This window comes from Arachis stenosperma, chromosome 4 (genome assembly GCF_014773155.1).
Source record: "Arachis stenosperma cultivar V10309 chromosome 4, arast.V10309.gnm1.PFL2, whole genome shotgun sequence".
Taxonomy (NCBI): Eukaryota; Viridiplantae; Streptophyta; class Magnoliopsida; order Fabales; family Fabaceae; genus Arachis; species Arachis stenosperma.
The window spans coordinates 10,232,052-10,304,140 of record NC_080380.1 but is presented as its reverse complement, the minus strand read 5'-3'; the positions used below and the strand labels follow the sequence as shown (position 1 = coordinate 10,304,140).

At 36.0% G+C, this 72,089-nt stretch overlaps 1 protein-coding gene and 3 non-coding genes across 4 annotated transcripts in view; 1 reads left to right on the top strand and 3 right to left on the bottom strand.

Moving 5' to 3' along the window:
• Positions 1–2,683, bottom strand: part of LOC130973986 (peroxidase A2-like) — a 3,299-nt gene extending 616 nt beyond the window's left edge. Inside the window, exons 1-4 of the mRNA XM_057898686.1 lie at positions 2,365–2,683; positions 733–924; positions 484–649; positions 1–97 (exon numbers count right to left, since the gene is read on the bottom strand). The exon at positions 1–97 is cut by the window's left edge and continues 616 nt beyond it. Of these exons, the coding sequence (XP_057754669.1) occupies positions 1–97; positions 484–649; positions 733–924; positions 2,365–2,607 (698 nt within the window). The 5' untranslated portion in view covers positions 2,608–2,683. The remainder of the gene's footprint in view (positions 98–483; positions 650–732; positions 925–2,364) is intronic.
• Positions 2,684–33,344: 30,661 nt separating this feature from the next.
• LOC130978882 (small nucleolar RNA R71) lies at positions 33,345–33,452 on the bottom strand. The gene has a single exon (XR_009086490.1). It is a non-coding gene; the product is annotated as a small nucleolar RNA R71 (small nucleolar RNA).
• A 17,803-nt stretch (positions 33,453–51,255) lies between these two features.
• On the top strand, positions 51,256–51,363 carry LOC130978715 (small nucleolar RNA R71). Its single transcript, XR_009086333.1, has one exon. It is a non-coding gene; the product is annotated as a small nucleolar RNA R71 (small nucleolar RNA).
• Positions 51,364–58,004: 6,641 nt separating this feature from the next.
• On the bottom strand, positions 58,005–58,108 carry LOC130977484 (small nucleolar RNA R71). The gene has a single exon (XR_009085173.1). It is a non-coding gene; the product is annotated as a small nucleolar RNA R71 (small nucleolar RNA).
• Between the last annotated feature and the right edge of the window lie 13,981 nt (positions 58,109–72,089).

The window sequence follows — 72,089 nt, the reverse complement described above, 5'->3', positions numbered from 1 at the left end:
GTTGTGTTTAGATTTGGATCAGGTTTTGCACTGTTGCTAAAGTTGTACAATCGATCAGTTATAAATTGACACCGAGCTCTTCCAATTGTATGAGCACCTAAATAACAAAGAAACATTTTTATATATTTATACTATCAGAAAATTATTTCTCTAATAGATAAAAACACATAAATAATTATATCTCTAATACACTTCTCACGAAAGAATTTTTTTTAGAGTTACTCTAAATCTTTCGGTTATAGAAATTCTTATATCATATCATAAAATCATTTTTTCTAAAGGTTTAACTTAATAGAAGAAGACATATGAATAGTTATTATATCTCTAATAGATTTTATTAAGAATAGTTTCTAATTATATTATGAGAAAAATAACCTTTAAAAATACCAATAACAAATGAACCCTTAAATAATTTGAAAACACTACAAACATAATCAATAAGTATTTTTTTTCTTGTAAGTGAATGATTGTAATGTTTGATACCTGAGAGTGCAACTAGGTCAGTAACATTGAGGTCTTGTCTTTTGAAGAATGATATAAGTGTTGTGAGGTCGAATGAAGGACCTGGAAGGTTCAAACCAGCAAGGGTTTTATTTGCTGTTGTACTATCCCTTCTCCCTAATGGAACTTTCCAATCAGGACCCTGACCCTGTAATCGTTAACACAATTCAAATAAATGCTTTGTGGGAAATATGTAATTATATTGTATCATTTATTTTAGTTAAGGCATACCAAAACAGATGAGATTTCAGCTGCAAGAGCAAGAATATCAGCACATGAAACTACTCCAGGACAAGCTTTTTCCACCTCTGTTTTGATCTTGTTCACAACATCCAAGCCCCTAATTGAATTGCTATTGGGAGGTGCACTTTGCTCACTCGTTATGGTTTTTGTGTCGTTCAACAAAATTGATGCATCACATCCCTGCACATACATATACATACATGGTCACTCACTACTCACTAGCTAGTAATAAACTTTCTTTGTACAATTTTAACTTGTTTTCTTGTATAAAGATAAGAAGATGATTGCTATTTTTATGTTTTTTAAAATATTTTGTTGATTTACATCTTATTTATTATCCCAAATTGAGTATAAACTCTATTTAATTAGATCTCATTTTATAGTAAATATATGTAATAATATTAATGTCATGAAAAAAATAAATTAAGTTGATTTATTTGATATAATGTCGGTTAGAATTTCAAATAATATATTTTTATCTTGGTGGATTCTAATATGATTATGTTATGGTAGCTAGATGATTATGCAAGTGTTATTAAAATTAAAGTTATATTTTTTTAATATTTTGGTAACAATTTTTTTAAACAAAACTTTTTAAAAAACGTTGTTTGATAATAAAAACGTTATTTTAATTTTAGTAATACTTTTTGAAACACTATGATCGTTGTAGTTATCATAACATAATTATACTAAAATAATTTTTTTATATTATTTAAATTGGTCATAAATTCTTATGAGTTTAAAAGAATCTTTTATTAAAAAAAAAATCCTCACCTTTTATTACGAGAACAACAAAGTCTCTTATCAAATTTAGTTACAAATGGTACTATTAAAAAATTTTTATTATTGAAATATATAAGTTCTTATATTAGGATTGATGTGTTTTATTTTTCTAATAGTGAGAGGTTTAGACGTATTTAAAAATTTTCAAAATTTATATATATAATAAAAGTATTTTATTCATTTTTTATAATAGAAATATTTTAATTATTTTTCTATAAATAACACAATTTAATTAATTATATGTGTTAAATTTTAATTTTAAAAAATATCTTTAAAAAAAGACATTTTTAATATTTTTATCTAAGTGATTCCCTTTAATTTTTAGTTGAAAACTAATATTTTTAAAAAAATGAGTAGTAACTTATTTGTAATTTTTGAATTTTAATACAAAATAAAAAAAAAAGTGGATAATGATTTTTGTGAATATTCATTCTCAGTTCTTCTAATTGTTAAGTAAACCCATTTTTTTCCCCTCCCTGATTGGGTGAAATGAAAGGAAACCATATCATCTGTGACTCTGTAGTCTGTTCAGCTTCAACTGGGATCCAGTGGTCCCACCATGCACAGTAATAGTATGGTTAGTGGGGACAAAGATCTTAGCAGTTTCCAAAAGAGTAAGAACTAAGAACTAAGAACTAAGAAAGATCGATTTGATGATCTATATGCACTATATTATATATACCATAAAGCAGAGAGAGCCACCTTAATTATATTTTTTACTATCAACATGAATTAAACTTGTATTATGTGTATATATATGAATTAAACTTTGATTCAAGTTAATAAGGACTTAGGATATAGTAAATGAAAGAAGTAGCATAGTGATGAGTATGATACTTGAACAAAGCAGTCATGGAAGTGAAGCCTAATGAGGCTACCAAGCATGCGAGGATCTGTTTTGGAAACATTCCTTATGACTTCACGAACAATGGAATGAACATTCGGACAGGTGTTCTTGTAAAATGACGGATCTAGCCCTGATGCTTGTGCATCTGTCGACATTGGTAACTCTCCAACAATCACTACTAACACCACTGCACACCACACTAGTGATGCCACCTTCACACCAAACGAACTCATCTTTTTTTTTTTTTTTGGTTTCTAAGTGTGTATGAATGAAAGTACGTGATTGTGTTGTAATGGCGATAGATTTTGGGATTTTTGAGCCTCTATTTATAGTGCAGTCAGCAGGTATAAGAAAAATACAACTTTAACGTTCTTAATTCAAGTTATACTAGAGGTCTCCCTTCTTTGAAATATTGTTTTAAGAGTAAAGTTTTAAGTGATAATTATGTCTCTGATAATTTTGACTTTAGATTAATTAACTTTTAAAAAAAATTATCAAGTAGATTTTTAATAATGATAGTAAATAATATACATGTTATCTCTTTGTTAAAGTAAGGACTAATATATTACTAAAGACAAAATAATGGGAAGTGGGAAGCATATTTGGATATGGGCAGTGCAAGTTGTAAATACGTGGAACCCCATAGAAAGCAAGCCCGCCATTGTTGAATACTCATGCTCATTTCCATTCATCAATTTCTCTTTAGTGAAATCAAATTTTTTATTTTATTTTAGAAGAAGTATAGGTAGATAATGAAAATATTAAATAATATGAATAATAGATATATCAGATATTCAATTCACTAGGTGTACGAATAATTATTCTAATATGGTGAATTATAAGGTACAGATGTAAGTTTACAGATATTTTCTTTAATAGGATGAAAGAGAAATTGATAAAAGTAGAATCCACATTTTGAATAATAATAAAATAATAAAAAATAACTATAAAAAGAATTTATATTCTCTCTATACCACTCCAATCTATATAGTAAAATATCCCTTCTAATATTAAGATTTAGATGAATAATTTAAAAATGTAATATATTTTATTTGAATTGGACTAATTCTGGAATTCGTATTCATATTGTTCAAAAAAATCATTGATTACCTAGTATTCTTCTTTATTTTATTGTTACTTACTACCAAATAAAGTGGCCCTACCAAATCCGACACGTGGGCGGCACGACCGCGCGTTCGTATAACAACTACTCCTATGTAAATTTCCGTATCTTAATTATTAGCACAAGGACAATTATGGAGCGCAATATATTTTAAAGGATATATGATTAAATTTTATAATTACGTTATATATATATATATAATATTAAAAATAAATTAAATAATATATATTTATAAATAAATATAAGATGTTAAATTTTATAGTTGATTTTGATATATAAATAATATATTATAAATTTTATGATATTGTAATTGATTTTTAAATTTGAAAAAGAGTATATATGTTGAACTTTTTATAAATAGGTCACTATAAATATTAAAAAATATTATTTATATATTAAAATTAATTATTATGTATTTATATGTAGTTTAATTTATTTTTTTAATATATATTTTATATTTTTATATATAATTATATTAATAATTAATTTTAATATATAATTAATATATGGATAGTAAATATTCAAAAGTAACTCTGCCAAAGAGATTCTAGCACCAAGTTGTGACTTAGGGAACAATAATGACATGCATTGTCCATAGACGTCTTTTCAATTTTCTAACAGAGATTTTTATTTTATTTTTTTTAGCATGGAAAGCTTTTTTAAATGGTTTTTTGTTTTTTGAAAATTATTTTTCTTAAAGTGATAACAATTATTAATGAACACATACATGCATAGTCATTACTGGCTCCTTTAAATATTTCTTGGGGGAAAAAATGAGGAAGGTGGCTTTATTTTCGTCAGAACCGATAATATAATAATACTTCCAACTCATCGAGACTCAGGAAAAGGATTTTTCAATTACTTCTTTTGTTTACTTTTATCCACTTTTCAAAAGGATGTTTAAAATTCAGCTCAAGTCCGAAAAAAAATACACACACATATATATTTTAAACTTTGGTAAAAAAATATTTAGTGATATTTTTTAATAAAAAAAATTACTAAATGAAAGTTTTTAATAACTTAAATAAATTAAAGAATGGTTGAATTTATGACTTTTTTTTATTTTTAAATTTTTATTTTAAATTAAATTTAAATTAGTATTGTTGTTGAGTCTGTAATATTGATTATGTAAGACAATTTTATTTTGTCTTTTAATGATTAATTAACAAAAACTAAATTAGTTATTTTTAAATATACTGAGTTGTTGTAAAATCTGCAAGATTAATTATGTAGGAGACAATTTTTTTTTCCTATTGAATAAAAACAAAAATAGAAAAAAAAGAGTAAATGACAGAGTCATATATCCTGATTTAACAATCATGTGTAATATGATTTATATCTAATTTCTATCACACTGTAGTAAAATTTTCACTGTCATTTTAAAATTTACAAACACTAATTTCCAAGAATTCAACCTATTCCTATCACACACAAACCAAACTTTTATCCAAACTGGATTTGTCTAAATTTACTCCTAAACTTTCAACTACAACCATGCTTCAAGCTATCTATTTAGGTCGTAATACTATGGAAGAAAACTCCCAACTACCTGTCATAACCTTTCTAGATAGGAACGTTTCAACATCTAAAAAACGGTCACTAGAAGTAGTCTACCTCGATTCACATTTTGAGAACGAAAAAGATAAGCCCAATAATCTTAACCAAAAGTAAAGTATGTGTCCTATTTTTCGGCGTCACATCAGACCCTATTTCATTTCACACAACGAAATAGGGTTTTTATCCCGCAAAAAAATGTGAGAAGGAGGTTTACTGATACCTAAATTTATAAAGTACTGAAGAGTTTTAATAGAGAATGGGATATGATACAAGAAAAGAAATTTCTTCGACAAACTTAATTAGGACGTGTTATATATTTTTTTTCATAGTTATTTTTCTTTGACATTTTCTTTGTTGGTTGAGTGTTCGAAATAATACTCATGAGATCTTTAGTTTTTTTTTTATTTCATTTGATCAAACATGCTTATATGTTTTTTTTTCTTTCTTTTAAAATCTTCATATATTTTTATTCAAGTATACTTGCATATTCATCTCTTCTTTTATCTAAAACTTGAGGAATATTTCCTTTTTAAATAAGTGACATCTTATTCAACAGTCTCTCGATGATATGTTTGATATTTAGGGTATTACTTTCCAAGGTCCGCCTCATGACATCTAAGTTGAAAGAGATAAATTAAACAAGTATGGTCACCCCCTATTGGGATGTACTATTAAACTAAAATTGGGGTTTTCCGCGAAGAATTATGGTAGAGCAGTTTATGAATGTCTTCGCGGTGGACTTGATTTTACCAAAGATGATGAAAATGTGAATTCTCAACCATTTATGCGTTGGAAAGACACTATAATTGTGGTGAAATTTTTACTATTATTTTAAAGATTTACATACACCAATTTTCAAAGTTTTAATCTAATCATATCAAAGACAAACCAAGTTTTTACTCAAATTTAATTTGGCTAAATTTACTTCTAGACTTTCAAGTTAGTACTCACCCAATTTAATAAGGAAATCCTCTCAAGATCATGAGTACAAAATAGAAATACATACAAAAGAGATCGAAATATTTTGTAACTTTTCTCCAAGATTACGCTCTTTGTTTTTCTCTCAATAATTTTTACTAATATGTCACATATTTGACTTTTTTTATTGATTGAAAAACAAAGAAAGATAAAACTGAAGAATAGAAAATTCAATGTAAAATCATAAAAAAAAAAGTTTAGCTAAAAAGTTTTGAAAATCTAAACAGTGTGCTAACTCTCATTTCTTCAATTTTTAGTTGTTTATCCTTTTATATAAGAGCAAAGCTTCCAAAACTTGAGCTTGATGGAACACTTTTGACTTTGTTTTTCTTCTCCATAAATCAATTTAGAAATGTAGAAAAGAGGTGAGACAGTAATAGTGAATTCATGGATAATAGAGTTAGCTTGAATCCTTACTTATTTATTTCTCTTTTTTCTTTTTTCTTGGACTTTAAAAATTTGAACTGTTGATCTATTTTTTTACTTTAAATTTTAATTGTGATTTTTAATTTATAACAGAGATAAACAGCCTCCAATTTTTTTTATTTTACCCGAAAATATAAAAAAGATAATAACTTCAACAAGATATAATGATTGCACAAAGATTATAACTTTTTTTTATTTGTCCCTGAACCAAATTTGATTTGATTTTTTGCTCTAATTTTTTACTTTTTTTCTTTTTTTTAGCGCATGAGTTAGTTTGGTAATCCACCTTTTTCACTTTCCTTAAATTCAATTTGATCTATCTTTTTGTTTGTAAAATTCTTTTTCATCCTTAATTTAAGGTTAATCACGTAGGTTATGTTCAAATAAAAAAAGTAATTACTTAGTTAAAGAGTTAAACACCTTAATTATAGGCCAGAAAAAAAATAAGTACGGTCAAAAGAGTTTTAAACTTGTTTTAAATATTTTATTTTTTTTACAATAAATATACATATCACACGTCCTTTTAGGCTTTTAATCCAAAATCACTAATATTTATTATCATCAAATTTATTGTTTTTTTTTAATTCAACACTAAATAATAAAAAGATATTATTTTAATTTTAATAATATCTTTTAAAAAATATCATAATCATACTGTAGTTACAGTAACATAAACTTGCTCAAATATATATATTATCACTACTTCCAATTCGATTTTATGTATTGCTTTCTAATTAAAGCGCATGCATGTGATTTGGTAGGGATGTTCATAAGGGTTTTTTAGAGGCCTCACTTTAATAAAAGTTAAAATGTATTTTATAAATTAAACTTAATCCATTGATCGCTTATTTCATTTATTGTTTTTTTAGTAATTCTTACATACACTCGTTCATATATATATATATATATATATATATATATATATATATATATATCATTTATTACAAAATTTTAGTCAATAGAAAGAGTGATATGATTGTTTATATATGTAATACAAGAATCTTATTTTTGTTTTTGAGAGTCAGTGTAAAATTAGTATACTTTTTTTATTTGTTTTACAATGAGTATTTTCTTTACGGATACAAGAATTAAATTTTAAATTTTGTAGTTACACAAATTTTGATATCATGTCTATAAATCATTTATCTCAAAAAGGTTAAACAAATAAAAAAAAAAGTAGAGATAAGAATTTATCTTTTATCTACAGTTAGTTACTTTTATGTAAATTTATTAATAATTAAAAATTGTTAGATAATTTAATATATTTAATTAAATTATTATTTTTAATATTTTTAATTATCAATTTTATATAAAGATATGTGAATTTATATATAAACAAATTATATAGTTATTTATTTAAAAAGAATATATATCATTTTAATTTTCTTATGAAAGAGAAATGTTATCATGAAAAAGATCTAACGCCATTTTTTAAATACAGAAAAAAACATTATATCTAAATCTAAACGAAGACATAGATAAATCTCTATGTTGAATTATATGTTGAAAATGAGTTTAAATTTAATTACAATGAATCTTAATAAATAAAAACAGATATGAGTCTAAATCTTTTTATTTCTTTAATCTACACAAAAAATATTACAATAATGTGAAATATCTTTTCCTCTTTTCGATTAAAAATGTCCATTTTTCGTTCAGACCTAAAAATTTTTCATGAAAGAAACACTTCCCTTGCTGCACCTAGCTTCTTCTCAAATCTTAAGGATTTATTATACCATCATATTCAAATTAATTATAACAAAAACATAAAATATCATAACAGAAATACAAACACCATAAAGAGAGAGAAATACACTATAAAAAAGTTATTAAATCTGAAACAACTAAATAGAAAAAAAAGCATATATATATAAATTTAATTTTGATACATTGTCAATATAAAATCATGATACATTGTCAATATAAAATCGTTTTACATGTACATCTAATCATATAACGTTACATTATTAATAAAGATAAATGTAAATGATCATTTAAAAAAATAATTGTGATTATATGACTATATAAAACGTTTTACACTGATTATATATACTTGATTAAGAGATAAACTTAATTATTCACCACTAATATACATACGCGACTTCCAGGGAGGCAGTAATAATAACTTTAATATCTACATACTACTGACAATCAAGGGTGGTTAGGACCTATAAATAAAATTTCTTTGAAGGACCATGCCTTTATCTATGATGTCCATGACCATGACTAATACGACATAGGCTAAATGTTACAAGTAGCGAAGGAACAATTTAACAATAAAATTATATTTCACATTATATGCTACTAGCAGAGCACCGACCGAGCTTATATTCACGTACATCAGATAATATATATAATATACGAAGACCTAATATTGAGTGGTTGATGTACTGCCATGGATCGATTAGAGTGGTTGGTATCTTTATTTCCCTTAGTCAAGTAATGTAAATCTAACTTTGAATCTGAAGCACGAGAAATGGAGGAAAATATCCAAATTAAAGATGAGTAATAATGGCCGGAAATTAACAAAAACTCAAATCAAATTCGTCACATATTCAATATTAAACCGAAATTCTGAGAATGATTACAATAATATATATATGTTTTCCCTATTATTATGGGAGGATTTTTTTATAAATAAAATAAAATAAATTGATGATTATTCCCTGCAATATATATTTTAAAAATATTCATATTTTTACAATTATTTATTACTGCCAACAAAATAAATAAATAAAAGAGTAAAGTATCGTTTTTGTCCCTAACGTTTGGGGTAAGTCCCAAAGTTGTCCCTAACGTTTCAATCGTCCTATTTAAGTCCCTAACGTTTCAAAATTGACTCAATGTTGTCCTGCCGTTAGGGATCCGTTAATAGAATTAACGGCGGGACAAAATTGAGACAATTTTAAAACATTGGGGACAAAAACGATACATAGAAATAAATTTTAATTTTATCCTTCAATAATATTAATTTTTACTGTACATAATATTCAATCGTTTTTTAAATTACAGTTAATCACATTACTTTTATTTTAAATAAATTAATTTTGTTATAATTTTATTCTTAAAGTAATGTAATTTTTTTATAAATAAATAAATTTTACACTTTCATTCTAAATAATATAATTTTACTTTCATTATTTAATCACATTACTTATAATTTTTTTAATAATTTTACACTTTCATTCTAAATAAATTAATTTTTTATAATTTTACATTTAAAGTAATGTAATTTTTTTTTATAAATAAATAACTTTTACACTTTCATTCTAAATAATATAATTTTACTTTCATTACTTAATCACATTACTTATATTTTTTTTTAATTTTACACTTTCGTTCTAAATAAATAAATTTTTTATAATTTTATGCTTAAGTATTGTAATTCTTTTATAAATAAATAAATTTTATACTTTCATTCTAAATAATGTAATTTTACTTTCATTACTTAATCACATTACTTATAATTTTTTTTTATAATTTTACACTTTCATTCAAAATAAATTAATTTTTTTATACTTTTACTCTTTCATTCTAAATAATGTAATTTTACTTTCATTACTCAATCACATTACTTATATTTTTTTTTTATAATTTTACACTTTCATTCTATTCATATTACATTATTTATTTAGAATAAAAGTGTAAAATTTATTTATTTATAAAAAAATTACATTACTTTAAGTATAAAATAAAAAAAATTTTATTTAGAATAAAAGTGATGTGATTAAGTGTAAATGTGATTAAAAATAATTGAATACTATGTATAGTAAAAAATTATTATTATTGAAGAATAAAATTAAAATTTATTTCTATGTATCATTTTTGTCCCCAACGTTTTCGTCCTATTTAAGTCCCTAACGTTTCAAAATCGTTTCAATTTTGTCCCGCCGTCAATTTATTAACGGATCCCTAACGGTAGGACAACATTGAGTCAATTTTGAAACGTTGGGGACTTAAATAGGACGATTGAAACGTTAGGAACAACTTTGAGACTTACCCCAAACGTTGGGGACAAAAACGATACTTTACTCTAAATAAAATTACTACACGTATCTCATTTGCTTTGTTAGAGATAGAATTATATTTGTAGCACGGTAAGAATCGATTTTAAAGATAAAATTAATATAATTTCTTACGATTTGTACGATGTTAGTCTAATTTTTATTTTTTAATATAATTTGATTTTGTTAAAAAAGTTGTGATTATATTATATCAATTTGCATTTATTTTTTAATTTATTTAAATTATTATGTGATCTAGATTAGATCGGTAAATTTTAAATCATTTAAACTATAACATTCAAATTTTAAATTATATTTAATCCATACAAATTTTAAAACTTAAAAATTGTGTAATTTTAAATTTGGTTATAGCCAAAATACTAAGGATGTTACACCAAAATTAAAGGGTTATGTATTTAACTCTGAGTTAATAAAATATTTTATATAAATTATATATAATGAGAGAAATTTTAAGAAATAAAATGTGTATATCAACTCTCTTTCATCCCTTCATTATATACAGTAGATAAATAGGATTTAAAATCTTTATTTTGTGTAACTGCTTTTTTTTTATGATAACTAGTCACTCACTTTGGCCTCTCTCACAATAATTGTCTGATCTGATTTCTCTCACTAAACATTAAATAATTAAAAATAAAAATAAAAATTATTTGAACACAACTTTTAAAAATAATAGAAAAGAATGTGTTTCTTCTAATAGTAATATGCATTCACTTTTGGCATATCATTTTAAATTTTTTCAAATTCCAATTTAAGCCTCAATGTTTTTTTCTTATAATTTGGCCAGATATTTTTTAAAATTTATATTTTAATTATACATCAATAATTTGTTCAGATATTCAAAATTCCATTGAAAGGAGTTCTGATCTGGGCCTTCATAGATCATAGCTATGGGTCTTGGGTTTATAATATTTTAAACGCACACAACACAAAACCTTATCTAAAAGGTTTTTTTCCCATACAATTAAATTTAAATATTTACAAATATACTTTATCTAAACATAAATATCAAATACTTCATAATCAAATTATTTTAGTAACTAAATTAGTTTAATAACTTATTAACATAATAAAAATCAATTAAAAATATATATAAAAATAAATAAAACTTAATTAAAATTAATCACAAATAACTTATTCACTTAATATTTTTCCGTATCTAAACACCTTTTTCTTCCCCAATGTTACTGAGATTTGTTAATATAAAAGAAGATTAACTTTCTCTTGGATGAGATCTTGAATTGGAACTAAACCTATACTCTGTTACTTTGGCCAAACAACTGACATTTTGCGAGAAGAAAAGGGCATCACGTGGCAAGTTGGTTAATTCATTCATCTAACTTTGACAAACTAATATGATGATGCTTCATTATAACTAATTATCTTAATTTTATTCGACTATGCGATCCATTATTATGTCATGATCATTAAACTAACACTGTTCGTTCATCATTATTAGTTGTCCTAATATAATGCTACAACTGTATTCATCGTCCTCATATATGGATTAGAAATAACTATTTTAAATTAACAGTTTAATTTTTTTCTAAATATTATTTACTGAAATGATATATCAGATTTTCACTATATTCTATAGTTAAAATGTTTATAATTCAATTTTTATGACCTCTCATTTCTCTAAGTAATTAAAATGGAATTTTAATATAAAAGAAAAATGAATTAGTATGTGTATGTCCAAATGAAAAGAATCCAGAGTGGGCTTAAATTAATTAAGTTTCGAAGAAGTCAAATTATAAAAAGATTAGTGTCAAGTCCACAAAATAAAGACTTTGGATTTGGTAGGGTCATCGGTTTTATTGCAGATGCATTATTATTAGACATTTGTGAGAATTTAATTTGTTCATAAAATGATTTTTTTATCCTTTGTGTCACGAGGGAATATACTCAAAAAATGCCAATGCTGCTTTTACTTTTGGCACATATATAAATATAATGCAAGTGCCCTTCTATAAAGCAAAGTTACCACGCTACCTTCATTAATCATTTGTATAAATATTAAAAAGATTCCGAAATATATTTTATGGAAAAGAATTCTCTCTTTGAATTAGAAGTTACGAATATGTGTATTATTTTAATCCGATTATTTTCATACCAACATGGTATGGGGCAGAAATGAAAGCTGAATATGTAAGAGGAGTTTCAAGTTCAATCTTAACTATGCTTAGGTCTTCAACTATATTACTTGTGTCATGAATCCATTTTTTTTGAAAAGAGAATGGTTATATTTTTAATATATTTTTATTTTTTTTAAAAATAAATAGTTATATCTTTTTAATATTTTTTTATGTAAGAATTTTTATTAAGTTTGTGTAAATTTTTATATAGACTTTTTTTTAATTTGTTTTATATAATTTTTTTTGAATTAACAAGAATTAAGTTTTAGACTTTTAGGTAATAGAAGTTTTGACGATATTATGTCATGAAATTATTTTTTTTTAAATTTAAATTGATAAAATAATACACATAAATGATTATATTTCTAACAAGATAGACAAATCTCTTGTGATAGGACAAATAACTCATGAGGAGTGAAAGGAAAGAGGACTTTTATTTCTCTAAAAAATTTGAGTTGATAGGAGGAGTATATAAATAATTATATCTATCTAATTTACGAGTTGATTTAATGGTTAACTCTTTAGTCCTCTTAAATAAGTATTAGGATGTTCGAATCTTATCTTGTATATATATGCATCAAGCCATTAATCAGCAATAAATTCTTAAATTAAATTTAGATCTGCGATATATTAGTTCTTGAGATTTGGATCCTCTAAAGTTTGAATTTCACTTTAGAGAGTAAAGTGTGATCTTCTACATTTGAATAATTTCTCTTTCATATTTATTATTGGTCCCACCTATAAAATCAATGGTGAAAGACCACACTTCACTCTCTAAAGTGAAATTCAAACTTTAGAGGATTCAAATCCTAGTCCTTGATATGTCTGAGTTAAAAGATATCATGAGAGAAAAACACTATATCTCTAATAGAGAAAGGTTTTTTTTTAGTTTTTAATTACATTAAATGAAAAATAAAGTTAAAAAATGTATACTTTGTTGACACAGTTTTTTTTTAATTTGGTTGAGAACGAAAAAAAAAAGTACATTTGAAATTGTGCGAAAATAATATTAAGAATTTATATATAAAAAAGCGATTCTGTTAGAGAATTAAGAATGTAGTCAATTAGAGTTAATTAATTAAAAAATAAATTTATTACGAAAAAATTATTTTTTTATTATTTTAATTTTTAAATTTTTAAATTAAAAATAAAAAATTGATTATATTGACTTTTATTGTAGTTAATTTTTTAGACTTTTTCATAAAAAAAATAGTATATCAAAATAATAGATACAATATCCACCAAATATAATAGTAGAGAACATAAATTAAGAATTTCATTTAAATAAAATAATAATGTAAGAATTGTAGATATAATTATAACAAGAAGCATATTGCTCTTTAATTAAGACTCAAATAGAAGAGTACGACGACTAAAGGGAAAGAAATATTTTCTATGGTAACCGATGGTGTGTTGGCTAAATGATGTAGTAGTAGTATATTAAATTTATTATATCTAAAAAACCTTACATAAAAATTGACTTGAATCGGTATCTCAGTTGATAATATAAAGAGATAAATATTAAATCGATGTTTAAAAGATTCTGATATTTGGTATTTAATTTTTATTATTAATAAAATAATTTTTAAAAAAATTTAAAATTTGACAAACATGACTCCACTACAAAATTTCTATTTGTTTATGAAAGTATTTTTGGTGAAAGTTTTAAAAATCTCCATAACATATTTTTTTTTGGCAAAATATAAAATCCCCATTGATTAATGCCAATTTAAATTTCTAAGCCCAATTGTCCAAACAAATAGCCGATTCTTAATTTCCTGTTCTAGTTAAACCCAAACAAATTTCATTTCAAACAAAAATTTGTCCAAAAAATTAAAAGAGGATGATGAGTGTGATACGATGAAACCCTACATCTACTCGCCGCCACTGCATTCATCTCTCGCCATTATCACCATCAAGCTCGCCGTAGCGTCTGATATCAGAGGGAGAGTAAGCTCGTCGCTGCTGCCATTCATGTCTTTGTCGTTGTCGGCATCAAGTTTCTACATCAATGTGTTGTCTCCTTCATCTACATGCAATAACTTTTGAGATCAGAGAAGAGTGAGTTCGTAGCCACCGTCGGCGCCACCATTGGTGCGAAATTCATAACCACAAACTAATCGGTAAGTGCACCGGGTCGTACCAAGTAATACCTCAGGTGAGTGAGGGTCGATCCCACGAGGATTGATGGACCAAGCAACAATGGTTGATTAATTTACTTAGTTAGACAAGCAGAGAATGATGTTTTAAGAGTTCAAACACATTAACAGTAAATTCAGAAAATTAATAAAACAAGCAGTAAACAAATAATAAAATATGTATGGAGAAACAGTTAAGGTTTCAGAGTTATCTATTTTCCGGATTGACTTTTCTTACTAACTATTTTAATCATGCAAGATTTAATTCATAGCAAACTATATATGACTAAGCCCTAATTCCTTAGACCTTCTTAGTCTACTCTAACTTTCATCAACCATCAATTCCTTGGTCACTTAATTCCAATTAGAGGATGAAGTTCAATTCTAGTTTATATGCCACAAAAACTCTAATTACCCAAATATAAAAGAATTATATGTCACGTATCCCGTTAAGTCCAGATAATTAGAAATTTAGGAGAAATTATTTTCAAGCTGTTGTTCAAGTAAAGAGCTTTTCCAAGTTATACAAGAACTCAATTAGAACAAGGGTCATACTTCCGTTCCACCCAAATTCATAAGATAAAGAACAAAAACAATTCTTGAAATAGAAATCAATACATGAATTAAAATAGAAAAATAATAGTATCAATCCATACAATAGATAGAGCTCCTAACCTTAACAGTGGAGGTTTAGTTGTTCATGGTTCAGAGAGAAAAACTAGGATTCTGGAAAACTGTAAATTGCGGAATGAGGTAGAGGAAGAGAGATCCCCGAAGGGCTGATTCTTTTCCCTTTTATATCTAATTCTAATTAATGTAAAATATATTTTTTAACATTAAAATAATATCTTTTCCTAATTGTAAATAAAATAAAAGTTAAATCAAAATCAATTTGATTGATCCGTGCAGGGCTTGAGGAGTGTGGGACCATTAGATTTATTAAGCTTCACGCTGAACTTGGCTTTTTCCAAGTTCAACGTGGAGAAGGCAGCAAGTGCTTCAGCGTGTTCCTTTGAATCCACGATGAATTTGGCTTTTCCCAAATTCAGCGTGGAGAAGGCAGCAAGTTCTTCCCTGGAAGTTCTCCAATCCACGCTGAACTTGGCAGGAACCAAGTTCAACGTGGAGGATGCAGAGGTTTTCGGAAGAGAAATGTGCACTATTACATATCGTTAGAAAGTCCCAAAAGTTAACGTTCTAATACCAATGGAATCACATCAATTGGACCTTTGTAACTCAAGTTATTCCAGTTTCAGTGTAAGAAGGTCAGGATTGACAGCATCATTCGCTTTCTCCCTTTTCTGCTACAAAACTCCGTCAAATCCCTCCGGATGCTACCTGAAATAAATAGAATTGTGCGCAACTCAAAGTATAATCCATAGTGGCTAAAAGATATTTAAATTTTGATTTAACTTAGCAATTCAAGTGCAAATTTACAAGAAAAAGATAGATAAGATGCTCACGCATCACAACACCAAACTTGAATTGTTGCTTGTCCTCAAGCAACCAAAATAAGTGCATGATTAAGATGTGAATTTGCATGATAACTGAGAGTTTAGTCATGCTCAAGTCTATTCTTAAAATGGGATTTATTCATTGTAACTCTGAACAGTTTTGACATCTCACTCTCCTTTGAATCAGAGGAATGTCAGTGTCATTCGGAATTAGAATCTGAATCATATTATGAATTTTCTGATCTTTATACTCCAGTTTAATCCTTGAACACAGCAAAATTTACTTTAATTCTCTTTTCTTTGGTGCTTTGTACCTTGATCCTAGCCGTGACTTTAAATATTTTGTCTCAAGCTTTACTTGACACAGAAACACCACAAGCACTTGACTGGGGAACTATTTCTAAATTTTAATTTTTCTTTCAGTTACTCTCAGACAGTGGTGCTCAAAGCCTTTGGCATACTCTGTTGAATGCAATTGGTCACGACTCTAAATACTCTGTCTCAAAGGTTACTTGAAACAAGAATATCACAAGCATATTACTAGAGAAACAACTCTTTGAGCTTTTGATTATTTCAAACCCCCTAGTCATTGATGCTCAGAGCCTTGGACCTTGCTTTTATGCTTATTTTGCTGTCTCTTTTGCTTCAAGGATTAAATTTTTGTTTATTTCAAAGAAGTCATAATAATTCTCTAAATCCCTATTTCTCATACATCAACACCCCTTAATTCAACTTCAAATATGCTCTGTTTATGTCATTCATTCAGAGTTACAAATAACACCACCACAATTAAATAAATATGACTAATCTTAGATATCAACTCACTCTTTTCATGCATTACATCACTTTTTTTTTCTTTTGATTTTCAAGCTCAATGAGCAATACATGAGACACCCTTTTTGCAATTTTTTTTTTAATTATAAAATTCAAATAACAAGATGAACAGTAAATAAAATTAGACTCTAAGAATTGAAATAGTAATTGATCATGCAGTAACAAAATAAATAGAAAATAGGAACATAATATAATAAGAACGGGAGATAATATAGAATGAAAGGAATTTAACCACATCAGTTATCCTAGTGGCCATTTTATTCTTCTGGTTGTGCTCCTCCGTGAAGATGATTTGCCTCCCTTTGGTGCCATTAAAATAAACTGAAAAGCCACAAGCGAAGCGACAACACCAAACTTAAAAGTTTGCTTATTCTCAAGTAAAGAAGAACTGAAAATAGGAAGGAATAGAAAAAGACGTTCAAAGGAGTAAAAATAATTATTATGATTAAAATAATTAAAATATATATATTTTTTGTTTTTATTATTTTTTATTATGATTATTTTTATATATATAGTTATTTATTTATTTAATATATATGTATAGAAAAAGGGGGAGGGGGTTAGGTAATATAATTATATATATAAATAATTGGGGGGGTGTGTTACGTATATATATAAGGGGAGGGGGGTGGAAGGGGGAAGAACATATATAATATAAGGGGGTCTGGAAAAAAGAAACAAAAAGGAGGGGAATTAGGAAGGGATGGGGGCAAGATTATGGAAAAGGGGTAGGTGAAGCAAGAAGAAAAGGAAAGGGAATCAGTAAGGGGTGGGGACCAACAATCAAGGGATTGGGTGCAGATTTGATGGGGCTTCAATGAGTATATATCATGTTGACTGAACCCACGCTGAACTTGGTGGATTTCAAGTTCAGCGCCAACACCCCCAAATGCAACTTCCTTTGTATGCATGCATCCACGCTGAATTTGAAAGATTTCAAGTTCAGCGTGGAGTTTGGTCCTTATTCATGTTGAATATGTCGTTCTCTATGCTAAATTTGGAACTTTTAAAGTTTAGCGTGGGTCTTCAAGCATTTTTACCCACTTTATACCGTATGTCACGCTGAATTTGAAAAATTTCAAGTTCAGCTTGGACTTAGCAGAGGCAAACATCCAATATGCACGCACACTCTATGCTGAACTTGGGAAATCTCAAGTTCAGCGTGGAGTTGGCAGAATTAGCCTTTTTCACTCTGTAAAAATTTTTCTAAGTGTCCAATTTCTGTCCTAAAAAAATTCTGCATGATCAAACACATATAAAATAAAGGAAAAACAGTAGAACTCAATAAAAAAAATAAATAATAAAACTACTACTACAAAAAATAGATTGAGGATACGAGGACATCGGGTTGCCTCCCGACAAGCGCTTCTTTACCGTCACTAGCTCGACGGTCAGCTCCTCTAAGGAGGAGGATCATAGGGGCTCAACTCTTCACCCCTTAATTTGAACTTCTTTCCTGTGTCTCCATAAATTAGCTCAATATGCTCCAGAGAGAGGATTTTGTTTACTGTATAAATTCACACTGGATTGTTAGTCAACACCACTTTCGGGAGAAACCTTCAGTAGGGATCTTTTTGTTTCTCCATCCTCTGGGTACTTTCTTTTTAGGACCCTCTCCATTGGTGGATGATGCATTCCCGACACCAAACTTAAGTTTGATGTCAGGAGGAATTTTATTGACTGTCACCAAAGGAGGTTTGAGATGCAGATTTTGCTGTGCATCATCAGGGGGTTCTTGAAGGTTTGGATCAATAAGCTCAGTCTGCATGCACCTCTCTTCTTCAGCTGCTAAATGTATATCTTTGAAAATATGAAAGACTAGATGCTCATTATGCACTCTAAGCACTAGTTCACCTGCTTCTACATCAATTAGAGCTCTCCAAGTAGCTAGAAATGATCTTCCTAGAATTATAGAGGCATTCGCATCCTCCCCTGTGTCAAGAATCACAAAATCTGCTGGGAGGAAGAACTTACCCACTTTGACCAAGATATTCTCCACTAATCCGTATGCAGGCTTCATAGATTTGTCTGCCATCTGTAATGCTATCCTTGTGGGTTGTGCCTCTTAGATTTGCAGCTTCTTCATCACAGATAAGGGCATTAGATTTATGCTTGCCCCCATATCACATAGGGCTTTCTCAAAAGTTGTGCTTCCAATGGTGCATGAAATTTGAAAGCTCCCTGGATCTGGTATCTTCCTTGGCAAGTTATTCTGAATGATGGCACTACATTCTTTAGTCAGGACCACTGTCTCATCTCCCTTTAAAGGCTTCTTCTTTGACAACAGCTCCTTCATGAACTTGACATAGAGAGGCATTTGCTCCAAAACCTCAGCAAAAGGAATATTGATCTGCAACTTTCTGAAGACTTCCAAGAACTTTGAAAACTGCTTGTCCTTGGTCTCCTTTTGAAGTCTCTAAGGATATGGCATTTTAGGCTTGTACTCCGGAGTCTTTGGCAATGTAGGATAAGTGTCAAGAGAGTCTGAAAATGGGTTGTCCGCATGCTTTGGAGGGGCGTGCTCTACTTCTTCCTTCTTTTCCTCTGGAGCCTCTTTTTCAACTAACTCTTCATTAACCTTGGTCTCAGAGCCAGCTACTTTACCACTTCTCAGTTGAATAACCTTGCAATCTTTTTCAACTTGCTCCTCATCAACTTGTGCTTCCATACTTGCCACTTGTCCACTTATCAAGGTGATAGCCTTGCATTCCTCTCTTGGATTTGGAATTGTGTTACCAGGAAGGCTATTAGTGGTCCTCTGATCAATTTCATTAACTCTGGTGGCTATTTGACCCATCTGAATCTCCAAGATCTTAATTGATGCTCTGGTTTCCTGCACAAAACTCTTCATCATTTCCCAATTAGAATCTTCTTGGAATTTAGAATTTGCCTGTGGAGGTGGTTATTGTTGATGAGATTGAAATTGGCGGTTATTGTAATTGTTTTGTTGGAAGCCGCCTTGAGAATTATTGTTGAAGTTCTGAGGTCTCTGAGGTTGGTCTCTCCACCTAAAATTTGGGTGATCTCTCCACCCTTGATTGTAGGTCTGAGATTAGGGATCATTTTTGGGATTTCTAGGAGCACTCCCCATGTAATTGACCTGTTCAGAAGAGAATTGAGCATAATCATAAGTATCATTCTGCTCAAATTTACCTGTCATGCCATAAGAGACCTCTTAGGGTGGATTTTGGGTGCTGATAGCTGAGACTTGCATGCCACCCATCTGCTGAGTAAGTAGATTTATTTGCTGAGACATAAGCTTGTTCTGAGCAAGAAGAGCATTAACAGCTTCCACTTCCAATACGCCTCTCTTTTGAGAGGTATCAGAGTTCACAGTATTCCTGTTAAATGAGTATAAGTATTGGTTGCTAGCAACCAACTCAATAAGCTCAATAGTCTCCTCTGGTATCTTCTTCTTGTGCAATGAACCTCCTGCAGAATTATCTAAGCACATCTTGGACATTTCACCCAAACCTTCATAAATGATATCTATTTGGGTCCATTTGGAGAACATGTTCGGAGGGTATTATCTAGTCAGTAGCTTGCATCTCTCCCAAGCTTCATAAAGAGTTTCACCATCCTTCTGTCTGAAGGTCTGAACCTCCACCCTAAGCTTAGTCAGTTTTTTTGGTGGAAAAAATTTAGTAAGAAACTCAGTAACAACCTTGTCCCAAGTGTCCAAACTCTCCTTGGGTTGGGAATCTAGCCATAGCTTTACTCCATCCCTCAGAGCAAACGGGAAGAGCATGAGTTTGTACACCTCAGGATTCACTCCATTTGTCTTCACAGTATCACAAATTTATAGAAAATTAGAAATAAATTGATTTGGGTCTTCGTTGGGAAGACCATGATACTTGCAGTTTTGTTGCACCAAGGTGACCAATTGTGGCTTCAACTCAAAGTTGTTTGCAGCTATAGGAGGTACCACAATATTTTTTCCATAAAGATCTGCAGTAGGAGCAGAGTAAGATCCAACCACTCTTCTGGGTTGCTCATTTCCATCCGGATTTGCCGCATTGGCATTAACAGTATTATTATGATCCATGTTGGACCCTGCAGCCTTGTAAAGTCTTACTTGTTGTAAACGTCACCTAAAAGTCTTTTCAGGTTTAGGATCAGAGTCTAACAGAGGTTCCTTGTCCCTGTTTCTGCTCATAAACAGACAGAAGACAAGAAAATATGGAACTCTCTACGTCAGAGTATAGAAAATTCCCAGTGAGGTAACCTGTGTAAACAAATAGAATAAAAATACTAACTACTCTAAAAAAAACTTGAAAATTAAAGAGAAATTTAAATAAAAAAATAAAATAAAATTAACTAGGTAACACCAAACTTAATTTCAGAAACTAAGGACAAATATTAGTACTAATTTTTTTATTAATTTATTATTTTTTAAATTTTTTTTATTTATTTAAAACTAACTAATAAAAGAAGAGAAACAAAAAATGAAACGGGGAGGGGGATGCTGAACGAAAAACAAGAAAAAAAATTAAAAAGAAAACAAAACGAAAAGAAAAAGAGAAAAAAAATAGTAAATGAAAAATAAGAATTAATAATACTAAAATAAAACTAATTAAAAGTAAAATTATCTAATTTAAGCAATCAAACAATGGGTAGTTGTCAATTACAATCAATCTCCGGCAACGGCGCCAAAAACTTGGTGCGGAATTCATAACCACAAACTAACCGGCAAGTGCACCGGGTCATACCAAATAATACCTCAGGTGAGTGAGGGTCGATCCTACGAGGATTGATGGACCAAGCAACAATGGTTGATTAATTTACTTAGTTAGACAAGCAGAGAATGATGTTTTAAGAGTTCAAACACATTAATAGTAAATTCAAAAAATTAATAAAACAAGCAATAAACAAATAGTGAAATATGTATGGAGAAACAGTTAAGGCTTCAGAGTTATCTATTTTCCTGATTGACTTTTCTTACTAACTATTTTAATCATACAAGATTTAATTCATGGCAAACTATATATGACTAAGCCCTAATTCCTTAGACCTTCTTAGTCTACTCTAACTTTCATCAACCGCCAATTTCTTGGTCACTTAATTCCAATTAGAGGATGAAGTTCAATTTTAGTTTATATGCCACAAAAACTCTAATTACCCAAATATAAAAGGATTATATGTCACGTATCCCGTTAAGTCCAGATAATTAGAAGTTTAGGAAAAATTGTTTTTAAGCTGTTGTTCAAGTAAAGAGCTTTTCCAAGTTATACAAGAACTCAATTAGAACAAGGGTCATACTTCCGTTCCACCCAAATTCATAAGATAAAGAATGAAAACAATTCTTGAAATAGAAATCAATACATGAATTAAAATAGAAAAATAATAGTATCAATCCATACAATAGATAGAGCTCCTAACCTTAACAGTGGAGGTTTAGTTGTTCATGGTTCAGAGAGAAAAACTAGGATTCTGGAAAACTGTAAATTGCAGAATGAGGTAGAGGAAGAGAGATCCCCGAAGGGCTAATTATTTTCCCTTTTATATCTAATCCTAAAAATATATTTTCTAAAACTAAAATAATATCTTTTCCTAATTGTAAATAAAATAAAAGTTGAATCAAAATTAATTTGATTGATCCGTGCAGGGCTTGAGGAGTGTGGGGACCATTGGATTTATTAAGCTCCACGCTGAACTTAGCTTTTTCCAAGTTCAACGTGGAGAAGGCAGCAAGTGCTTCAGCGTGTTCCTTTGAATCCACGCTGAACTTGGCTTTTCCCAAGTTCAGCGTGGAGAAGGCAGCAAGTTCTTCCCTGGAAGTTCTCCAATCCACGCTGAACTTGGCAGGAACCAAGTTTAACGTGGAGGATGCAGAGGTTGACGGATAAGAAATGTGCACTATTATATATCGTTGGAAAGCTCCGGAAATTAACTTTATAATGCCACTGAAATCACGTTAATTAGACTTTTGTATCTCAAGTTATTCCAGTTTGAGTGCAAGGAGGTCAGGATTGACAACATCATTCGCTTTCTCCCTTTTCTGCTACAAAACTCCGTCAAATCCCTCCGGATGCTACCTGAAATAAATAAAATTGTGAGCAACTCAAAGTAGCATCCATAGTGGCTAAAAGATATTTAAATTTTGATTTAACTTAGCAATTCAAGTGTAAATTCACAAGGAAAAGATAGATAAGATGCTCATGTATCAACCATCAAGCTTATCCATAAACGCGTTTGGTTTTCTCCGCAATCACCTAAGGTCAATTTTTATTTGTTCATTTTTCTTTTTCATTGTTATTTATTTAACTCAATTTAGTTATTCTTTTGTTTCTCTCTACATTTCATGCCTATATAGCGTGTTTAGAATTTGATACGAAGAGAGATCGCGGCGGTGGTAGTGCGACGGTGGTGGCGATGGTGGAATAGAGAATAGTTCCTCATATGGCATAGAAGGTGAAGAAGAGTCGGCAGGTTAAAATACACTTTAATTGTTTGATTCGATCCTAGTTGTGTGCAGGTTTAAGTGTTTTTCTTTGTATAAAAAGAAATAAAAAGCTTTGATGGAAGCTGTAGTCATATCATCTTTGATTATTTTTGTTCTGTTGCAGATGAGAAACTTCACAAAAGAAGAGATTCTTTAGAAAAAGTGAGAAATATTTGAATTTTGAAATAGCAATCATTTGTATAGAGACTGGTGCACACAGAAAAAGAAATGAATTTGTTTGTAAGAATGATTAAATATTTCAATTGAAACTGGTTGAGATTGAACTTGTGAAAATGGGACTCCATATGATATCCCTTTATAAAAGTTGATTCTAATTAGAAGATAACAGAAAGATGATTAAGAAGAAACCATTTTGACATTACTGATTTAGATTTAGTGCTTAGGATTATGTGTTTATTTTGGTTGCTCTACTGTTCTTAGGTGATTTGATATAATTGTAACTATGTTTTGATGGAATTGTTGAAGGACTGCAAACAATTGAAGCATGTGTTGTCTTGGATCTTCAAGAATTTATCTGTTCAGTAAGAATCTGTTACCAATTCTTGTTTTTAATTGGTTATTTGATTCAATTCAGCTCACATTATATACTATAGTAAGTACTCTCCCTGTCACTGTTCAATTATTGTATCCAAATACATTGTATTGAGTTCTTAGGTTGGAGTGGAGTTAAATAATTTTCACTATGATCCATGTCACAAGAGCCGTATATAGTTTTCATTTGCAATGAACATAAATCACATTTGATTTGATAGATTAGTTGTCAATACTGAACTTTCTATTATATGATTAATACTGTATGTTTTCTATAATGCTTCAGACATGGGATCAAAAACTTCGCTTTTCCATGGTTGATGGAGACTTTAAGAAGTTTGATGGCAAATGGTATGTACAGTCTTTCTACTTGAGAATATGGCAATTGGACACTTGTAAGCTTCGTCAGATCCTTTAAATCACTTCATTCTGCTAATCATTTGCTCCCTTTTTTTCTTAATCAACTTAGTAATTAAACACTTCAACAGCTGCTAAAACCTATGACTACTTTCTTTCTTCTTTATTGTTATTTGTCTAGATTTGATTAATATATGTTAGAGTCATGTCATGTGGGAGACAGAATATTTTAGTCATATCTATTATTACACGTGTATATAAATAGAAAAACTCATATCTATTTGGTCTTCCAAAGATATATGGTGTTGCACTTGGATGCACTGATGAAGGATTGAGGAAAGAGGTTACTGATATAAAGGACTCTGGCACTGAAATTGAAGCAATGTCAAGTTATGGTGGAAGCACCAGCTTGAAATCTAAGATCATCTCAGAGGAGGTAGTTTTCTGCTTTGAATTTTAACTAGCTGGTTCATGAGTTGTGCTGGTCCTAGATCTATAAGTTGTCTTAATGTTCATGCAGGTTGATGAATACATTTTTGGTTAAGCATTATATTCTCAATCGACACAACGATGCACTGTTTCAGCAAGCGCAATTAAAATCCCATGTTTCAATCCATAGCTAAGAGGTAATCTCTGTTCAAATCACCATGTGCATTTTGTAAAGGTATTTGGATTTCCTGAAAAATGTTCTAACTTATTACCAAGAAAAGCAAATCATGATAACAACTATATAAGGAAGGCTACTAATTTACCATGATGAATTTTTATAGTATCTATTATGCTTCTCTCTCATTCCATTTCCAATTTTGAAGGCACCTGCTTTGAATGTTATCAGTAAGGATAGAATATATAGTTGGATACATCTATCCTGGGTATGAAAGTATGAAACTGAGAATTTCTTTTTTGCAAGACTTCAACCTTTACATTAGTGGTATCTTATTATTAGAAAGCTTAGGCATATTAGGAACTAGGAAGCATCGCAATGGCATGCTCTTAAATCACTGCTAAATTGAAACTAACCCAGAAAGTTAGGTAATTGATAAATTGACATGTAATGCTATGGTTATTGCTCATTATGCATATACTGGCATATAATTGATGTTATATGTGCTATACCGAGTAACTTCAACACTATATGTTTTAGACAAGAAGTATTTGGTTTGATACATTGTATGGTTGAATTTCTGCTGTGGCTGAAGTGATCATTTGACATTGACAAAGGATTGTGCCATTGATATTGTGTTGCAGATTAAATCTCAACTTTTATCCGAAAAGAATGTTATGATCGCTGCCCATGGAAACTCCCTGAGATCCATTATCTTGTATCTTGACAAGTTAGCTTCCCAAGAGGTAATTGTCAAGTTCATATATCACACTAAATAGTGATTATTTATTTATTTAGTGTTTTCCTTTTAACCTTTCTATAGGTTATTAGTTTGGAACTGTCACATATCATAGAAACTTGGACCTTAATTTTCAGTTATGGACGAAAATCTAGGAGAGGCCGCTATCAATTTTATCCTTTATTTAGCTTGCTATTGCTGAACAGAATTTGTGATAAATAATCTTTTCTTCTTTTTACATTTTCATTGCTTAGTACATTAAAAATAAATCTCGTTATTCTCTTCACTTCAATTTTCATACTTGTATAGATTTCTGCTAGCAGAAGAACTGAAGCTACCAAATTTGCCCAATTATGAAATGAAATTATTTGCAGTTTTCGTGAGGAAGATGTCATTAGTGATAGGCAAGGCCTCAAAGAAAATGTCTTTACTTGTTCTTACCTGCCTTTTATTACTTTCTCCTTGATCCTTATGTTTAATTTAATTATATTTCAAAAATTGATTATTTCTATTTTATGCATCTATATGGGGATTGACCTCTTTTTATTTTATTTTACTTTTTAAAGAAAAATAGTAATGGTTATGTAGAACAATACCATATGGAATTATGTTTGGAACTATTGACATTGAGAATTTTTTTATATATAAAGTTATGTCTTATATTATTGAGAAATTGTGTTATAAAAGATTTAATTTTTAAATTTTGATATTAAAAAATAAATTTTTAATTTGAGAATATGTAAATGAGATGAGATTAACGAATGATTTAAAATTTAAAATAATTAAATAATTACAGGATTTGTGGAGGTTTGAAAATCTCACAAAATAGTTAATTTTTGTTAAATTAAAAAATTAATTTGTGGGGGTTTTAAACCGTCACAAAAGTGATTTAAAACTGTCACAAAAGTGCAATATAAAACCCCCACTAAACACACACAAAACCCCCACTGAATAGATTGTGGAGGTTTTTGAAAACCTCCACAAAAGACCTCGTGGCACCTCAAATTTTGGGGGTTTTGGAAACACCTATAAACCATTTGGTGGGAGTTATAAACCTCCACAAATAGGAGAAAAAACCTCCACAAATAAACAAAAATCTTGTAGTGCCCCAAACTCGTCAGAACACATCTCCGACGAACACGAGCTGACATGGCTTCCGTATTTTAGTGACCTGTCAAAACCTCCTCCCCAACCCTGATCCATCCCTTCCCAACGCACTCCGATCTTTTGGTAACCAGGCCTGATCTCTTTTTATTGCTATGAGTAAGATTAATCAATTTATACATAATCCTTTGTTGGCACATTAGAAGAAAGCAAAGAGAGTGCTTTGGTACTTGCAAGGAACCAAGTATCATGGACTGGTTTTGCATAAAAACAGTGATATGAGGCTTTATAGTTTTTCTGATTTGGATTAGACAGCATATGTTGAAGATCGCAGGCCAGTATCCAGTTATTGTGTGTATCTCAAAACTAATTTAATCTCTTGGTGTTGCAGGAAACAAGCAATCATTTTGAGATCTTCCACTGAAGCTGAGTTTAGGAGCTTCGCCTCTTGTGAAGTAGAAATTGAGTGGCTGTAGAGTTTGCTTGCCGAACTGGATGTTAAGCTGACGATTCCTCCTACCATTTTTTGTGACAATCTCAGTGCTATGTTGCTCATTGGTAATCCTATTTTTCATAGTAAAACCAAATACTTCTAGCTTGAAGTACAACTGATTTAAGATAAGGTTCAGAGGCAATCAGTGCATGTTGTTCATGTACCAGAGACTGACCAGGTTACAGATTTGCTTACGAAATCACTTTCTGCAGTTATGTTTGAGAGGTTGAAGTTCAAACTGAGAATTATTTTGAAAACTTGTTGTTCACTTTAATACTAGTTTTCTGTATTTTCAGTTTTTCTTATTTTCTTTTCTTGCCATTGATTCTTTCTTTTGTATTTTCTTAGTGTTCATATCAGAATCTTCACAAAAATTCCTTAACTCCAAGATTATTTATGTTCAATTATTAGAAAATATGTTTAAAAATGAAATCATATTTAAATTCATGATTACTATCTTGATTTATTGTTTCTAATACTAATATGTGGTTCTTTGATTTTTTTCAACCAAAATCTATCAAATCTTTATTTTTTGTTAAATAACAACTTTATGATGAGGCAAAAATTACAAAGTAATTTCTTGATATATTGAAAATCAAAATCCTAAAATTTTATTTATACCTAACTATTGGATCTCATTAAACCATACAGACCTAAGTAATATAAAATAGTATTAATTTTATCGTTTAGACTGCCCAAACTGAGAGTAAATCTCCAAAATGGTCCTCCAGATTGGGCCCGTGTACCAATGTTGCCCCTCAATTTCTAAATGCTCTAAATGCACCCTCCAATTTGAGCTCCGTGCGAAATCTTAGTCCTTCCACTCAATTCCGGCATGACTCAGCAGCGGAGCGCTGAGCTGGTGGTTCCACCCCCTCCACGTATGCTTCATCACTCTCCACCATCACCATCGTTCCTCCTCTTCTCCCAATGGAGCCATTACCCTTTTCTCTTGTTCCAATCCTCATTTCCCTTTCTCCCTTCCTCAAGCATTGTAACCATTTCCATTGGCCTAAGGCTGAACCACCAGCGCGAGCCACCATAGCCTCCACCATCTGCGACCACCGCGTCCAACCTCCTCCCTCTATCCTCTCCTTCCCCGTCAAATCCAGAAATGTCGAGCTTTCTTCCTGGCGAACCACTTCCATCGGACCCGAGCTTACTGTCGCTGCCAATCTGGCATCTTCATCACCCTCTTCCATGCACTGAACCCTAGCCCTATCGCAGCTTCCAGCATCTCCATTGCCACCACCATCACCTCTGGCCTTTACCCAGCACCGCCACATCTTCCTCCCCCATTTTCTCTTCTAAGCTAAAGAGCCGGATACCTTCATCTTTGTTCTTCATCATCGAACTACTGCTACCGCAATAGCCGCTGCAACCACTATTCTGCCGGTGTCCTCCCCTCGTCTGCTTCTCCTTGTCATTTCCATCACCCATGATGACTAACCCTCCTCTCCTTCCTCACGTTTCAGTTTGCCTTCTTTCCCTATCTGATCACCCCAACTTCCCCTATTAGTTTAGGTTTATTTAGAATTTAGTTTTAATTTTCACCAGTTTTAGGCTTAGTTTAGTTTAATTATCTGTTTTAATTGATTTTACGTGGTTATGATAGGTTAATTTAGTTTGTTGAATTTTGATTGTTGCTGAAAGTGTATAGAAATATTCTCCAAGCTTGAGGAAGAAGAGAAAAGAAGAGAGGAAGAAGAAAAGAGAAAGGGTTGCGGCAGTGGTTTTGAGGTAGTGATATGAAGGCTGGTGAACTGAGAGAAGGAAAGGCTGCAATGCTTGAGGAAAGGAGAAAGGAAAGGAGGATTGGAAGAAGAGAGAATGGTAGTAGCTCCGTTGGAAGAAGAGGAGGAACGATGGTGATGGTCGAGGGTGATGAAGCCCACGTGGAGGTGGTGGAACCACCAGCTCAGCACTCCGGCTGCTGAGTCATGACGGAATTGGGTGGAAGGACCAGGATTTCGCATGGAGCTCAAATTGGAGGGTGCATTTAGAGCATTTAGAAACTAAGGGGCAACATTGGTGCACGAGCCCAATCTAGAGGACCATTTTGGGGATTTACTCCCCAAACTGATAAATAATTTTAATTTATTCTTTTTATTATTTAAACCAATAATAAAACCACTTTATATTTCACAATTTAAATAGCTAATATAATTATATTAATATATATTAGCAAGAAATTAAAATAAAATGTCCTAACACATCAAGAGAAAATATTATCTTTGAATACAAAAACATGTTTTGCCTCAGTCAGCACATATGATTGGTTGAAAATTTTTGGCATCTCTCAAAAGCGGAAGACTGCGACAATTTTAGGATGATTTCATGGTTTTGCCGCGATTTTGAACCGTTACAAAACCGTTTGTTATGGAAACATTGCAATTTAACACTTTTATTAAACATGTTTTGCTTCCTAGTACTTTAACGCCTTAACTTCTTATGAAAATGTCACAATTTAATGCACAAATTAATTTTTTTATGTGGATAAATTTAATTGTAAAATTATATACATGATTTTTTTTCGGAGATTAAATATATATAGGTCTCTGATGAGCGGATAATTTGTACGCTTTTTGGCATTGTTTTTAGTATGTTTTTAGTATGATTTAGTTAGTTTTTAGTATATTTTTATTAGTTTTTAGTTAAAATTCACTTTTTTGGACTTTACTATGAGTTTGTGTGTTTTTCTGTGATTTCAGGTATTTTCTGGCTGAAATTGAGAGACCTGAGCAAAAATCTGATTCAGAGACTGAAAAGGACTGCAGATGCTGTTGGATTCTGACCTCCCTGCACTCGAAGTGGATTTTCTGGAGCTACAGAAGCCCAATTGGCGCGCTCTCAACGGCGTTGGAAAGTAGACATCCTGGGCTTTCCAGCAATATATGATAGTCCATATTTTGCCCAAGATTTAATGGCCCAAACCGGCGTTCAAAGTCACCTTCAGAATTCCCAGCGTTAAACGCTGGAACTGGCACCAAAGTGGGAGTTAAACGCCCAAACTGGCACAAAAGCTGGCGTTTAACTCCAAGAAGAGTCTTTACACGAAAATGCTTCAATGCTCAGCCCAAGCACACACCAAGTGGGCCCGGAAGTGGATTTTTATGTCATTTACTCATCTTTGTAATTCTTAAGCTACTAGTTCCCTATAAATAGGACCTTTTGCTATTGTATTAGACATCTTGGTAGCTATCTTTAGTCTCATGCTATCTTAGATCATGGGGTTGGCCTCACGGCCATGCCTAGACCTTGTTCTTATGTATTTTCAACGGTGGAGTTTCTACACACCATAGATTAAGGTGTGGAGCTCTGCTGTACCTCGAGTATTAATGCAATTACTATTGTTCTTCTATTCAATTCAGCTTGTTCTTATTCCAAGATATTCATTCGCACTCAAGAACTTGATGAATGTGATGATTATGTGACGCTCATCACCATTCTCACTTATGAACAAGTGACTGACAACTACTTCTGTTCTACAAGCAAACAAGGCTCTAATGTTTATCTCTTGGGTTCTTTAACCGGAATCTTCGTGGTATAAGCTAGAATTGATGGCGGCATTCAAGAGAATCCGGAAGGTCTAAACCTTGTCTGTGGTATTCTGAGTAGGATTCAATGATTGAATGACTGTGACGAGCTTCAAACTCGCGATTGTGGGGCGTTAGTGACAGACGCAAAAGAATCACTGGATTCTATTCCGACATGATCGAGAACCGACAGCTGGATAGCCGTGCCGTGACAGGGTGCGTTGAACATTTCCACTGAGAGGATGGGAGGTAGCCACTGACAACGGTGAAACCCTTGCATACAGCTTGCTATGGAAAGGAGTAAGAAGGATTGGATGAAGACAGTAGGAAAGCAGAGAGAGACGGAAGGGACAAAGCATCTTCATACGCTTATCTGAAGTTCTCACCAATGAATTGCATAAGTATCTCTATCTTTATCTTTATGTTTTATTCATATATCATCCATAACCATTTGAGTCTGCCTGACTGAGATTTACAAGGTGACCATAGCTTGCTTCATACCAACAATCTCCGTGGGATCGACCCTTACTCGCGTAAGGTTTATTACTTGGACGACCCAGTACACTTGTTGGTTAGTTGTGCGAAGTTGTGTTTATGCCATGGTATTGAGCACCAAGTCTTTGGGGCCATTACTAGGGATTATTTGAGTTGTGAAAAGTAGTGATCACAATTTCGTGCACCAAGTTTTTGGCGCCGTTGCCGGGGATTGTTTCGAGTATGGACAACTGACGGTTCATCTTGTTGCTTAGATTAGGTATTTTTCAGAGTTCTTAAGAATGAATTCTAGTGTTTCAAGGTGATGTTCTTATCATCACCAAAGCTGATTGATTATCATCAATTTAGCTCTTGAATGCAATGTCCTGCTGAAGCTTGGCTATCCATGTCTAATTCCTTTAGACTAAAGCTTTAGACTAACATTGCATGATTCCTGGAATTCTCATTAAGAATTTTGATACCTTTATTTTCTTCTTCCACTTAATTTTTGAAAAATCCAAAAAATTACAAAATCATAAAAACCAAAAATATTTTATGTTTCTTGTTGAGTCCAGTGTCTCATTTTAAGTTTGGTGTCTTGCATGCATTGTTTATTTGATCTTGGTTCTATTTTCAAGTCAATAATACAGGGAACTGAAGATTCAGTACATGCAGCAGAGGAATTATACAGAAAAAGCTGGGCGTTCAAAACGCCCAGTGAAGAAGGAAAAACTGGCGTTTAAACGCCAGCCAGGATACCTGGCTGGGCGTTTATCGCCCAAAAGGGTAGTGCTTTGGGCGTTAAACGCCAGAATGTGCACCATTCTGGGCGTTTAACGCCAGGATGGCACAAGAGGGAAGATTTTGTTTTTAATGCAAAATTTTTTTTCAAGTTTTCAAAGTTTTTCAAAATCAAATCTTTTTCAAATCATATCTTTTCAATCAAATGTTTTCAAAATCAATTTCTTTCCTTTTTCAAAAATACTTGCTATCAATTAATGATTTGATTCAACATTTCAAGTATGTTGCCTTTTCTGTTGAGAAAGGTTTAATGTTTGAATCATATCTTTTCTTGTTAGCCAAGTCATTAATTTTTAAAATCAAATCTTTTTAAATTGTTTTTCAAATCATATCTTCTCAATCACATCTTTTTAAAACCATAACTTTTAAATCACATCTTTTTCAAAAAAAAGTTTTCAATCATATCTTCTTCAAAATCTTTTTTCAAAATGTTTTTAAAATGTTTTTAATTAATTTTCGAAAAATCTCTTCCCCTCTTCTCACATCCTTCTATTTATGGAGTACCACTCATCCTCAATGCACAATTCGAACTCTATCTCACTAAGTTCGAATTCTTCTACCTATTCCTTCTATTTTTCTGTTCCTCTAACACCTCAAGGAATCTCTATACTGTGACATAGAGGATTCCATATTTTCTTGTTCTCTTCTCTTTCATATGAGCAGGAACAAAGACAAAGGCATTCTTGTTGAAGCTGACCCTGAACCTGAAAGGACCTTGAAGCGAAAGCTAAGAGAAGCTAAAGCACAACTCTCTGTAGAGGACCTAACAGATTTCTTCAAAGAAGAAGAACCTATGGCAGCCGAAAACAACAACAATGCCAACAATGCAAGGAAGGTGCTGGGTGACTTTACTGCACCTACTCCCTACTTCTATGGGAGAAGCATCTCTATCCCTGCCATTGGAGCAAACAACTTTGAGCTTAAGCCTCAATTAGTTTCTCTAATGCAACAGAATTGCAAGTTCCATGGACTTCCACTGGAAGATCCTCATCAGTTTTTAGCTGAATTCTTGCAAATCTGTGACACTGTCAAGACCAATGGGGTCAACCCTGAGGTCTACAGACTTATGCTATTCCCTTTTGCTGTAAGAGACAGAGCTAGGATATGGTTGGACTCACAACCTAAAGAAAGCCTGAACTCTTGGGAAAAGCTAGTCAATGCCTTCTTGGCAAAGTTCTTTCCACCTCAAAAATTGAGTAAGCTTAGAGTGGAAGTCCAAACCTTCAGACAGAAGGAAGGTGAATCCCTCTATGAAGCTTGGGAAAGATACAAACAATTGATCAGAAAATGTCCTTCTGACATGCTTTCTGAATGGAGCATCATAGGTATTTTCTATGATGGTCTGTCTGAACTATCCAAGATGTCTTTAGATAGCTCTGCTGGAGGATCTCTTCATCTGAAGAAGACGCCTACAGAAGCTCAAGAACTAATTGAAATGGTTGCAAATAACCAATTCATGTACACTTTTGAAAGGAATCCTGTGAACAATGGGACAAATTAGAAGAAAGGAGTTCTTGAGATCGATACTCTAAATGCCATACTGGCTCAGAACAAGATACTGACTCAGCAAGTCAATTTGATTTCTCAAAGTCTGTCTGGAATGCAAGCTGCACCAGGCAGTACTAAGGATGCTTCATCTAAAGAAGAAGCTTATGATCCTGAGAACACTTCAATGGAAGAGGTGAATTACATGGGAAAATCCTATGGAAACACCTATAATTCTTCATGGAGAAATCACCCAAATCTCTCATGGAAGGATCAACAGAGACCTCAACAAGGTTTCAACAACAATAATGGTGGAAGAAACAGGTTTAGCAATGGCAAGCCTTTTCCATCATCTTCTCAGCAACAGACAGAGAATTCTAAGCAGAGCCACTCTGACTTAGCAACCATGGTCTCTGATCTAATCAAAACCACTCAAAGTTTCATGACTGAAACAAGGTCCTCCATTCGGAATTTGGAGGCACAAGTGGGACAGCTGAGCAAGAAAATTACTGAACTCCCTCCTAGTACTCTTCCAAGCAATACAGAAGAAAATCCAAAAGGAGAGTGCAAGGCCATCAACATGGCCGAATTTGGAGAGGAGGAAGAGGCAGTGAACGCCACTGAGGAAGACCTCAATGGACGTCCACTGGCCTCCAATGAGTTCCCTAATGAGGAACCATGGGAATCTGAGGCTCACACTGAGACCATAGAGATTCCATTGGACTTACTTCTGTCATTCATGAGCTCTGATGAGTATTCTTCCTCTGAAGAGGATGAGTATGTCACTGAAGAGCAAGTTATTAAATACCTTGGAGCAATCATGAAACTAAATGACAAGTTATTTGGTAATGAGACTTGGGAGGATGAACCCCCTTTGCTCACCAAAGAACTGGATGACTTGTCTAGGCAGAAATTACCTCAAAAGAGACAAGATCCTGGGAAGTTTTCAATACCTTGCACCATAGGCACCATGACCTTCAAGAAGGCTCTGTGTGACTTAGAGTCAAGTGTAAACCTCATGCCTCTCTCTGTAATGGAGAAGCTAGGGATCTTTGAGGTGCAAGCTGCAAGAATCTCACTAGAGATGGCAGACAATTCAAAGAAACAAGCTTATGGACTTGTAGAGGATGTTTTGGTGAAGATTGAAGACCATTACATCCCTGCTGATTTCATAGTCCTAGAGACTGGGAAATGCATGGATGAATCCATCATCCTTGGCAGACCCTTCCTAGCCACAGCTAAGGCTGTGATTGATGTGGACAGAGGAGAATTGATCATTCAAGTGAATGAATAATCCTTTGTGTTTAAGGCTCAAGGATATCCCTCTGTCACCATGGAGAGAAAGCATGAAGAGCTTCTCTCAAATCAGAGTCAAACAGAGCCCCCACAGTCAAACTCTAAGTTTGGTGTTGGGAGGCCACAACCAAATTCTAAGTTTGGTATTGAACCCCCACATTCAAACTCTAAGTTTGGTGTTGGGAGGTTCCAACATTGCTCTGAGCATCTGTGAGGCTCCATGAGAGCCCTCTGTCAAGCTACTGACGTTAAAGAAGCGCTTGTTGAGAGGCAACCCAATGTTATATTTAATCTATTTTCTTTTGATATTTTATGTTTTCTTTAGGTTGATGATCATGGGAAGTCACAAAATCAATTGAAAAAGCAAAAACAGAATGAAAAACAGGAAGAAAAATAGCACACCCTGGAGGAAGATCCTGCTGGCGTTTAAACGCCAGTGAGGGTAACAGTTGGGCGTTTAACGCCCAGTCTGGCACCATTCTGGGCGTTTAACGCCAGACAGGGGCACCAGACTGGCATTAAACGCCAGGAAAGGGCAAGAAGCTGGCGTTAAACGCCAGAAATGGGCACCAGCCCGGCGTTTAACGCCAGAATTGGCAAAAGGGTGCATTTTTGCACGCCACTTGGTGCAGGGTTGAATTTTCCTTGACAACTCAGGATCTGTGGACCCCACAGGATTCCCACCTACCCCACCACCCTCTCTCTTCTTCTTCACCCATTCACCAATCACCTCTACCACTCTTCCCCAAAAACCACTCACCTATCAAATCCCACTATTCTCTTCACCACTCACATCCATCCTTCATAAAACCCCACCTACCTCACCATTCAAATTCAAACCACTTTCCCTCCCAAACCCACCCCTACATGACCGAACCCTAACCCCTCTCTCCACCCCTATATAAACCCATCTTCACCCCCTCATTTTCACACAACCTAAACACTACTTCTACCCTTTGGCCGAACCACAAAGCCATCTCCCTCTCCTCTATTTCTTCTTCTTCTACTCTCTTCTTTATTCTTTTGCTCGAGGACGAGCAAACCTTTTAAGTTTGGTGTGGTAAAAGCATTGCTTTTTGTTTTTCCATAACCATTTATGGCATCCAAGGCCAGAGAAACCTCTAGAAAGAGGAAAGGGAAGGCAAAAGCTTTCACCTCCGAGTCATGGGAGATGGAGAGATTCATCTCAAGGGTGCATCAAGACCACTTCTATGAAGTTGTGGCCTTGAAGAAGGTGATCCCTGAGGTCCCTTTCAAACTCAAAAAGGGTCAACTTTGATCAAAGGTTGGACCAAGTCCTCATAGACATCTGTGAAGAGGGCGCCCAATGGAAGAGAGATTCAAGAGGGAAGCCGGTTCAACTGAGAAGGCATGACCTCAAGCCCGTGGCTAGGGGATGGTTGGAGTTTATCCAACGCTCAATCATTCCCACTAGCAACCGGTCTGAAGTTACTCTAGACCGGGCCATCATGATTCATAGCATCATGATTGGAGAAGAAGTAGAAGTTCATGAGGTTATAGCCCAAGAACTCTCAGTTGGAGTAGACATAGAAGGAGACATCCTCATTGATGAGGACAAGCCCATCACTAAGAAAAGGATGGAGCAAACAAGAGATCCCACTCATCATGAAATTCCTGAGATACCTCAAGGGATGCACTTTCCTCCACAAAACTATTGGGAGCAAATCAACACCTCCCTAGGAGAATTGAGTTCCAACATGGGACAACTAAGGGTGGAGCACCAAGAACATTCCAACCTCCTCCATGAAATTAGAAAAGATCAAAGAATCATGAGAGAGGAGCAACAAAGACAAGGAAGAGACATTGAGGAGCTCAAGCACTCCATAAGACCTTCAAGAGGAAGAACAAGCCGCCATCACTAAGGTGGACCCGTTCTTTATTTTCCTGTTTTCTTTCTTTTTCTTTCTTTTTCTCTTTCTCCCTTTTTTCGTTTTTTTTTTGTATTCACTGCTTTTTCTTGCTTCAAGAATCATTTTTTTATGATTTTTTTCAGATCCTCAGTAACATGTCTCCTTTTTCATCATTCTTTCAAGAGCCAACAATTTTAACATTCATGAACCACAAATTCAAAAGACATATGCACTGTTCAAGCATACATTCAGAAAACAAAAGTGTTGCCACCACATCAAAATAATTAATCTGTTATAAAATCTGAAATTCATGCAATTCTTCCCCTTTTTCAATTAAGAACATTTTTTTTAAGAAAGGTGATGGATTCATAGGACACCTCTAATTGGGGACTCTAGCAAAGCTGAGTCACAATCTGAAAAGGTTCACCCAATTATGTGTCTGTGGCATGTATGTATCCGGTGGTAATACTGGAAGACAGAGTGCTTTGGGCCACGGCCAAGACTCATAAAGTAGCTGTGTTCAAGAATCATCATACTTAACTAGGAGAATCAATAACACTATCTGGATTCTGAGTTCCTAAAGAAGCCAATCATTCTGAATTTCAAAGGATAGAGTGAGATGCCAAAACTGTTCAGAGGCAAAAAGCTAAAAGCCCCGCTCATCTAATTAATACTGATCTTCATAGATATTTTTGGAATTCATTGCATATTTTCTTCTTTTTATCTTATTTGATTTTCAGTTGCTTGGGGACAAGCAACAATTTAAGTTTGGTGTTGTGATGAGCGGATAATTTGTACGCTTTTTGGCATTATTTTTAGTATGTTTTTAGTATGATTTAGTTAGTTTTTAGTATATTTTTATTAGTTTTTAGTTAAAATTCACTTTTCTGGACTTTACTATGAGTTTGTGTGTTTTTCTGTGATTTTAGGTATTTTCTGGCTGAAATTGAGGGACCTGAGCAAAAATCTGATTCAGAGACTGAAAAGGACTGCAGATGCTGTTGGATTCTGACCTCCCTGCACTCGAAGTAGATTTTCTGGAGCTACAGAAGCCCAATTGGCGCGCTCTCAACGGCGTTGGAAAGTAGACATCCTGGGCTTTCCAGCAATATATGATAGTCCATACTTTGCCCAAGATTTGATGGCCCAAACCGGCGTTCAAAGTCACCTTTAGAATTTCCAGCGTTAAACACCGGAACTGGCACCAAAGTGGGAGTTAAACGCCCAAACTGGCACAAAAGCTGGCGTTTAACTCCAAGAAGAGTCTCTACACGAAAATGCTTTAATGCTCAGCCCAAGCACACACCAAGTGGGCCCGGAAGTGGATTTTTATGTCATTTACTCATCTTTGTAATTCTTAAGCTACTAGTTCCCTATAAATAGGACCTTTTGCTATTGTATTAGACATCTTGGTAGCTATCTTTAGTCTCATGCTATCTTAGATCATGGGGCTGGCCTCACGGCCATGCCTAGACCTTGTTCTTATGTATTTTCAACGGTGGAGTTTCTACACACCATAGATTAAGGTGTGGAGCTCTGCTGTACCTCGAGTATTAATGCAATTACTATTGTTCTTCTATTCAATTCAGCTTGTTCTTATTCCAAGATATTCATTCGCACTCAAGAACTTGATGAATGTGATGATTATGTGACGCTCATCACCATTCTCACTTATGAACAAGTGACTGACAACCACTTCTGTTCTACAAGCAAACAAGGCTCTAATGTTTATCTCTTGGGTTCTTTAACCGGAATCTTCGTGGTATAAGCTAAAATTGATGGCGGCATTCAAGAGAATCCGGAAGGTCTAAACCTTGTCTGTGATATTCTGAGTAGGATTCAATGATTGAATGACTGTGACGAGCTTCAAACTCGCGATTGTGGGGCGTTAGTGACAGACGCAAAAGAATCACTGGATTCTATTCCGACATGATCGAGAATCGACAGCTGGATAGCCGTGCCGTGACAGGGTGCGTTGAACATTTCCACTGAGAGGATGGGAGGTAGCCACTGACAACGGTGAAACCCTTGCATACAGCTTGCCATGGAAAGGAGTAAGAAGGATTGGATGAAGACAGTAGGAAAGCAGAGAGAGACGGAAGGGACAAAGCATCTTCATACGCTTATCTGAAGTTCTCACCAATGAATTGCATAAGTATCTCTATCTTTATCTTTATGTTTGATTCATATATCATCCATAACCATTTGAGTCTGCTTGACTGAGATTTACAAGGTGATCATAGCTTGCTTCATACCAACAATCTCCGTGGGATCAACCCTTACTCGCGTAAGGTTTATTACTTGGACGACCCAGTACACTTGCTGGTTAGTTGTGCGAAGTTGTGTTTATGCCATGGTATTGAGCACCAAGTCTTTGGGGCCATTACTAGGGATTATTTGAGTTGTGAAAAGTAGTGATCACAATTTCGTGCACCAGTCTCGTTCAATTCAATCCAACCAACTGATGAATAGGTTGGGTTAATTACGACTAATTAAATAGGGAGAAAATTGCAAAATCTACTTAACCCAACGCTACTATATGCTACTTAAACAACAAAAATGTTGATCCAATTGACTTTCTTAGATTGTGTTCTGGTCCAACCCAACAAGGACTAGGGGTCCACCTGACGAACCTACAACCCGATGGGTCAATGACCCGTTTAGACAACAGTGTCTCTTGCGTGGCACGACACCCTTTGCCGAAGCCTGAACAACTCATGAAGCTTCTAGAAAAGGGGACCTAAATGAAAGGGTCCACCCAAAGACAAGGAATAAAGGGGAGGGACCTACCCCTCCCTGTAGGTACGTCACTTTTACCTTAATTAGCCGTTTTATCGTACGGACGCTTACTTTAGCATCGGAGTGTCATTGCAGATGGTCCCACCCGCCGACCCACTAACAATTGTAGGATCCATTCCTCTTCTCAGCTTTCATGCTCAGGTTCCGCTTCTTACCTCCAACGATCTCCCACCAATCGACTCAATGAGCAACAGAACAATGACGCCGTCTGTGGCTACCTAATGCAAGATGAGAATGGAGGTTTTCTCCCGTCCTGAGGACGAAGGGGATGAACAGGAAGGAGAGGGGTCGTTTTCCCCTCAGGACAAAGAACACCAAAGGGGTTGCCTCATGAGCAGGGTGAGCACTGGAACTTCTCAGAGGTGCTGACAAACCCCCTCTACCCAAGATCTCTCCCATGAGCGATCCTTAAAAAGGCGTCCATTTGGTGGTACTGGTAGCGATAACTCCTGGATCATGCAAGAACTTAGACATAGGATCCAAAACCTCGAGAGGGAGCTGGCGGCAAGAGATCGTGACCAACCCAACCATAGCCAGAATTTCTGCTCGCGTGCAGAGGCTCATCTGAGCTATTCTCACACTTGGTCCCCAATGAGGAGATCAGAAGAGCGGTGGCAGGACTGGGAAAAGGATGACGGTCAAATTCAATTATTTTTATAGCTTTAATTTTAGAAATTTCTTTATTAAAAATAATTAAAGTAAGTTTTGATTAATTGAATTTGAAATAAATTATGATCTTTATTCAATTTTATAATTATTGAGTAATTTTCTACATTTAAAATTATAACGTTAGTAGTTATAAAATAATAAAAATTGTATATGATTTAAATAGTTGATATTTTTATACTTCAATACTTTAAGTTTTAGAAATAAGGAAAATTAAACTTCTTATCTTATAATTTTAATTAAAGTATTTGATTTTTTATTTAATTAGTATTATGGCATAACAAATAATATTTTGAAGTAAATTTTAAGAATTTAACTAGATTTTAAATTAGTACCCTATGTCCTAATTTTATTAAAATTACCCTACTTGAAAGCAACCTCATTTTTCGAAATGTAACCCAGACCTAACCTATTTGAAGTAGGTTTGGTTCTTGGTGAAGGCTCAGTTTTACTTGTGTAAACTTCATCAAATTTCTCCTTAAATGTGGGAACAAATCCAATACCGATTTGTTTGATGGGGATTTAGTATTTGATGAAGAAGCCACAAATTTCATAGAAGAATCATTAAAAACTGCACTTTCTTTGGTTATATAACCTAAACAAGATTTTTCAAACAATGGTCTTTGGCTTGCAAGTAATTTGTCCAAGTTACTAGAACTTTGAGCAAATTTTGCTAAGTCACCATTCAGCTTTTTAATCATATCATTTAATCTTTCATTTTCAGTAATTAACTCATGAGAGGGATCCACAATGTGCTTTCCTTTTAATTTTTCAAGTTCAGATTTTAGAAATCTGTTTTCTTCAATAATATCCAAAGCACATTCAGTTTCCTTCACTTCTTCTTTTAAGAAATCATTTTCAGCTTTTAACACATCTTTTTTAGATCTACACTTATTGTACTTATCTAGCAGTTTTGAGGTGTTTAGAGTGAGATCATCAATAATGGCATGTAAATCATCTATGGACAAGTCATAGTAATTTACCTCATCAAGATTATTGTTTCCAGCCATGAAGCAGTCTTTATCTTCACCTTTAGATTCTTTTTCTTCATTGGAGTCATTCTCAAGATCCTCCTAAGCTGCCATGAGCACTCTTTTCCTTTCTTTCTTTGCTTTGTCCTCCTTCTTGAGCTTTGGACAGTTTAGCTTGAAATGTCCAGCCTCCTTGCAATGATGACACGTTACCTTGCTCAAGTCTATCTTGTGTTCTTTTGAGCTTGAACCCTTGTACTTGCCCTTGTTCTTCATCTTCCTTCTAAATCTTCTAACAAAAAACATAACCTCATCATTTGAAATACCATCACTAGACTCACTTTCTTTTGGTTCTATTTTTGACTTGAGGGCTATTCCCTTTTTCTTTGAGTTCGGGTTTGTGTGTGTGGTTTCATAGGCAAGGAGTTTTCCTCTCAGCTCATCATAGGTTATAGGGCTTAGGTTATTGCTCTCGACTAGGACAGTGGCAGTGGTTCCCATTCTTTTGTGAGGCTTCTAAGGAGTTTTCTCAATAGGATTTGTTCTAAGTAGTTTGTACCCATAGCATCAAGGTTGTTGATTATGATTGAGAATCTCTCAAACACTTCATCAATGCTTTCTCCATCCTTCATGTTAAACATCTCGTACTCTTTTTGCAACATATCAATCCTCGTTTTTTTGACCTGTTTAGTGCCTTCGTGTGTAACCTGGAGTTTTTCTCAGATTTCTTTGGCTGTCTTGCATCTAGTCATCTTTCGGTACTCTTCAAAGCTGATAGCACATTGAAGAAGGTTGTGGCTTTAGCATTCAGCTGCATTTTCTTCTTATCGTCTTCATTCCATTCAGCTTTTTCTTTTAAAGTCACCAATCCATCAGCACTTATTTTTGTTGGGATATTGGGACCGCTCACAAAAATCTTCCATATGTTGTAGTCAATGGATTAGATGAAGATCCTCATCCTCTCTTTCCAATAGGCATAGTTCTTCCCATTGAAGAAAGGAGGCCTGTTGTTTGACTGGCCTTCAGTGGAGGTGTAGGCAATTGTGGTTGTGCCCAAGTTATTCGCCATTGGATCTTTGATCCAAGCGGTTAAGCTTGATTCTTGAAACCTTAACTCCTGATACCAATTGAAAGTTGTAAAAGGCTTAGAGAAGGGGGGTAGAATCTATGACATTCTTTTACTTTAATAAACTTATCCTTTTAAAACAAACTTGCTGTCTGAATCTGTTTGGACTTAGTAGCAAAAAATTTATGAGACAATTTCATTTTTTCTCATGAATATTAGAAAACAGGACAGGGTAGAGAAGAGAAAAGCTAACACCATCATGTATCCTGGTTTGGTTGCCTTGTGCTATGCAACCTACGTTGTGGTGGAATTTTCACAATAGTTAAAGTATTACATACACCAATTTCACAAGATTGACACAATCCTTTCACACTCAAGTTCTAACCTAACTTGACTTTGGCTATGCTAATACTCAACTCTTCACTCTTAGTGCTAACCCAACTAAGAAAGGGATACCTCACAGGTACAAGATACAAGACACAGACTTACCTAAAGAAATATGAAATAACTCTAGGCTTTTCTCTCAAGTGTATTACTCAGCCTCTTTCCACTCATTGGCTTTTACTTGAGCTCTTTCAATATGCCTTTTCACACAAGAAATTATAGAAAGATAAACATTGAAAAGTAAATTACAATCTGTAAAACATGAAGGAGATTGACTATTCAACAGCCTCATTGCTATGTGATAAACCAGGTCTGTAAAACATGAAGGAGATTAACTATTCAACAGCCTCATTGCTATGTGATAAACCAGGTTTTTATGTCTCTGATTCAGTTCTTCCTTTTTGGCGGAATGCTTCTTTGAAAGAAAGTAATGTCCAAGTAGATGAACTTCTTTAGAGAGCTTCTTCACAGAACAAAACCTCAATACACTGTGTTATCTCTCCTTGGCTTTAGAATGATGAGAAATCTTCTTTTGTATCTCCTTGCATGTTGCTTAGATGCTCTCTCCTAGGTCAACTCCTTGAGTTGTGTGCTTCACCAACTCACCTTTCACTTTCTTCCATTTACCTCCGAAAATGGAATGCTGGAACAGACCCTTTTTTGCTTGACCGAAAGCCTTAGATAAGCAAAGATACAAGTTTCAAAGGTAAACTTGAATCTGAACCATTGATGATGTGCTTTGGCTCCAAGAAACTTTGTGAACCCTTGATTTACAGCAGCAGAGATCAAAGGCTTCTTTCTTCATTTAACCAGAAATGGGTATAAAGGGAAAGGAAGCTTCAGCAAGTTACTTTGGGGTACCAATAATGGAAAGATCTTTCTGATTTGCCTAAGATCTGATTTTGCCCTAGCTTCTGATTTCTTCTTCTTTCTTCTTTGTAGCTAATTAACCTTTTTTCCTTCTAGGATGTGAACCATGGCATGGCCATCTCTGACTTAGCTTAGCTTGCTTTGATTAGGGTGATTAGACATTAGCTTTTTGTGATTTACCTTTCTCTCTCTTTCTTTTTTGATGAAAGAACAAGAATAACGAAACTCTCTCTTTCTCTTTCTTTCTAATTCTTACTGAAGCAAACATGTGAGATGCTTTGGAAGGCTTCAGCTTGATGGAGTCTTCATGGGCTTGGGTTGGATTTATTTTTCATTCAGGCCATTGATGAGCGGATAATTTGTACGCTTTTTGGCATTGTTTTTAGTATGTTTTTAGTATCTTTTAGTTAGTTTTTATTATATTTTTATTAGTTTTTAGTTAAAATTCACTTTTCTGGACTTTACTATGAGTTTGTGTGTTTTTCTGTGATTTTAGGTATTTTCTGGCTGAAATTGAGGGTTCTGAGCAAAAATCTGATCCAGAGACTGAAAAGGACTGCAGATGCTGTTAGATTCTGACCTCCCTGCACTCGAAGTGGATTTTCTGGAGCTGCAGAAGCCCAATTGGCACGCTCTCAACGGCGTTGGAAAGTAGACATCCTGGGCTTTCCAGCAATATATGATAGTCCATACTTTGCCCAAGATTTGATGGCCCAAACCGGCGTTCAAAGTCACCTCAAGAAATTCCAGCGTTAAACGCCGGAACTGGCACCTAAATGGGAGTTAAACGCCCAAACTGGCATCAAAACTGGCGTTTAACTCCAAGGAGAGTCTCTACACGAAAATGCTTCATTGCTCAGCCCAAGCACACACCAAGTGGGCCCGAAAGTGGATTTTTATGTCATTTACTCATCTCTGTACACCCTAGGCTACTAGTTTTCTATAAGTAGGACCTTTTACTATTGTATTTTCATCGTGGGATCTTAGATCATCTTTAGGTCTTTGAATCTCTTGATCACTGGGAGGCTGGCCTCACGGCCATGCCTAGACCTTGTTCTTATGTATTTTCAACGGTGGAGTTTCTACACACCATAGATTAAGGTGTGGAGCTCTGCTGTACCTCGAGTATTAATGCAATTACTATTGTTCTTCTATTCAATTCCGCTTGTTCTTTGTCCAAGATATCACTTGTTCTTCAACTTGATGAAGGTGATGATTGACACTCATCATCATTCTCACCTATGAACAAAGTGACTGACAACCACTCTTGTTCTACAAGCATTCGAGGCTCTAGTGAATATCTCTTGGATTCTTTAACCGGAATCTTCGTGGTATAGGCGAGAACTGATGGCGGCATTCAAGAGAATTGGTGCACGAAATTGTGATCAATACTTTTCAAAACATAAACAATCCCTAGTAATGGCTCCAAAGACTTGGTGCTCAATACCATGGCATAAACACAACTTCGCACAACTAACCAGCAAGTGCACTGGGTCGTCCAAGTAATAAACCTTACGCGAGTAAGGGTCGATCCCACGGAGATTGGTGGTATGAAGCAAGCTATGGTCACCTTGTAAATCTCAGTCAGGCAGACTCAAATGGGTATAGTGATAAACGAATAAAGCATAAAGATAAAGATAGAGATACTTATGTATATCATTGGTGTAAGAGCTTCAGACAAACGTATGAAGATGCCTTCCCTTCCGTCTCTCTGCTTTCCTACTGTCTTCATCCAATCCTTCTTACTCCTTTCCATGGCAAGCTTGTGTAGGGTTTCACCGTTGTCAGTGGCTACCTCCCATCCTCTTAGTGAAAATACGTCCCTGATGCTCTGTCACAGCATAGGCTAATCATCTGTCGGTTCTCGGTCCGGCCGGAATAGAATCCAGTGATTCTTTTGCGTCTGTCACTAACGCCCCGCCTTTCGGAGTTTGAAGCACGTCACAGTCATTCAATCATTGAATCCTACTCAGAATACCACAGACAAGGTTAGACCTTCCGGATTCTCTTGAATGCCGCCATCAGTTCTTGCCTATACCACGAAGACTCTGATCTCACGGAATGGCTGGCTCGTTTGTCAGGCGAGCACTCGGTTGTCAGGCGATCAACCATGCATCATGCAATCAGAAATCCAAGAGATATTCACTAAGCCTCATATGCTTGTAGAACAAGAATGGTTGTCAGTCACCTTGTTCATAGGTGAGAATGATGATGAGTGTCACTGATCATCACATTCATCAAGTTGAAGAACAAGTGATATCTTGGACAAAGAACAAGTGGAATTGAATAGAAGAACAATAGTAATTGCATTAATACTCGAGGTACAGCAGAGCTCCACACCTTAATCTATGGTGTGTAGAAACTCCACCGTTGAAAATACATAAGAACAAGGTCTAGGCATGGCCGAATGGCCAGCCTCCCAAATGATCTAAGATAGCATAAAATTAGAAGATAGCTACCAAGATTTCTTGATTAAAATACAATAGTAAAAGGTCCTACTTATAGAAAACTAGTAGCCTAGGGTGTACAGAGATGAGTAAATGACATAAAAATCCACTTCCGGGCCCACTTGGTGTGTGCTTGGGCTGAGCAATGAAGCATTTTCGTGTAGAGACTTGTCTTGGAGTTAAACGCCAGCTTTTATGCCAGTTTGGGCGTTTAACTCCCATTTAGGTGCCAGTTCCGGCGTTTAACGCTGGAATTTCTTGAGGTGACTTTGAACGCCGGTTTGGGCCATCAAATCTTGGGCAAAGTATGGACTATCATATATTGCTGGAAAGCCCAGGATGTCTACTTTCCAACGCCGTTGAGAGCGTGCCAATTGGGCTTCTGCAGCTCCAGAAAATCCACTTCGAGTGCAGGGAGGTCAGAATCTAACAGCATCTGCAGTCCTTTTCAGTCTCTGGATCAGATTTTTGCTCAGAACCCTCAATTTCAGCCAGAAAATACCTAAAATCACAGAAAAACACACAAACTCATAGTAAAGTCCAGAAAAGTGAATTTTAATTAAAAACTAATAAAAATATACTAAAAACTAACTAGATCATACTAAAAACATACTAAAAACAATGCCAAAAAGCGTACAAATTATCCGCTCATCACAACACCAAACTTAAATTGTTGCTTGTCCCCAAGCAACTGAAGATCAAATAGGATAAAAAGAAGAGAATATGCAATGAACTCCAAAAACATCTATGAAGATCAGTATTAATTAGATGAGCGGGGCTTTTAGCTTTTTGCCTCTGAACAGTTTTGGCATCTCACTCTATCCTTTGAAATTCAGAATGATTGGCTTCTTTAGGAACTCAGAATCCAGATAGTGTTATTGATTCTCCTACTTAAGTATGATGATTCTTGAACACAGCTACTTATTGAGTCTTGGCCGTGGCCCAAAGCACTCTGTCTTCCAGTATTACCACCGGATACATACATGCCACAGACACATAATTGGGTGAACCTTTTCAGATTGTGACTCAGCTTTGCTAAAGTCCCCAATTAGAGGTGTCCAGGGTTCTTAAGCACACTCTTATTGCCTTGGATCACAACTCTATTTCTTTCTTTTTCTCTTTTTTTTTCGGTTTTTTTTTCTTTTGCTTCTTTTTTTTTTTTTTTGTATTCACTGCTTTTTCTTGCTTCAAGAATCATTTTTATGATTTTTCAGATCCTCAGTAACATGTCTCCTTTTTCATCATTCTTTCAAGAGCCAACATTCATGAACCACAAATTCAAAAGACATATGCACTGTTCAAGCATACATTCAGAGAACAAAAGTGTTGCCACCACATCAAAATAATTAAACTATTATAAAATTCAAAATTCATGCAATTCTTTTCCTTTTCAATTAAGCACGTTTTTATTTAAGAAAGGTGATGGATTCATAGGACATTCATAACTTTAAGGCATAAACACTAAGACACTAATGATCATAAGACACAAACATGGATAATCATAAGCACTAAAATTCGAAAAACAGAAGAATAAAGAACAAGGAAATCAAGGAACGGGTCCACCTTAGTGATGGCGGCTCTTCCTTCCTCTTGAAGGTCCTATGGAGTGCTTAAGCTCCTCAATGTCTCTTCCTTGCCTTTGTTGCTCCTCTCTCATGATTCTTTGATCTTCTCTTATTTCATGGAGGAGAATGGAGTGTTCTTGGTGCTCCACCCTTAGTTGTCCCATGTTGGAACTCAATTCTCCTAGGGAGGTGTTTAGTTGCTCCCAATAGTTTTGTGGAGGAAAGTGCATCCCTTGAGGCATCTCAGGGATCTCATGATGAGAGAGGTCTCTTGTGTGCTCCATCCTTTTCTTGGTGATGGGCTTATCCTCATCAATGGTGATGTCTCCCTCTATGTCAACTCCAACTGAATAACAGAGGTGACAAATGAGGTGAGGAAAGGCTAACCTTGCTAAGGTAGAGGACTTATCCGCCACCTTGTAGAGTTCTTGGGCTATGACCTCATGAACTTCCACTTCTTCTCCAATCATGATGCTATGGATCATGATGGCCCGGTCTAAAGTAACTTCGGACCGGTTGCTAGTGGGAATGATTGAGCGTTGGATAAACTCCAACCATCCTCTAGCCACGGGTTTGAGGTCATGCCTTCTCAATTGAACCGGCTTGCCTCTTGAATCTCTCTTCCATTGTGCGCCCTCTTCACATATGATTGTGAGGACTTGGTCCAACCTTTGATCAAAGTTGACCCTTCTTGTGTAAGGATGTTCATCTCCTTGCATCATAGGCAAGTTGAACGCCACCCTCACACTTTCCGGACTAAAATCCAAGTATTTCCCCCGAACCATTGTGAGATAATTCTTTGGATCCGGTTTCATACTTTGATCATGGTTCTTGGTGATCCATGCATTGGCATAGAACTCTTGAACCATCAAGATTCCGACTTGTTGAATGGGGTTGGTAAGCACTTCCCAACCTCTTCTTCGGATCTCATGGCGGATCTCCGGATATTCACCCTTTTTGAGTGAAAAGGGGACCTCGGGGATCACCTTCTTCAAGGCCACAACTTCATAGAAGTGGTCTTGATGCACCCTTGAGATGAATCTATCCATTTCCCATGACTCGGAGGTGGAAGCTTTTGCCTTCCCTTTCCTCTTTCTAGAGGTTTCTCCGGCCTTGGATGCCATAATGGTTATGGTAAAACGAAAAAGCAACGCTTTTACCACACCAAACTTAAAATGTTTGCTCGTCCTCAAGCAAAAGAAGAAAGAAGAGAGTAGAAGAAGAAGAAATGAGGAAGAGGGAGATGGTGGTGTATTCGGCCAAAGAGGGGGAGAGGTGTTGTTTAGGTTGTGTGAAAATGAAGGAGTGAAGAAGGGTATTTATAGGAGAGAGGGGAGATGAGGTTCGGCCATTATGGGTGGGTTTGGGAGGGAAAGTGGTTTGAATTTGAAGGGTGAGGTTGGTGGGGTTTTATGAAGGATGGATGTGAGTGGTGAAGAGAAAGATGGGATTTGATAGGTGAAGGGTTTTTGGGGAAGAGGTTTTGAGGTGATTGGTGAATGGGGAAGAAGAGAGAGGGTGGTGGTGGGGTTGGTGGGGGTCCTGTGGGGTCCACAGATCCTGTGGTGTCAAGGAAAAGTCATCCCTGCACCAAATGGCATCAAAATTTACGTTTTGAGCCATTGCTGGCGTTAAACGCCGGGCTGGTGCCCATTCCTGGCGTTTAACGCCAGGTTCTTGCCCTTTTCTGGCGTTTAACGCCAGTCTGGTGCCCCTTTCTGGCGTTAAACGCCCAGAATGGTGCCAGACTGGGCGTTAAACGCCCAACTGCTAGGCTTACTGGCGTTTGAACGCCAGCAGCATCTTCCTCCAGGGTGTGCTGTTTTTCTTCCTGTTTTTCATTCTGTTTTTGCTTTTTCAATTAATTTTGTGACTTCTTATGATCATCAACCTACAAAATAAAATAAAATAACAAAAGAAAATATGTAAAATATAATATTGGGTTGCCTCCCAACAAGCGCTTCTTTAATGTCAGTAGCTTGACAGAGGGCTTTCATGGAGCCTCACAGATACTCATAGCAATGTTGGAACCTCCCAACACCAAACTTAGAGTTTGAATGTGGGGGTTCAACACCAAACTTAGAGTTTGGTTGTGGCCTCCCAACACCAAACTTAGAGTTTGAATGTGGGGGCTCTTCTTGACTCTGATTTGAGAGAAGCTCTTCATGCTTCTTCTCCATGGTGATAGAGGGATATCCTTGAGCCTTAAACACATAGGATTTTTCATTCACTTGAATGATCAGTTCACCTCCATCAACATCAATCACAGCCTTTGCTGTGGCTAGGAAGGGTCTGCCAAGGATGATGGTTTCATCCATGCATTTCCCAGTCTCTAGGACTATGAAATCAGTAGGGATGTAATGGTCTTCAATCTTAACCAAAACATTCTCTACAAGTCCATAAGCTTGTTTTCTTGAGTTGTCTGCCATCTCTAGTGAGATTTTTGCAGCTTGTACCTCAAAGATCCTTAGCTTCTCCATTACTGAGAGAGGCATGAGGTTTACACTTGACCCTAAATCACACAGAGCCTTCTTGAAGGTCATGGTGCCTATGGTACAAGGTATGGAAAACTTCCCAGGGTCTTGTCTCTTTTGAGGTAATTTCTGCCTAGACAAGTCATCCAGTTCTTTGGTGAGCAAAGGAGGTTCATCCTCCCAAGTCTCATTTCCAAATAACTTGTCATTTAGCTTCATGATTGCTCCAAGGTATTTAGCAACTTGCTCTTCAGTGACATACTCATCCTCTTCAGAGGAAGAATACTCATCAGAGCTCATGAAAGGCAGAAGTAGGTCCAATGGAATCTCTATGGTCTCATTTTGAGCCTCAGATTCCCATGGTTCCTCATTGGGGAACTCAGTGGAGGTCAGTGCACGCTCATTGAGGTCTTCCTCAGTGGCGTCCACTTCATCTCCATCCTCTCCAAATTCGGCCATGTTTATGGCTTTGCACTCTCCTTTTGGATTTTCTTCTGTGTTGCTTGGGAGAGTACTTGGAGGGAGTTCAGTAACTTTCTTGCTCAGCTGTCCCACTTGTGCCTCCAAATTTCTAATGGAGGACCTTGTTTCATTCATGAAACTTTGAGTTGTTTTAATTAGATCAGAGACCATGGTTGCTAAGTCAGAGGGGTTCTGCTTAGGATTCTCTGTCTGTTGCTGAGAAGATGATGGAAAAGGTTTGCCATTGTTAAACCTGTTTCTTCCACCATTATTATTGAAACCTTGTTGAGGTCTCTCTTGATTCTTCCATGAGAGATTTGGGTGATTTCTCCATGAAGAATTATAGGTGTTACCATAGGGTTCTCCTAGGTAATTCACCTCTTCTATTGAAGGGTTCTCAGGATCATAAGCTTCTTCCTCAGATGAAGCATCCTTGGTACTACTTGGTGCATTTTGCATTCCAGACAGACTTTGAGAAATCAAATTGACTTGTTGAGTCAATATTTTATTCTGAGCCAAAATGGCGTTCAGAGTATCAATCTCAAGAACTCCTTTCTTCTGACTTGTCCCATTGTTCACAGGATTTCTCTCAGAAGTGTACATGAATTGGTTATTTGCAACCATTTCAATGAGCTCTTGAGCTTTTGTAGGCGTCTTCTTCAGATGAAGAGATCCTCCAGCAGAGCTATCCAAGGACATCTTGGATAGTTCAGAGAGACCATCATAGAAAATACCTATGATGCTCCATTCAGAAAGCATGTCAGAAGGACATTTTCTGATCAATTGTTTGTATCTTTCCCAAGCTTCATAGAGGGATTCTCCATCCTTCTGTCTGAAGGTTTGGACTTCCACTCTAAGCTTACTCCATCTTTGTGGTGGAAAGAACTTTGCCAAGAAGGCATTGACTAGCTTTTCCCAAGAGTCCAGGCTTTCTTTAGGTTGAGAGTCCAACCATATTCTAGCTCTGTCTCTTACAGCAAAAGGGAATAGCATCAGTCTATAGACCTCAGGGTCAACCCCATTAGTCTTGACTGTGTCACAGATTTGCAAGAATTCAGCTAAAAACTGATGAGGATCTTCCATTAGAAGTCCATGGAACTTGCAATTCTGTTGCATTAGAGAAACTAATTGAGGCTTAAGCTCAAAGTTGTTTGCTCCAATGGCAGGGATAGAGATGCTTCTCCCATAGAAGGCGGGAGTAGGTGCAGTAAAGTCACCCAGCACCTTCCTTGCATTGTTTGCATTATTGTTGTTTTCGGCTGCCATGTCTTCTTCTTCTTTGAAGAATTCGGTCAGGTCCTCTAAAGAGAGTTGTGCTTTGGCTTCTCTTAGCTTTCTCTTCAAGGTCCTTTCGGGTTCAGGGTCAGCTTCAACAAGAAGGCCTTTGTCTCTGCTCCTGCTCATATGAAAGAGAAGAGAACAAGAAAATGTGGAATCCTCTATGTCACAGTATAGAGATTCCTTGAGGTGTCAGAGGAAAAAGAGAAATAGAAAGAAGAAGGAGAAGAAGAATTCGAACTTTAATTAGATAAGGTTCGAATTGTGCATTGAGAAGGAGTGGTACTCCATAAATAGAAGGATGTGGGAAGGAGGGAAGTAATTTTTCGAAAATTAATTAAAATATTTTGAAAACATTTTTGAAAAACACTAATTGATTTTCGAAAACAAAAGTGGAAAAGAAATCAAGTGATTTTTGAAAAAGATTTTGAAATTAGAAGTTAAAAAGATTTGATTGAAAACTTATTTTGAAAAAGATGTGATTGAGAAGATATGATTTGAAAACAATTTTAAAAAGATTTGATTTTAAAAATTAATGACTTGCCTAACAAGAAAAGATATGATTTGAAACATTAAACCTTTCTCAACAGAAAAGGCAACAAATTTGAGATGTTCAATCAAATCATTAATTGTTAGTAAGTATCTTTGAAAAAGGAAAGAAATTGATTTTGAAAACATTTGATTGAAAAGATATGATTTGAAAAAGATTTGATTTTGAAAAACTTTGAAAACTTGAAAAAAAATTGATTTTGAAAACAAAATCTTCCCCCTAGCACCATCCTGGCGTTAAACGCCCAGAATGGTATCCATTCTGGCGTTTAACACCCAAAATGCACCCTTTTTGGGCGTTAAACGCCCAACCAGGTACCCTGGCTGGCGTTTAAACGCCAGTCTGCCTTCTTCACTGGGCATTTTTGAATGCCCAGCTTTTTCTGTATAATTCCTCTGCAGTATGTTCTGAATCTTCAATTCTCTGTATTATTGACTTGAAAAGACACAAATAAAAAATATTTTTGGATTTTTAATAATCAAAATGCAACAAGAATCAAATAACAATGCATGCAAGACACCAAACTTAGCAGTTTGTATACTATTGACACTATATGAGACACATAAACACTCAAGTCAAAAGAATTCAAAGATCAGAGTAAGAAATCATCAAGAATTACTTGAAGATCTTTAAGACACATGAATGAATGCAATGGACACCAAACTTATGATGAGACATTAGACTCAAGTAAGAAACATCAAATATTTTTGGTTTTTATGGTTTTTGTGAATTTTTTTTTTTGTGATTTTCGAAAATTAAGTGGAAAAAGATATCAAAATTCTTAATGAGAATTCCAGGAATCAGTGCAATGCTAGTCTAAGACTCCGGTCCAGGAATTAGACATGGCTTCACAGCCAGCCAAGCTTTCAAAGAAAGCTTCGGTCCAAAACACTAGACATGGCCAAAGGCCAGCCAAGCCTTAGCAGATCATTGCTCCAAAAGCAAGATCAACAAGCTCTTGTGATGATAAGTTGAAACCTCGGTCCAATGAAATTAGACATGGCTTTACAGCCAGCCAGATTTCAGCAAATCATCATGAAACTCTAGAATTCATCTTCAAGAATTTCGAAAAAAATAAATGCCTAATCTAAGCAACAAGATGAACCGTCAGTTGACCATACACAAGAACAATCCCCAGCAACGGCGCCAAAAACTTGGTGCACGAAATTGTGATCAATACTTTTCAAAACATAAACAATCCCTAGTAATGGCTCCAAAGACTTGGTGCTCAATACCATGGCATAAACACAACTTCGCACAACTAACCAGCAAGTGCACTGGGTCGTCCAAGTAATAAACCTTACGCGAGTAAGGGTCGATCCCACGGAGATTGGTGGTATGAAGCAAGCTATGGTCACCTTGTAAATCTCAGTCAGGCAGACTCAAATGGGTATAGTGATAAACGAATAAAGCATAAAGATAAAGATAGAGATACTTATGTATATCATTGGTGTAAGAGCTTCAGACAAACGTATGAAGATGCCTTCCCTTCCGTCTCTCTGCTTTCCTACTGTCTTCATCCAATCCTTCTTACTCCTTTCCATGGCAAGCTTGTGTAGGGTTTCACCGTTGTCAGTGGCTACCTCCCATCCTCTCAGTGAAAATACGTCCCTGATGCTCTGTCACAGCATAGGCTAATCATCTGTCGGTTCTCGGTCCGGCCGGAATAGAATCCAGTGATTCTTTTGCGTCAGTCACTAACGCCCCGCCTTTCGGAGTTTGAAGCACGTCACAGTCATTCAATCATTGAATCCTACTCAGAATACCACAGACAAGGTTAGACCTTCCGGATTCTCTTGAATGCCGCCATCAGTTCTTGCCTATACCACGAAGACTCTGATCTCACGGAATGGCTGGCTCGTTTGTCAGGCGAGCACTCGGTTGTCAGGCGATCAACCATGCATCATGCAATCAGAAATCCAAGAGATATTCACTAAGCCTCATATGCTTGTAGAACAAGAATGGTTGTCAGTCACCTTGTTCATAGGTGAGAATGATGATGAGTGTCACTGATCATCACATTCATCAAGTTGAAGAACAAGTGATATCTTGGACAAAGAACAAGTGGAATTGAATAGAAGAACAATAGTAATTGCATTAATACTCGAGGTACAGCAGAGCTCCACACCTTAATCTATGGTGTGTAGAAACTCCGCCGTTGAAAATACATAAGAACAAGGTCTAGGCATGGCCGAATGGCCAGCCTCCCAAATGATCTAAGATAGCATAAAATTAGAAGATAGCTACCAAGATTTCTTGATTAAAATACAATAGTAAAAGGTCCTACTTATAGAAAACTAGTAGCCTAGGGTGTACAGAGATGAGTAAATGACATAAAAATCCACTTCCGGGCCCACTGGTGTGTGCTTGGGCTGAGCAATGAAGCATTTTCGTGTAGAGACTTGTCTTGGAGTTAAACGCCAGCTTTTATGCCAGTTTGGGCGTTTAACTCCCATTTAGGTGCCAGTTCCGGCGTTTAACGCTGGAATTTCTTGAGGTGACTTTGAACGCCGGTTTGGGCCATCAAATCTTGGGCAAAGTATGGACTATCATATATTGCTGGAAAGCCCAGGATGTCTACTTTCCAACGCCGTTGAGAGCGCGCCAATTGGGCTTTTGTAGCTCCAGAAAATCCACTTCGAGTGTAGGGAGATCAGAATCCAACAGCATCTGCAGTCCTTTTCAGTCTCTGGATCAGATTTTTGCTCAGAACCCTCAATTTCAGCCAGAACATACCTAAAATCACAGAAAAACACACAAACTCATAGTAAAGTCCAGAAAAGTGAATTTTAATTAAAAACTAATAAAAATATACTAAAAACTAACTAGATCATACTAAAAACATACTAAAAACAATGCCAAAAAGCGTACAAATTATCCGCTCATCAAGAATCCGGAAGGTCTAACCTTGTCTGTGGTATTCTGAGTAGGATTCAATGATTGAATGACTGTGACGTGCTTCAAACTCCTGAGGGCGGGGCGTTAGTGACAGACGCAAAAGAATCACTGGATTCTATTCCGGCCTGATTGAGAACCGACAGATGAATTCCGCTATGACCGTGACAGGGCATATGCAATAACTTTCAATGAGAGGATGGGAGGTAGCCACTAACAACGGTGAAACCCTACACGAGCTTGCCATGGAAAGGAGTAAGAAGGATTGGATGAAGGCTGTAGGAAAGCAGAGAGACGGAAGGGAAGGCATCTTCATACCCTTATCTGAAGCTCTCACCAATGATATGCATAAGTATCTCTATCTTTATCTTATTGCTTTATTCGTTTACCACTATACCCATTTGAGTCTGCCTGACTGAGATTTACAAGGTGACCATAGCTTGCTTCATACCACCAATCTCCGTGGGATCGACCCTTACTCGCGTAAGGTTTATTACTTGGACGATCCAGTGCACTTGCTGGTTAGTTGTGCGAAGTTGTGTTTATGCCATGGTATTGAGCACCAAGTCTTTGGAGCCATTACTAGGGATTGTTTTGAGTTGTAGTGATCTCAATTTCGTGCACCAAGTTTTTGGCGCCGTTGCCGGGGATTGTGTTTGTGTGTGGACAACTGACGGTTCATCTTGTTGCTTAGATTAGGCATTTATTTTTTTTCGAAATTCTTGAAGATGAATTCTAGAGTTTCATGATGATTTGTTGAAATCTGGCTGGCTGAGAAGCCATGTCTAATCTCATTGGACCGAGGTTTCAACTTAGCATCACAGAAGCTTGTTGATTTTTTATCAATCTTGCTTTTGGAGCAGTGATCTGCTAAGGCTTGGCTGGCCTTTGGCCATGTCTAGTGTTTTGGACCGAAGCTTTCTTTGAAAGCTTGGCTGGCTGTGAAGCCATGTCTAATTCCTGGACCGGAGTCTTAGACTAGCATTGCACTGATTCCTGGAATTCTCATTAAGAATTTTGATATCTTTTTCCACTTAATTTTCGAAAATCACAAAAAAATTTTACAAAATCATAAAAACCAAAAATATTTGATGTTTCTTGCTTGAGTCTAGTGTCTCATCTTAAGTTTGGTGTCAATTGCATGCATTCATTCATGTGTCTTAAGATCTTCAAATAATTCTTGATGATTTCTTACTCTGATCTTTAAATTCTTTTGACTTGAGTGTTTATGTGTCTCATATAGTGTCAATAGTATACAAACTGCTAAGTTTGGTGTCTTGCATGCATTGTTATTTGATTCTTGTTGCATTTTGATTGTTAAAAATCCAAAAATATTTTTAATTTGTGTCTTTTCAAGTCAATAACACAAAGAATTGAAGATTCAGAACATACTGCAGAGGAATTATACAGAAAAAGCTGAGCATTCGAAAATGCCCAGTGAAGAAGACAGACTGGCGTTTAAACGCCAGCCAGGGTACCTGGTTGGGCGTTTAACGCCCAAAAAGGGTGCATTTTGGGCGTTAAACGCCAGAATGGATACCATTCTGGGCGTTTAACGCCAGGATGGCAAAGGGGGAAGATTTTGTTTTCAAAATCAATTTTTTTTCAAGTTTTTCAAAGTTTTTCAAAATCAAATCTTTTTCAAATCATATCTTTTCAATCAAATGTTTTCAAAATCAATTTCTTTCCTTTTTCAAAGATACTTACTAACAATTAATGATTTGATTGAACATCTCAAGATTGTTGCCTTTTCTGTTGAGAAAGGTTTAATGTTTGAATCATATCTTTTCTTGTTAGGCAAGTCATTAATTTAAAAAAAAAAAAATCATATCTTTTAAAATTGTTTTCAAATCAAATCTTTTCAATCATATCTTCCTAACCACATCTTTTTCAAAATAATTTTTCAATCAAATCTTTTTAACTTCTAATTTCAAAATCTTTTTTCAAAAATCACTTGATTTCTTTCTCACTTTTATTTTCGAAAATCAATTAAGTGTTTTTCAAAATGTTTTCAAAATCTTTTTAATTTAATGTTTGAAAATTACTTCCCTTCTTCCCACATCCTTCTATTTATGGAGTACTACTCCTTCTTAATGCACAATTCGAACTTCATCCAATTAAAGTTCGAATTCTTCCCCTTCTTCTTTCTTCTATTTTTCTTTTCCTCTGACACCTCAAGGAATCTCTATACTGTGACATAGAGGATTCCATATCTTCTTGTTCTCTTCTCTTTCATATGAGCAGGAGCAGAGACAAAGGCATTCTTGTTGAAGCTGACCCTGAACCTGAAAGGACCTTGAAGAGAAAGCTAAGAGAAGCCAAAGCACAACTCTCTTTAGAGGACCTGACCGAATTCTTCAAAGAAGAAGAACTCATGGTAGCCGAAAATAACAACAATGCCAACAATGCAAGGAAGGTGCTGGGTGACTTTACTGCACCTACTCCCGACTTCTATGGGAGAAGCATCTCTATCCCTGCCGTTGGAGCAAACAACTTTGAGCTTAAACCTCAGTTGGTTTCTCTACTGCAGCAGAATTGCAAGTTCCATGGACTTCCAATGGAAGATCCACATCAGTTTTTAGCTGAGTTCTTGCAAATCTGTGACACAGTCAAGACTAATGGGGTTGACCCTGAGGTCTACAGATTGATGCTATTCCCTTTTGCTGTAAGAGACAGAGCTAGAATATGGTTGGACTCTCAACCTAAGGATAGCCTGGACTCTTGGGAAAAGCTAGTCAATGCCTTCTTGGCAAAGTTCTTTCCACCTCAAAAATGGAGTAAGCTTAGAGTGGAAGTCCAAACCTTCAGACAGAAGGATGGAGAATCCCTCTATGAAGCTTGGGAAAGATACAAACAATTGATCAGAAAATGTCCATCTGACATGCTTTCTGAATGGAGCATCATAGGTATTTCTATGATGGTCTCTCTGAACTATCTAAGATGTCTTTGGATAGCTCTGCTGGAGGATCTCTTCATCTGAAGAAGACGCCTACAGAAGCTCAAGAGCTAATTGAAATGGTTGCAAATAACCAATTCATGTACACTTCTGAAAGGAATCCTGTGAACAATGGGACAAGTCAGAAGAAAGGAGTTCTTGAGATTGATACTCTGAATGCCATACTGGCTCAGAACAAGATATTGACTCAACAAGTCAATTTGATTTCTCAAAGTCTGTCTGGAATGCAAAATGCACCTGGCAGTACTAAGGATGCTTCATCTGAGGAAGAAGCTTATGATCCTGAGAACCCTTCAATGGAAGAGGTGAACTACCTAGGAGAACCCTATGGAAACACCTATAATTCTTCATGGAGAAATCACCCAAATTTCTCATGGAAAAATCAAGAGAAACCTCAACAAGGTTTCAATAACAATAATGGTGGAAGAAACAGGTTTAGCAATGGCAAGCCTTTTCCATCATCTTCTCAGCAACAGACAGAGAATTCTAAGCAGAACCAATCTGACTTAGCAACCATGGTCTCTGATCTAATCAAAACCACTCAAAGTTTCATGACTGAAACAAGGTCCTCCATTAGAAATTTGGAGGCACAAGTGGGGCAGCTGAGCAAGAAAGTTACTGAACTCCCTCCTAGTACTCTCCCAAGTAATATAGAAGAAAATCCAAAAGGAGAGTGCAAAGCCATAACCATGGCCGAATTTGGAGAGGAAGGAGATGAAGTGGACGCCACTGAGGAAGACCTCAATGGGCGTACACTGACCTCCACTGAGTTCCCCAATAAGGAACCATGGGAATCTGAGGCTCAAAATGAGACCATAGAGATTCCATTGGACTTACTTCTGCCTTTCATGAGCTCTGATGAGTATTCCTCCTCTGAAGAGGATGAGTATGTCACTGAAGAACAAGTTGCTAAATACCTTGGAGCAATCATGAAGTTGAATGACAAGTTATTTGGAAATGAGACTTGGGAGACTGAACCTCTTTTGCTCACCAAAGAACTGGATGACTTGTCTAGGCAGAAACTACCTCAAAAGAGACAAGATCCTGGGAAGTTTTCCATACCTTGTACGATAGGCACCATGACCTTCAAGAAGGCTCTGTGTGACTTAGGGTCAAGTGTAAACCTCATGCCTCTCTCTGTAATGGAGAAGTTAGGGATCTTTGAGGTACAAGCTGCAAGAATCTCATTAGAGATGGCAGACAACTCAAGAAAACAAGCTCATGGACTTGTAGAGAATGTTTTGGTAAAGGTTGAAGACCAGTACATTCCTACTGATTTCATAGTCCTAGAGACTGGGAAGTGCATGGATGAATCCATCATCCTTGGCAGACCCTTCCTAGCCACAGCAAAGGCTGTGATTGATGTTGATGGAGGTGAACTGATCATTCAAGTGAATGAAAAATCCTATGTGTTTAAGGCTCAAGGATATCCCTCTATCACCATGGAGAAGAAGCATGAAGAGCTTCTCTCAAATCAGAGACTAACAGAGCCCCCACAGTCAAACTCTAAGTTTGGTGTTGGGAGGCCACAACCAAACTCTAAGTTTGGTGTTGAACCCCCACATTCAAACTCTAAGTTTGGTGTTGGGAGGTTCCAACATTGCTCTGAATATCTGTGAGGCTCCATGAGAGCCCTCTGTCAAGCTATTGACATTAAAGAAGCGCTTGTTGGGAGGCAACCCAATGATTAGATTTTATATATTTCTCTTTGTTATTTTATTTTTTTTAGGTTGATGATCATAAGAAGTCACAAAATCCATTGAAAAAGCAAAAACAAAATGAAAAACAGGAAGAAAAACAGCACACCCTGGAGGAAGAAGTTGCTGGCGTTCAAACGCCAGTAAACCTAGCAGTTGGGCGTTTAACGCCCAGTCTGGCACCATTCTGGCCGTTTAACGCCAGAAAGGGGCACTAGACTGGCGTTAAACGCCAGAAAAGGGCAAGAACCTGGCGTTAAACGCCAGGAATGGGCACAAGCCCGGCGTTTAACGCCAGAAATGGCTCAAAACGTGATTTTGAGCAACATTTGGTGCAGAGATGACTTTTCCTTGACACCACAGGATCTGTGGACCCCACAGGATCCCCACCAACCCCACCACCACTCTCTCTCTTCTTCCCCCATTCACCAATCACCTCAATACCTCTTCCCCAAAAACACTTCACCTATCAAATCCCATCTTTCTCTTCACCACTCACATCCATCCTTCATGAAACCCCACCAACCTCACCCTTCAAATTCAAACCACTTTCCCTCCCAAACCCACCCATAATGGCCGAACCTCATCTCCCCTCTCTCCTATATAAACCCTTTTTAACCCCTTCATTTTCACACAACCTAAACCACACTTCTCCCCCTCTTTGGCCGAATACACCACCATCTCCCTCTTCTTCATTTCTTCTTCTTCTACTCTCTTCTTTCTTCTTTTGCTCGAGGACGAGCAAACATTTTAAGTTTGGTGTGGTAAAAGCGTTGCTTTTTCGTTTTTCCATAACCATTATGGCATCCAAGGCCGGAGAAACCTCTAGAAAGAGGAAAGGGAAGGCAAAAGCTTCCACCTCCGAGTCATGAGAGATGGATAGATTCATCTCAAGGGTGCATCAAGACCACTTCTATGAAGTTGTGGCCTTGAAGAAGGTGATCCCCGAGGTCCCCTTTTCACTCAAAAAGGGTGAATATCCGGAGATCCACCATGAGATCCGAAGAAGAGGTTGGGAGGTGCTTACCAACCCCATTCAACAAGTCGGAATCTTGATGGTTCAAGAGTTCTATGCCAATGCATGGATCACCAAGAACCATGATCAAAGTATGAACCCGGATCCAAAGAATTATCTCACAATGGTTCGGGGGAAATACTTGGATTTTAGTCCGGAAAGTGTGAGGGTGGCGTTCAACTTGCCTATGATGCAAGGAGATGAACATCCTTACACAAGAAGGGTCAACTTTGATCAAAGGTTAGACCAAGTCCTCACAATCATATGTGAAGAGGGCGCACAATGGAAGAGAGATTCAAGAGGCAAGCCGGTTCAATTGAGAAGGCATGACCTCAAACCCGTGGCTAGAGGATGGTTGGAGTTTATCCAATGCTCAATCATTCCCACTAGCAACCGGTCCGAAGTTACTTTAGACCGGGCCATCATGATCCATAGCATCATGATTGGAGAAGAAGTGGAAGTTCATGAGGTCATAGCCCAAGAACTCTACAAGGTGGCGGATAAGTCCTCTACCTTAGCAAGGTTAGCCTTTCCTCACCTCATTTGTCACCTCTGTTATTCAGTGGGAGTTGACATAGAGGGAGACATCACCATTGATGAGGATAAGCCCATTACCAAGAAAAGGATGGAGCAAACAAGAGACCCCTCTCATCATGAGATCCCTGAGATGCCTCAAGGGATGCACTTTCCTCCACAAAACTATTGGGAGCAACTAAACACCTCCCTAGGAGAATTGAGTTCCAACATGGGACAACTAAGGGTGGAGCACCAAGAACACTCCATTCTCCTCCATGAAATAAGAGAAGATCAAAGAATCCTGAGAGAGGAGCAACAAAGGCAAGGAAGAGACATTGAGGAGCTCAAGCACTCCATAGGACCTTCAAGAGGAAGGAAGAGCCGCCATCACTAAGGTGGACCCGTTCCTTGATTTCCTTGTTCTTTATTCTTCTGTTTTTCGAATTTTAGTGCTTATGTTTATCCATGTTTGTGTCTCATGATCATTAGTGTCTTAGTGTTTATGCCTTAAAGTTATGAATGTCCTATGAATCCATCACCTTTCTTAAATAAAAACGTGCTTAATTGAAAAGGAAAAGAATTGCATGAATTTTGAATTTTATAACAGTTTAATTATTTTGATGTGGTGGCAACACTTTTGTTCTCTGAATGTATGCTTAAACAGTGCATATGTCTTTTGAATTTGTGGTTCATGAATGTTGGCTCTTGAAAGAATGATGAAAAAGGAGACATGTTACTGAGGATCTGAAAAATCATAAAAATGGTTCTTGAAGCAAGAAAAAGCAGTGAATACAAAAAAAAGAAAAAAAAACCGAAAAAAAAGAAAGAAAAAAGAAAGAAAAAGAAAGAAATAAAGTTGTGATCCAAGGCAATAAGAGTGTGCTTAAGAACCCTGGACACCTCTAATTGGGGACTCTAGCAAAGCTGAGTCACAATCTGAAAAGGTTCACCCAATTATGTGTCTGTGGCATGTATGTATCCGGTGGTAATACTGGAAGACAGAGTGCTTTGGGCCACAGCCAAGACTCAATAAAGTAGCTGTGTTCAAGAATCATCATACTTAACTAGGAGAATCAATAACACTATCTGGATTCTGAGTTCCTAAAGAAGCCAATCATTCTGAGTTCCAAAGGATAAAGTGAGATGCCAAAACTATTCAGAGGCAAAAAGCTAAAAGCCCCGCTCATCTAATTAATACTGATCTTCATAGATGTTTTTGGAGTTCATTGCATGTTCTCTTCTTTTTATCCTATTTGATCTTCAGTTGCTTGGGGACAAGCAACAATTTAAGTTTGGTGTTGTGATGAGCGGATAATTTGTACGCTTTTTGGCATTGTTTTTAGTATGTTTTTAGTATCTTTTAGTTAGTTTTTATTATATTTTTATTAGTTTTTAGTTAAAATTCACTTTTCTGGACTTTACTATGAGTTTGTGTGTTTTTCTATGATTTCAGGTATTTTCTGGCTGAAATTGAGGGATCTGAGCAAAAATCTGATCCAGAGACTCAAAAGGACTGCAGATGCTGTTGGATTCTGACCTCCCTGCACTCGAAGTGGATTTTCTGGAGCTACAGAAGCCCAATTGGCGCGCTCTCAACGGCGTTGGAAATTAGACATCCTGGGCTTTCCAGAAATATATGATAGTCCATACTTTGCCCAAGATTTGATGGCCCAAACCGGCGTTCAAAGTCACCTCAAGAAATTCCAGCGTTAAACGCCGGAACTGGCACCTAAATGGGAGTTAAACGCCCAAACTGGCATCAAAACTGGCGTTTAACTCCAAGGAGAGTCTCTACACGAAAATGCTTCATTGCTCAGCCCAAGCACACACCAAGTGGGCCCGGAAGTGGATTTTTATGTCATTTACTCATCTCTGTACACCCTAGGCTACTAGTTTTCTATAAGTAGGACCTTTTACTATTGTATTTTCATCGTGGGATCTTAGATCATCTTTAGGTCTTTGAATCTCTTGATCACTGGGAGGCTGGCCTCACGGCCATGCCTAGACCTTGTTCTTATGTATTTTCAACGGTGGAGTTTCTACACACCATAGATTAAGGTGTGGAGCTCTGCTGTACCTCGAGTATTAATGCAATTACTATTATTCTTCTATTCAATTCCGCTTGTTCTTTGTCCAAGATATCACTTGTTCTTCAACTTGAAGGTGATGATTGACACTCATCATCATTCTCACCTATGAACAAAGTGACTGACAACCACTCTTGTTCTACAAGCATTCGAGGCTCTAGTGAATATCTCTTGGATTCTTTAACCGGAATCTTCGTGGTATAGGCGAGAACTGATGGCGGCATTCAAGAGAATCCGGAAGGTCTAACCTTGTCTGTGGTATTCTGAGTAGGATTTAATGATTGAATGACTGTGACGTGCTTCAAACTCCTGAGGGCGGGGCGTTAGTGACAGACGCAAAAGAATCACTGGATTCTATTCCGACCTGATTGAGAACCGACAGATGAATTCCGCTATGACCGTGACAGGGCATATGCAATCGCTTTCAATGAGAGGATGGGAGGTAGCCACTGACAACGGTGAAACCCTACACGAGCTTGCCATGGAAAGGAGTAAGAAGGATTGGATGAAGGCTGTAGGAAAGCAGAGAGACGGAAGGGAAGGCATCTTCATACGCTTATCTGAAGCTCTCACCAATGATATGCATAAGTATATCTATCTTTATCTTATTGCTTTATTCGTTTACCACTATACCCATTTGAGTCTGCATGACTGAGATTTACAAGGTGACCATAGCTTGCTTCATACCACCAATCTCCGTGGGATCGACCTTTACTCGCGTAAGGTTTATTACTTGGACGACCCAGTGCACTTGCTGGTTAGTTGTGCGAAGTTGTGTTTATGCCATGGTATTGAGCACCAAGTCTTTGGAGCCATTACTAGGGATTATTTTGAGTTGTAGTGATCACAATTTCGTGCACCAGCCATCTAATTCCTTTGCTTAACAACCTTGGTCTTTTAGTTCTTTGTAGCCCACTTTGTTTCTAGTTTGATTTTTCTCTTATTGGGCTACTGCAATATTCTTTCTTTGCCTTGCAACACTTTATCAAGCACAATTAAAAATTAATTAGATAATTAACCCCATAAAATAATTTTTGTCATCATCAATTGAAGTTAGTTAATTTCTCAATTCAACAATCTCCCCCTTGATGACAAACATAATTAAAACATTAATCAAAAGGAATTGAATTTGAATAAAGTTAAGGAACTTTCCTTTGAGTGGTGTCATTTGCTTTTGTGTTGCTCCCCATTTTCTTTTCAAGAATTGCTCCCCCTAAATTTATGCTCTTCTCTTCTTTCCTATTTGCATATATTCATAGGAAACATAATAATAGACTATGTACACTATGTTGACCATGGATGAAGCAATCAGCAAGGTTTTCAAACAATTTAACTTCTCATGAACTTGAATTAAGGGATTGTGTAAACAACCAAATATCTATCCCAACACTAAACAAAACATGTCAACAATAATAACAAATATCCAGCCCAAAATTTCTCAAAACTGAATCATACAGAGCATCAAGACTAGCAATGGCAAAACAGAGCAACAAATCATGTAAAGCAAATTCACATCAGCAAATTCACATGCTAAACATCACAACAGCAGCAAAAATTAGAAAATTCATATGCTACTAAATTCAATTCATACAACTACTCCTCCTTTTGTCATCAAGGGTGTGAGAGTTAATGTAAAGTTAAAATTTGCAACTTGAAATGAACTAAAATCCTGCAACAAAAGGTTCAGAGATTTTCCTTTGATGATACCAGATTAACTTGATGTGCTCCCCCCTTTTTTTCATATGATTTGCAAACTACGGCAGCATGTAAGCAACGATTCACCAGCACAACATAAAGTTCAAATGACTTAAAGTCATCCAAGTTTAGTTCACAAACAAGTCAGCCAAGTTCAATTCACAAACAAGTCAAACATATTTCAGTTCATAAATACCAGCCAATTAACAAATACAAGACTAATCAAAATTAATATCCAATAATCTCAATAAGTCTTATGTCTTATCAAGCCTCATATATGCATTTTCTCCCCCCTTTTTGTCATCAAGGTGGGAAAATAAAACAAAACAGAACCAACAAAATAGTATGTTAAAGGCACGTTAAAGCTAAGTGTTGCATTTTGAAATATTAAGAAAATTTGGAAGAGAAATAAAGATCATATTTCAACCAGCAACACCATAGTTATATAACAAACTCACAATGTGCAAAGACCAATTCTTGGTAAAAACTCATTAGGACCAAAAAGAGAGTTTCATATCACTTGAAGGTTTCAGAAAACAAAAAGAGACCACATGTGTAATAAGATTCAAGCATGGTCCATGTCCATTTTTACACTACAAAATCTAGATCTCTCATTTCTTATTCAACAATCCAAATGTCTCTTTGACCTGCAAAATGGAATTCTCAAACTAGACATTAGCACAATTAAAATAGAAGTTGCAGTTTTTCAAAAATTGAAATGATGATAATGAAAAATGAGAAAAAAATGTGCACAATACATGAATAGGTTTGCAATTGCAGCAAGTTAAGAGTGTTCTTGGAAAAAGAAAGTTCAGAATCTTATTCCAAGAAAGTTCAAAGCCCAGAAGATAAAATTCAAAATGATGGTTCTCCTTCTGCCCAGAATTGTCTCATCCGAACCTATGAAACAAAAACTTCAACAAAAACATCAGCAATCTTCAAACAATGAATCATGACTCAAAATTCCTAGACTAGTCCTAAGCATGCAGAATCTGTCCTCAGCTAGTGGTTTAGTGAAAATATCAGCTAATTGCTCCTATGATTTAACAAATTGAATGCAAATATCCCCTTTTGAACATGTTCTCTTATTGAGTGAAATTTCACTTCAATATGTTTAGTCCTAGAGTGCAAAACTGGATTTTTAGAAATATTAATGTCACTCATATTATCACACAACAAGGGAATATTTTCAGCATTTAACTTATAACCAGCAAGCTGTGTTTTTAACCACATAAGCTGAGAACAACAAGAAGAAGCAGCTATATACTCAGCCTCTGCAGTGGATAAAGCCACTGTTGGTTGCTTCTTACTTGACCAAACATTCAAGGACTTTCCAAGGAAGCAACATAAGTGGTGGACGAAATTGTGATCAATGTATTCTTTGAGTAGTACTTATATAGAAATTGAAATTGGCACGAGTGAAATCACAACTCCGTTCAACTAACCAGCAAGTGTACTGGGTCGTCCAAGTAATAACCTTACGTGAGTAAGGGTCGAATCCACAGAGATTGTTGGTATGAAGCAAGCTATGGTCACCTTGCAAATCCCAGTTAGGCGGATTGAACATTTGTAATAGTGATAATTGGATTGTTCTAATAAAAGGAATAATAAAAGGGATAGAGATACTTATGCAGATTCATTGGTAGGAATTTCAGATAAGCGGAATGGAGGTGCTGTAGAGCTCTAGGACGCCTGCTCTCCTATTCCTTCTACCCAATCCTTCTTACTCCTCTCCATGGCAAGCTTTGTATAGGGGTTCACTATCAGCTGTGGCTACTTTCATTCCTCTCGGGGAAATAACCTGCACGGCTGTCACTCGCACAGCTAACCAGTCTGGAGGCATCACCCATGGTTGATAGCTACATCCCATCCTCGCAGTGAAAGCTAATGCACGCACTCTGTCACAGTGCGGCCAATCACCGGTTGGTTCCCGCTCCTACTGGAATAGAATCCCTCTTTTGCGTTTGTCACTAACGCCCAGCAGGTTAAAGTTTGAAGCACGTCACAGTCATTCATGAATGGAATCCTACTCGGAATACCATAGACAAGGTGAGACTTTCCGGATTCCCAGGATCCTACTCGGAACACCACAGACAAGGTTGGACTTTCCGGATCTAGATGAATGCCGCCATCTATCTAGCTTATACCACGAAGATTCTGTTGGGGAATCTAAGAGATATACATTCAAGCCTTGTTACACGCAGAACGGAAGTGGTTGTCAATCACGCGCGTTCATAAGTGAGAATGATGATGAGAGTTATTACTCATCATTATTCATCATGTTCTTGGGTGCGAATGAATATCTTGGAATAAGAATAAGATAGAGAATTGAATAAAAGAAAATAGAACTTCATTAATCTTTGAGGTACAGCAGAGCTCCACACCCTTAATCTATGGTGTGCAGAAACTCCACCGTTGAAAATACATAAGCAAGAGGTTCAGGCATGGCCGAATGGCCAGCCCCCTAAACGTGATCAATGATCTCCTAAGATGAAGAATAAAATAAAACTGAGATCAAAAGATGATTGATACATTAGTAAATCATCCTATTTATAATAAACTAGCTCCTAGGGTTTACATGAGTAAGTAATTGATGCATAAATCCACTTCCGGGGCCCACTTGGTGTGTGCTTGGGCTGAGCTTGATCTATCCACGAGCAGAGGCTCCTCTTGGAGTTGAATTTCGAGTTATGATGTGCTTTGGGCGTTCAACTCCGGATTATGACGTTTTTCTGGCGTTTAACTCCAGAAAGGAGCGTGTACTTGGCGTTCAACGCCAGTTTGCGTCGTCATTCTTCGAATAAAGTATGGACTATTATATATTGCTGGAAAGCCCTGGATGTCTACTTTCCAACGCCGTTGAGAGCGCGCCATTTAGAGTTCTGTAGCTCCAGAAAATTTATTTCGAGTGCAGGGAGGTCAGAATCCAACAGCATCAGCAGTCCTTTTGTCAGCCTTTTTCAGAGTTTTGCTCAAATCCCTCAATTTCAGTCAGAATTTACCTGAAATCACAGAAAAACACACAAACTCATAGTAAAGTCCAGAAATGTGAATTTAACATAAAAACTAATGAAAACATCCCTAAAAGTAGCTTAAACTTACTAAAAACTATATAAAAACAATGCCAAAAAGCGTATAAATTATCCGCTCATCACAACACCAAACTTAAATTGTTGCTTGTCCCCAAGCAACTGAAAATCAAATAGGATAAAAAGAAGAGAATATACTATAAAGTCCAAAATATCAATGAATATTACTTTAATTACATGAGCGGGACTTGTAGCTTTTTGCTTCTGAACAGTTTTGGCATCTCACTTTTTCCTTTGAAGTTCAGAGTGATTGGCATCTTTAGGAACTTAGAATTTCAGATAGTGTTATTGACTTTCCTAGTTAAGCATGTTGATTCTTGAACACAGCTACTTTTGAGTCTTGGCCGTGGCCCTAAGCACTTTGTCTTCCAGTATTACCACCGGATACATAAATGCCACAGACACATAACTGGGTGAACCTTTTCAGATTGTGACTCAGCTTTGCTAGAGTCCCCAGTTAGTGGTGTCCAGAGCTCTTAAGCACACTCTTTTGCCTTGGATCACGACTTTAACCACTCAGTCTCAAGCTTTTCACTTGGACCTTCATGACACAAGCACATGGTTAGGGACAGCTTGGTTTAGCCGCTTAGGCCTGGATTTAATTTCCTTGGGCCCTCCTATCCATTGATGCTCAAAGCCTTGGATCCTTTTTACCCTTGCCTTTTTGTTTTAAGGGCTATTGGCTTTTTCTATTGCTCCTTCTTTTTCTATATACTCTTTTTAGATCTCTTCTTTTTTTTTTTTTTTTTTTTCACTGCTTTTTCTTGCTTCAAGAATCAATTCCATGAATTTTTCAGATCATCAATAACATCTCTCTTTGTTCATCATTCTTTCAAGAACCAACAATTTTAACACTCATAAACAACAAGATCCAAAGACATATGCACTGTTCATTCATTCATTCAGAAAACAAAAGCATTGTCACCACATCAAAATAATTAAACTAAATTCAATAATAATTTCGAAAATTATGTACTTCTTGTTCTTTTGAATTAAAACATTTTTCTTTTAAGAGAGGTGAAGGACTAATGGATTTTATTCATAGCTTTAAGGCATGGTTACATACTAATGATCATGAAATAAAGACACAAAACATAGATAAACATAATAATTAAAAACCGAAAACAGAAAGAAATAAAGAACAAGGAATGAATCCACCTCTAGTGGCGTCTTCTTCTTGAAGGACCAATGATGTTCTTCAACTCTTCTATGTCCCTTCCTTGCCTTTGTTGCTCCTCCCTCATTGCTCTTTGATCTTCTCTTATTTCTTGAAGAGTGAGGGCGTGTTCATGGTGTTCCACCCTTAGTTGTTCCACATTATGGCTCAAATCTTCCAAGGAGGTGCTAAGTTGCTCCCAATAGTTGTTGGGAGGAAAGTGCATTTGAGGCATTTGTTGATGGTGAACCTCCTCTTGTTCTCCTTGAGGGCCGTGAGGAACTTCCCTTGTTTGCTCCATCCTTTTCTTGGTGATGGGCTTGTCTTCTTCTATGGAGGCATCTCCATCTATGATAACTCCGGCTGAATAACATAGATGGCATATGAGGTGAGGGAATGCTAGCCGTGCCATGTATGAAGGCTTGTCAGCTATTTTGTAGAGTTCATTGGCTATGACTTCATGAACCTCTACTTCTTCACCAATCATGATGCTATGAACCATGATGGCCCGATCCACAGTAACTTCAGATCGGTTGCTTGTGGGGATGATGGATCTTTGAATGAACTCCAACCATCCTCTAGCTACAGGCTTGAGGTCCAGTCTTCTTAGTTGGACTGGCTTGCCTTTGGAGTCAACTCTCCATTGGGCGCCTTCCACACAAATGTCCCTAAGGACTTGGTCCAACCTTTGATCAAAGTTGACCCTTCTAGTGTAGGGGTGTTCATCACCTTGCATCATAGGCAAATGAAACGCCAACCTCACATTCTCCGGACTAAAATCCAAGTATTTCCCCCTAACCATGGTGATATAGTTTTTCGGACTTGGGTTCATACCTTGGTTATGGTTTCTAGTGATCCATGCATTGGCATAGAACTCTTGAACCATTAAAATTCCAACTTGTTGTATGGGGTTGGCTATGACTTCCCAACCTCTTCTTTGAATTTCAAGTCGGATTTCCGGATACTCATTCTTCTTGAGTTTGAAAGGGACCTCATGGATCACTTTCTTCTTTGCCACAACATCATAGAAGTGGTCTTGATGGCTCTTGGAGATGAATCTCTCCTTCTCCCATGACTCGGAAGTGGAAGCTTTTGCCTTCCCTTTTCCTTTCTTGAGGAAACTCCGGCCTTGGGTGCCATTGATGGTGAATGAAAAATAAAAAGCTTAGGCTTTTTACCACACCAAACTTAAAATTTGCTTGTCCCCAAGCAAAAAGAAAAGAAGAGTAGAAGAAGAAGAAGAAAATATGGAGAGAGGGAGAAGAGAGGGTTCGGTTATGTGGGAGAATGTGGGTTTGTGTTGTGTGAAAATGTAAAAGAAAAGAAGGGTATTTATAGGGAGGGGGGAGGGTATAGGTTCGGCCATGTTGGGTGGGAAAGGGTGGGAAATTGAATTTGAAAGTAGTGGGGGTAGGTGGGGTGTATGTGGAAGAGGGGTTGATGTGAATGGTGAATGGGATAATTGGGAAGAGGAATTGAGGTGATAGGTGAAGGTTTTTGGGAAGTGTGACATTGAGAATGAGATTTGGATTAGAAGAATGTGATAGGTGGGGATCCTGTGGGGTCCACAGATCCTAAGGTGAGGATCCTGTGGGGTCCACAGATCCTGAGGTGAAAACAAATACCATTCCTTCACCATATAGGCATGTAACATGCCTTGATGCATCATTCTGGCGTTCAAACGCCCATTGATGCTAGTTCTGGGCGTTAAACGCCCATGTTATGCATGATTCTGGCGTTGAACGCCAGTTTCATGCTTGTTTCTGGCGTTCAGCGCCAGATTGTCCTCTGTGTGCGCATCCTGGCGTTAAACGCCAGGTTGTTGCTTGTTTTGGGCGTTCAACGCCAGAATGGTGCTCTGTTCTGGCGTTGAACGCCGGCCAGATGCACCTTCTGGGCGTTGAACGCCAGCCCGTGCGTCCCCAGGGTGAAAAATTTTTTTTCTTCTGTTTTTGACTCTGTTTTTAATTAATTTTTTTTTTATTTTTTCGTGACTCCTCATGATCATGTACCTAATGAAACACAAAAATAACAAAGAAACAAAATAAAATAAAATTAGATGAATAAAATTGGGTTGCCTCCCAACAAGCGCTTCTTTAATGTCAATAGCTTGACAGTGGCTCTCATGGAGCCACATAGTGATCAGGTCAATTTAGTGTGTAGTGTTCCCAACACCAAACTTAGAGTTTGGATATGGGGTTTGAACACCAAACTTAGAGTTTGGTTGTGGCCTCACAACACCAAACTTAGAGTTTAACTGTGGAGGCTCTTCTTGACTCTGAACTGAGAGAAGCTCTTCATGCTTACTCTCTTTTGTCATAGAGGGATGGCCATGTGCTTGAAACACAAGGTAGTCCCCATTCAATTGAAGGACTAACTCACCTCTGTTGACATCTATCACAGCTCCTGCTGTGGCTAGGAAAGGTCTTCCTAGGATGATGCATTCATCATCTTCCTTCCTAGTATCTAGGATTATGAAATCAGTAGGGATGTAAAGGCCTTCAACCTTTACTAGCACGTCCTCTACTAATCCATAAGCTTGTCTTATGGACTTATCTGCCAATTGTAATGAGAACAAGGCAGGTTGTACCTCAATGATCCCCATCTTCTCCATTACAGAGAGTGGCATAAGATTTATCCCTGACCCCAGATC